Raw genomic sequence first — 72,089 nt, 5'->3', positions numbered from 1 at the left:
CATAAATGTCGGTTCACTTTTCAAACTGTTGCCACAAAATGTTAGAGTCCTGCATTATATTTGAAGAAATTAAATAATGAAAAATCTGCATAAATGTATGTATATTTCTCGTATTGTGATAAAACAACGGTACATAGAGTCATCGAATTTTGAATAACGTAATCCTCCAACGAATATGAGCATGTGGAAGACCAAATTTGAAATTTGAAATTTGTTTTATGATCGATTTCCTATTTTTTAAAACTTTGACGAATTTTTGATTAACAAACTCAAGGATTTCAAAGCGAGCAATGGCAACGTTGTGCAGAAAAAAACATTTTTATCTCCAGCGCGTGAGTCTCTGTATCGGAAATTCTAAAGATATGCTCGTTTTAAAAATATTTTGCGATATTGCTGTTGCACTGGATCTTATGGTTTAAGTGCGAGGAACATGATATTTAATAAAGAAAGGTAACACACAAAATGTTAAAAAACGCCCCTTTGGACGTAATTTAAAATCTGAAACATTTCAGATTTTTTTTTTTTTTTTTTTTTTGTTAAGAACTGAGAGATGCAATGTATTACTTGTGCGTTTGATGTAAATGCGAATAAAAGCAATACTTTGTGAAAAGTTAATGTGTATTTGCAAAATTTAAAAATATAGCTCATGTTATTCTTAAACCTACGTAAGTGTCCCAGTTTATTTCCTGCAAATAGAGTTGACTAATAACATTCATAAGTGGATGGAAAACGAACCGACAAAGATGAAGTGTCAAAGGATCGATATACGACACTCGTCGTCGTTCATTTTGAACACCTTAGCTGCATCCCTAAGGCTTTGAGAAAAGTACGCCTGGTACGGTATTCTATTGGTGGTTCCTTCTTTGATAGTAGAATTATTCTTGCATTAATGGCAGCCACGTTTAACTCTGAAAAGAAAATCATCGTAGGCCTTCGACGTGCTACTCTTGCTGTAGAATACGCAGCTGCCATCTCATCTACAACATCGACTGCTCCTTTTGTCATGTTATAGAATGTAATGATTTTAGGCTTTTTAGATTCCCCAGTAGATTCATCGATTTGATCGCCGGAATGCATTGTGGATAACAGGATCACATTCTTATTTTTTTCCGCCACATAAGATACAAGTGTTGCTTCTTTCTGAAAACCAAAAATTGAAAAATATACTTCTCCTTTCTTTGCCAGAAACTCAGGTGGGATTTCTCTCTTATTTTTACGCATTGTACCTACTATCGTAATTTTCTTCTTTAGGAGATCTTGAGATAATTCATATCCCATATACCAATTATCAACTGTTAAATTTCGACCAGAGTTGAATAAGGGCCTTATTAAACGTTTGACAACTTCGCTTGCACCATTTTCAACTTGAAATGGCACATCTGGTTGTTTACCAGCATAAATTTCCATACTCCAGGTATAAAATACCCTTGCGTCTACAAGAGCAAATATTTTTATGCCATACTTTGCTGGCTTGTTGGGCATATATTGTTTGAAGGAACAACGACCTCTGAATGATTCCAACCTCTCATCAATGGTCACATACTCTCCTACAGCATAAGCCTTTTGGCAATTCGTGACAAAATTTCCAAAAAATTCGCTGAGCGGTGCTAATTTATCAACGTCTCTTCTACTGAGACGATCTCTAATGTCATCAAAACGGAGGCATCGTAAAAGAAAGAGAAATCGGTTCACTGACATTGTTTCCTGAAATATGTCCATTCCTGTTCCGTCTGTTGTCCACAAATCTCTTACGTTCCCATGGGATGGTTTATAAACTCCACATAAACACAGCAATCCAATTAAAGAGTTGATTTCCAACTCATTTATTGCTTCCGCATCCCGTTCACGAGTGAAATTTCCACGTACTGAATCAATATAAGTATTTGTATTGTCGACTACATGTTTTAACATATCTTCATCGATAAGCAGTGACCAGGAATCTAAAGGTGTTGAAACGTCTTTACTTCGTATTTCAAGGGAGTTTAGTTATAATATTTTTGGCGCCAATTCTAACATTAGTCCGGAATTTATTTTTGTTCCATTTTACTCCATTTTTTCCAACATGAAACTCATTGCTACATTTCAAAGTTTCATTTTCTGTTTCTGTATCTGAATCACTACTCTCTATGGATGAATCATGATCACTATTATATTCTTCGTCATCAACATCTTCATCGACTTCACTAAATGAATCCTCATCCGAAGAAACTGTTTCAAGAAGATTTCTCAATCTTTTCATCTCTTCATCGTAAGGAATATACGGCTCTATGCTTACAACTCAAGAAAAACCTATACTAAAAGCTTGAAAACGAGAAGTGCGAAGTGACTCACTGAGAAACGTGAGTACACGCGCGGGTATGGCATGCCCGAACAATGGTGTTCCTAAAAACCCGTTGCACCCAACGACTTCGTATAACAGGTAGACGGCTCACCCACAGAGAATTCGTCTGCTAGGATGTCTCCAACATATACCACGTGACTTAAGCTCTTGGAGCTCTTGGGGAGTGATAGCTTAGACTGTTTATCGCCAGTTTGGCGCGCTTCTGATATGGCTAGTAGTGCTTTTTATTTCCGTTTGCTGGCAGTCGGCAGACAACGGCCTCGAATTAGGATATTCGATTTTTTACAATTATTTTTAGATATAACTTAACCCCTTTTTTCCTGAATATTTTATCTATATTTTTAATAATCGCTTTAAATTATTTGCGCCATTATTTAAGATGTTTAGGTTAAATAATTTTAGGAAGAAAATCTAAAATAAATAATAAAAAATTGAGAGGAAACTTTAATTTTGAATAATGTTTAAAAATTAATTGCACTACTGTTATAATATTTGAGAAGGTAAAAAAATCTCGTTTACTTTTAATGCATTGCATCCTAAAGAGAAAAGAAAATCACATTGTATGTATTTATGCTATTCATGAAATACATACTTACAGACTGTTAACTTTCAGCTGGAACTATAAACTATTACTATCCAAAGTTATAATATAGTTTATGATACAAAAAGATAAATTATACTGAAATCTTATTACAGAAAAATATTTTACTTTCTTATATTTAAGTAAACATAATTTTACTTAATTTAAAGTCAGAAATAGTTTTCGGAACAATTTCATTTAACTTTGACCTTTCAGTGTTACCAATAGTACTTGCATTTTGGAAATTTACGATAGTAGATAAAATGTTTAGTTTTAAAAAAATCTTTCACTGATTGTAAATGCCCTTTTTTTTTTTTTTTTTTTTTTTTTTTCAGTTACTTGCATATTGAAGTGCTTATAAACTTAGCAATGTCTAGAAAATAGTTTCATGCAAACTTGGAAGCTACTGCCTTAACTGTATGCTGCTATACATTAAATTTAGTAAGATTTCATATTTTGCACATCAGCTGTAAAATGTAGATTTCCAAAATAAAATTTTATTACAGAATTATAAATTCAAACATGACAATACATATTATATTTTATTCCTCTATCCGAATTAAATAAACAGATTACGAAAATGGGCATTTAAATATAGTATTTACTATAAATATATCGGGAACAAATACCAAAAATCACCTACTCAAACTGGTAGTCAAGTATATTCCAAATTTCCTATTTTTGATATGTGAATAAGTAATGAGCTTTTTAAAACAAAAACACACAATTTGGCTGAAATATAGAAACTACACATTATTATATACTACATGAAGAACTTTATGAAATACAATACCCTATATAAGGCTCTGATATGAGAAATTTGACTTTTTTTTTTTTTTTTTTTTTTTTTTTGAGATAATATAAATTTTTTAAAAAAAAGTTAGCTTGTAAAACCATGGAAATCTTTATAGATATATATAGAATGTGATATTTACTTTTAAAAAATCAATACATAAAACAGTGTAAATAAAATACAAACTACAAATTAAAAAAAAAAAAGCTTTTATGAATAGAAAGTAAAAACTTGTAAAGATATAATGATGAAAGCCTCATTCAAACCTGCAAAAGTTCACTCAGATATTTTTTTTTTTTTTTTTTTTTTTTTTTTTTTTTTTTTGACAAACTATATATATATATATACTGTTTGTATGCAACAAAAAGTTAAGGCCTGTTTTCAAGAATTTTTTTTTCTTTTAAATTTAACTCCTACTAAATATCTTAATACACACGTAATCCTCATTATAAATTAAAGAAAATTCTATAGTTATGATATATTTATGTTGCTAAAAATAGTTTTAAAGGAAAAGGTTTTTAAAAAATCTTAAATTAAACAAATATTACTATGAAAGCAAAAACTCTGCAATCAAATATTGAAGTGATTAATTTATAAATAGGTGGCACTTTTAAGTATACGCAATCTGTTGACATTAACGAGTTAATACCATTTTATTCCTTATAATGTTTGGTAAGTTCGAATTCACTGCCACTTTATTCCTGCTTTACCAGATCATTCTTATGCATTAGCTAAATTAAAAAAATTTAGGATTTATTCATGCATTATTAGCTAAGATATACTAGTATACAAATTTTCAGCTCATTTATAGACTTTGAATTAGCTTTTCTTTTTTTTAACAAAGTAAACATATCGCACAATCTTATATCAATAATTTAATAATAATAGCATTTTTCTTTCTTTCTTTTTTTTTCTTTTTTTTTTTTTTTTTTTTTAATTGCAGGCAGTACTTGTTTATGAAACCAAAACGCGTACGATTTGGCGAAAAAAGGTTAGCGCCAATTGGCGCAGTTTTTTATTTCAACGGAGTACACGGAAAAAGAACATAAAATGCAATTATTTGAAAAAGGTGATTCCAGTAAATAATGTCACAGTATTTATTACATTTTGATGCTATTAATACATGCTGAAAATGTCATATACAGCGGCAATTTTCTTATACAATATGGCTGAAACTTTCCAACCAATTCAACAGAGATAGTAAAATGACAAAAATACTGGAAATAAAATAATAAATCATGCAGTTTTAACTTAGCTATGAAAGGTTACAGGTCCCCCTTTTACAAAACTTTCTTTACATACATAGGCGCTGCAGCGGATAACCATTTTTTATTAAATTTTATGTGACCAAGCAGAGCAGGCGTCTTTCGTCCCATAGAAATGAATGTAAAGTATTTCCGGACTTTCGGAATTCGACCAGCAGTCACGTGACACTAATGTTGGAACCAGTCGGAGGTTGCTATAAGGTCTCTACCAGTATATATCTCGTTGGTTGCACCCATGGAGGTAGGAAAGGGAGGAGGGGCCATTCCGCGCTAGAAGTGAAGCACTGCTTTGAAGCTTGGGTCACCAGACGGGGTGTTCTTTGTTTACATTCAGAAGCTCGCTTGACAAGATTCTGATAGTATTTCGACACACGACAGTTCCATAGAAATCGAAAAAGGGACTCTCTCGCATGAAAGAAACATTCATAGTGTGATGGGTAATAGCAATTTGTATAGTTTAGTGACATTTGCGCAAAAATCACATCTTGGTTATTTTTCGATATTCGACAACAGCGGTTTTGATTATGAATTTGTTTTATAAAATTCTAAGCTGTTGCACTACAAAAATATAGATTTTAAGAAAATTGCTAAAAGAGATCTGCCAAAATTTATTTTCTAGAAGATTTGAAAAGTTTGAAACTTGATGGCTAAATGTAAATATAAAATTATGTATGTTAAAATATTTATAATTAGGCACATAGGTCAGATTAAGTTTTTATTAAATAGAGTAACGCATGCAAGGGCTATCTGCCTAAAGAGAGAGAGGCCCTCATGGAGGAATTTTGAAGAAAAACTGACCTTTGAGTGGGTATTAAAAATAATACTTATAATTTTCATTCAAATTATATTCATATATATTTTTTATGTAAAACTTTCGGGTGTATGCTAAATTAGTGTAAATTACTTTACACGAAAAATATAGTGAATGCACAGAAATTAGAGATTTGCACATGCCGGAAATGATAAATAGGAAATATGTACGGATATTTATGCATGTGCTTGCAAAAAGCATGTATCTGCCTTTGACAAAATACTTAAATATTCATTAAATTATTTATAAATGTATTTGAAATGAAAAATTTATTCACTTATAAACAACTGTGAAAGTACTGTGAAGAAATCTAATGATTAAATGTATCTAATTTATAATGATTATAAATGTTATCTAAATATATAATACACTTAATATTGAATTGTAAACATAAATTGAAATCCTGTTGACCAATACGTTATAAAACTATTTAAGCAAGAATTGTTCGTATTGGAAAGCAATCTGTTAAAAGGTATTGTAAAGCAAATGCTATGAGATGCGCACTTAAGAACGTAATAAAGAGTTTTGGAATATGTATTGTTGAAAGGAAGGGTAAAAAAAAAATCTGATAAGTATAATTAAAAGAATTATTCCCTATACATTTTATAATAACTCAGTTACAAGTTTTAAATAATACTTAAAAAAAAAAAAAAAAAAAAACTTATTTTATTCCCTTTTAGAAATGTTCAGAGAAAGTCAAATACTATTTAATGCCTAATTAATTATTAGGAATTAGCGAAATACTTATTTAAAGTATTTCGCTAATTCCTAATAATTCTCTAATTTAAAATGAACCGAATAGAGCATTAATTATAAATTGACTTACATTTTTTGATTTAAAAGAAGCCAAAAAATCATGTCATATTTAAGAAAGTATTTTAGGATGAAGCTCTATAAATAGAAAAGAAATAATGCATAATTTTATTATTAATAATACAATAAACTTTGATCTTAATTTTTGTACCTTAACCGAATAAATTCGAATTACCTTAATTTTTTTTCTAATTAAATTATTTGTAATTAACGAAAACTTAATTAACGAAAAATATTTCATTCAAATTAAACCATTCTGAGAAAACTGTCTTGTGAAATGTATAGCATTTAATTCCGTTCAGAATGAAATGTTGTTTAAAAATATGTTGTTTTCACATACTTAGGACTCTGAAGTGTTGTAGAAAAAGAAAATATATACATTTATATGTATATTTGCGACGTAATTACAAAATATTTACACCCGAACGCGTCAAATCCTATAGAACTCAATGGTAAATGACCCAATGTTTTGGTCACCACGTAGGGATCGCCGGTGCTTCAGAGCAGGGTACGGAGAAACTTGTTTAGGCGACACCATCGAGATAGATAAGGCCTGCGCGCTGAGTTATTACGTCACTTCTAAGGACCGGTCTTCGCGCATTTTAGCTTCCTTGCTAAACACCCGTTTTTCGAAACCTATTCTATGAAATTGGTATCTCATACTATAAAATCAGTCTAAAACAAAATTACAAGTGGCAATATAATGTTTTACAAAGCTTATACGAATATGAAATATTTTCATTTTCTTTTGTTGCTATTTATTTTCAAAACAAAATTATTTGAGAATGGTGTGGTGCTTTTAAAAGCAAATCATTTCTTTGAAGAAAAATTGATTTTAAAATTCAAGTAGCTAAAATTTTTACTTTGATTTTTCTGCACTGTTTTTGTGTCTCTCGTTGATTCTCATCACCGCATCAAATTTTTTTGTTTCACCCACTACTTTAACAAAATGTTTGCCAGTGGGAACACATGTTATCTCTCATTCTATAATTATTGCATATTTTTATATCTATCATATTAATGTAGCAGGATTATAAAACATCAAACAAATGCAAGAGACTATTTAATATTTAGACTAACATTTAAATGCCTTATATCAGTCAGAAAATTTTTTTGAATGTAATAAATTACTAAATAGTCTAGTCTTAAAATTATTTCTTACTTATATATTGTATGTTAATCTGTATTACAGTTAATGTTTTCCTCTTAATGCTACATAATTATTCGACAGAATCTGTAGTTAAATTGAGATAATGTTTATTACATAGCTCTGAAGACTATCAATATTAAAATTCCAAATAAGACAGGAAAAAAGTTTTTTAAATAAAGTTATACACAATTTTTTTGAAAATATTTTTAAAGTATACGAAATACTTAAAAAACTTTTAGAAACTGAAATTTCTTGCAAATATTTACATCATACCTATTTAACCATAAGCGTTACCTCTTTTCTGAAAATATTTTTTCTATTAATATCCACATGAAAAGAAAATATAAATCCTAACTTTATGTTCAAAACTTTTCTGTATAATGTAAGCAATTTTTTTAACTTAACTTACATAGCTTTTGGTGGTGCCACGTACTCAAATTAAAGATTGTAATTTAAAAGACAATTAAAAAAATTGTTTTTAAAATTGCATTGAATTGAAATACAATTAAAACAAGTATGTCTATATATGAATTCAATTACTACTGCTTCTTCAATAACTGTACATTTTTAAAATTTCATTTTGCAGTTTCGCAATTTAATTACCTTAATATGAATCTTACATACATTACTTTAGAAACTTTTCTGTCGTTCTCAGAAAGATTTATATTGTATAAAAAATTTTAAACAAACTGATTGCATGATAATAACATATATAAAAGTGAACAGAAGTTATATTAGCGCTAAACATATGCATTTAAGTTTCATCATGATAAAATGATATTTAATGATTTGCAAAAAACATTGATATTTAAATTTAAGAACACAGTACTCTGTCAAGAATCAAATTTACTCTGCATTTGATATTCTACATATTATGTAATGAAATAAGTGTTATGCTTTTAACCCCTTAGGACAGTTATTTCATATACAATTAGTTTCCAATTAAAATAAATAATCATAAATTTTGCTGACAATTTTTATATTACTAGTGTTAGTAATTATTACAAGGGATGATGCTTCAGATGTCAAAAGTAAACATAAATTCAATTCGTAAAACATAATGAATAAAAAATTACAACTTATAAAAGCCAACAAAAAGTTTGCTGAGGGTCCCTTAACTGTGACGTCACAAGCCAGTTTCGTTTCAGAGCGCAGGCCTTATCTATCTGGATGGTGACGGTTTAGGGCGACTCCATCTGACTTCCTACCTCCATGGTTGCACATGTCACCTCAGGAATTTCCCCCATTTAAGTATGTGACCTTGAACTCAGCTACACCAAGTTTCGTCCTTTTATGAAAGAATGGGTGAGAAATATACAAAAAGAAAAATGCACATGGGTATGACATACACGTTGCGTGTGCTCGCGGCTTAAACAACTTTTAAATTGTTGATAATTCTAAAAATATTGCTTTCAGATTTCCTAAAGGCATAAAAACCTTAACCGGAAGATAAGAACAACATAATTCAAACATTTTTAAAGCAAAAAATGCACAATTTGCAAAAATATAAAAGTAAAGAAACTGAGATCACTGTGCCGGGTAACAGAGTGGATATATATAAATATATTTATATACGTTTGGTGCGGCCGATTGCTACCAAACTACGAGGTGCACATCTACATGTTATAGCAGTCCTACATACAAAATTTCAACGTTTTGAGACTACTCGTTTTCGAGTTATGCGGGATACGTACCTACGCACAGACGCCACGAAAAATTCTCTTCAGAATTCATTTTAAATTAATTTTACAATTTTTTTTTGGGGGGGAAGAGTCCTTCATCCGTTCTTTACGTATAGATGTCACGCAAAAACATCGTTAAATTGCATTCGATATCGGTGAAAATGGATATTTGCGTTGAAGTATGATGCCTGAAACTTTTCGCGATTACAACACTTCCTTTTTACTTCGTAGAAAGAAGTAAAAACAACGTTGGACATGCTCTTCAGGAACAATGGGTGTTCGTGGGTTTATGCCGGGAAAGCAAATAATGTTTTCTGGTCGCCGTTCTCGATCGTTGTGCTACAAGACTGATGACTACCATTCAGGAAAACATCGCGAATGGCAGCATTATGTTTTCAGACTGCTAGAAAGGATATAAAAAAGAGGAATTAAGAAATGCTGCGTATGAACATTTACACTGTGAATCACAGCTATAATTTTGTAAAACACGAAACTGGATGGCATACCCAAACTGTGGTGCGATTGTGGGGTAGTGCTAAATGAAGAAATAATCATCAGCGGGGCACATCTAGCCACCATTTAGACTCATATTTGATAGAATTTATGTCGCGTCGGTTATATTAAAAAACTGGAATTTTTTCTGTAATACTGAACGATATTTGTAATTTTACGCCACCAGTTTAGATTGAATTTCGTTTTGTTTTGTCATTTTTTATTTATGTGTAAAATAGTCTAGGTTAAAAAATGAAAAAGAAAAATTTACTTTCTTTAAGGAAGTAAATATACTTATATATATATATATATATATATATATACGTTTGGTAAGGCCGATTACAACGAAAAATGGAGGTGCACAACTACATGTTATAGCAGTCCTATATAAAAGATTTCAATGTTCTAAGACTACTCGTTTTTGATTTATGCGAGATACACACATACATATAGACATCACGAAAAAAGCATCTTCTGAATTCATTTTAACTCTTTCGCATCGAGAGACGACCAAATCTCTTTTCAACAAACATCGAAAACGCCCGTGTTTACGAATTTGTCTTGGAAAGGCCCATTTACACTAGCGGAACTTTGAGCCTAAGAAACGCAGGCGAATTTGAAAACTCGTTTGAGAGCTTTTAAACAGCAATTTTTTCGTATTATGAGGGAATATTTAACTCTTAAATAATGTTATAAGTTAGGCTGTTTATTTAATGTGTACATATTCAGTTTCAGTTATAAAAAAAGAGTAACATTTTCGCAATTTAGTGAAGCTAGCAACTTCCGCGTGCATTTCTTAGATTCAAAGTTCCGCTAGTGTAAATGGGCCTGAATAGTCTTCCTTTCCCCCTTGCTGCTCTTGGAGGTTTTTCTGCGGTTTCTTCCATTGTGTGCAGTTTCACCTTATCACCTTAGGGCCGGATTGCACCTGCGAACGTCAATAGCTTTCCGTATTTCTCCTTTATTTGCTTCAAAAGAATGATTGGCATGTCTTTTAACAACTCGCGAAACCAATGAGCCATACACTGACGTGAAGGGGAAAGAACTAGGTAGAAAATAAACGAGGCGTTGGGCGAAACTAAAACTAAGATTTAACTAAAGAAGTATAGCAGAAGCTATTAAGGTTCAAATCGAGTTGACCCCTTAACTTATTTGACTACGAAGCTTAGCAAGGGCCTGAGTCGTCACCATCGAGATAGATAAGGCCTGCGCTCTGAAACGAAACTGGCTTGTGACGTCACAGTTAAGGGACCCTCAGCAAACTTTTTGTTGGCTTTTATAAGTTGTAATTTTTTATTCATTATGTTTTACGAATTGAATTTATGTTTACTTTTGACATCTGAAGCATCATCCCTTGTAATAATTACTAACACTAGTAATATAAAAATTGTCAGCAAAATTTATGATTATTTATTTTAATTGGAAACTAATTGTATATGAAATAACTGTCCTAAGGGGTTAAAAGCATAACACTTATTTCATTACATAATATGTAGAATATCAAATGCAGAGTAAATTTGATTCTTGACAGAGTACTGTGTTCTTAAATTTAAATATCAATGTTTTTTGCAAATCATTAAATATCATTTTATCATGATGAAACTTAAATGCATATGTTTAGCGCTAATATAACTTCTGTTCACTTTTATATATGTTATTATCATGCAATCAGTTTGTTTAAAATTTTTTATACAATATAAATCTTTCTGAGAACGACAGAAAAGTTTCTAAAGTAATGTATGTAAGATTCATATTAAGGTAATTAAATTGCGAAACTGCAAAATGAAATTTTAAAAATGTACAGTTATTGAAGAAGCAGTAGTAATTGAATTCATATGTAGACATACTTGTTTTAATTGTATTTCAATTCAATGCAATTTTAAAAACAATTTTTTTAATTATCTTTTAAATTACAATCTTTAATTTGAGTACGTGGCACCACCAAAAGCTATGTAAGTTAAGTTAAAAAAATTGCTTACATTATACAGAAAAGTTTTGAACATAAAGTTAGGATTTATATTTTCTTTTCATGTGGATATTAATAGAAAAAATATTTTCAGAACAGAGGTAACGCTTATGGTTAAATAGGTATGATGTAAATATTTGCAAGAAATTTCAGTTTCTAAAAGTTTTTTAAGTATTTCGTATACTTTAAAAATATTTTCAAAAAAATTGTGTATAACTTTATTTAAAAAACTTTTTTCCTGTCTTATTTGGAATTTTAATATTGATAGTCTTCAGAGCTATGTAATAAACATTATCTCAATTTAACTACAGATTCTGTCGAATAATTATGTAGCATTAAGAGGAAAACATTAACTGTAATACAGATTAACATACAATATATAAGTAAGAAATAATTTTAAGACTAGACTATTTAGTAATTTATTACATTCAAAAAAATTTTCTGACTGATATAAGGCATTTAAATGTTAGTCTAAATATTAAGTAGTCTCTTGCATTTGTTTGATATTTTATAATCCTGCTACATTAATATGATAGATATAAAAATATGCAATAATTATAGAATGAGAGATAACATGTGTTCCCACTGGCAAACATTTTGTTAAAGTAGTGGGTGAAACAAAAAAATTTGATGCGGTGATGAGAATCAACGAGAGACACAAAAACAGTGCAGAAAAATCAAAGTAAAAATTTTAGCTACTTGAATTTTAAAACCAATTTTTCTTCAAAGAAATGATTTGCTTTTAAAAGCACCACACCATTATCAAATAATTTTGTTTTGAAAATAAATAGCAACAAAAGAAAATGAAAATATTTCATATTCGTATAAGCTTTGTAAAACATTATATTGCCACTTGTAATTTTGTTTTAGACTGATTTTATAGTATGAGATACCAATTTCATAGAACAGGTTTAGAAAAACGGGTGTTTAGCAAGGAAGCTAAACTGCGCGAAGACCGGTCCCTTAGAAGTGACGTAATAACTCAGCGCGCAGGCCTTATCTATCTCGATGGTGACGCCTGATACGGCCGAGCGTAATGACGGCTTTGAGAGATAGAGAGAGGCCAAAAAGGCAGACGCGCGTAAATCCGAAACTCTGATTCTCTCTGACTCAGTAACTTCGGGGTTTAAATACCGCTCATCCTCATTAAATATTCAGTGAGATTCCAAAACTACGTTCTGGCCGGAAGTAGTAAGTTGAAGGTAAGGAAAGGAACTTTAACTTAAAATTTAACTGTTAATAAAATTAACATAATCCTTACAGGATATGAACGCCATCTATGGGCTAGATTTCGCAACAGTAGATGATGTCTGCCAACGGAACTCTGCCATAAGACAAAACGTTTTAACCAACTTTTGACGCGAGATTGAACCACAAAGACATTTTTCATATTCCCTTGTAAATACTGTTCATGCCACTTAGCTCTTCTATAGAGTTTTCGTGTATTCTTTGGGATAATACACTCTTAACTCTTTGACGCGCGCGATATTATTTTTATATATTTTTTAAACTAAAAACTCTAGAAATTGAATATTATGATCCTAGAGACAAATAATATATGAATTTTAAAAAAATCTACTTTTGCCCATTGTTCTGTGGGTGGTGGTCGCACTGTGAAAACACCGCACGTCTAGAACTTTGAAACTAACTGAGGTAGTAGGGAAAAAAATTTACCTTTCTTCGTGCGCGTTTCCAATAGATGACGAAATTTACGAATTTTAAAAAAATGTATGTAAGAATTGCATTATATATAATTTTTTTACATTATTTTACAAAGTAAATCGTCAGAAAAAATTTAAAAATAAACATTTATGTAATTTTTCTGTAGCAGGGAAAATATAAGTACTTGCATAATAAGGATGTTTGTCTAAATGAATAAAAAAAATCAGTAAAATAAGGATAAGAAAAAAAGACTCAGGCCTTTTTTTTTTCTTTTTTTTGGTAATTTCAAAGAGCAAGTTTTTTGACACTGTTCAAAGCATGTTTTGTCTTTTTGGTACATGCATAAACCCATATTGCACGTTTTGCACATATATCTTCTATGAGGTTTCTTCCTTACGCTACAAAATGTATACTGCTGGATTTAAATTTCACTGGTATATGTCCAGCGTTATTTACTTTCTTTTCATCTGGCACATGAAATTTGTGTTTTTTTATGTTAAAGGGGGGCTTGGTCTTTTTGCCTTTGGTACGGATCATTCGTTTCCAATTCATACTTATTTTATTCGTATTTGGTCCCCAAATATTCAGAAAATATTTTAAATTTAAATAAAACTTTAAGCGATTTCTATTTTTAATTATAGCAAAGTATATTTGCATTAAATTAAACCACAGGAAATAATTTATAAAATCACAATACTAGCTTGGGGAGCAAGCGTGCTGAGGTCAAAGAAAAGTCTCTGGAAAAGAAAGACCTTTTTACTGGGCAGGTGCATGTATTGTTTAGTAATAAAATAACTCTGTGGTTTCAAAACTCCTTATCTATATCTGGGTAAAAATAAACATTCCTATTTGAGAAGCAAGCAAACGCCATTGTGAAGAGTAGTGGTTTCAAGGCACGAACGAGCCTCTAGAGCATTGTGAGCATGCTCTAGTGGGACAGTGGTTGCGTCCTGAAACCACAAAGAAAATGCCATACATATAAAGGTTTTTTTAATATATGCAGTTAATTATTCCTATTTTTTATTGTTTGTGATAGAAATCAGGATGTGCGATGAATAACTTATAAAATTTAAAGTTATTTATATTAATAAAAGGAAGTTATTTTGTCTCACTGAAAACGAATTATAAAAGGCATCCGATTTCAAGTACTAAGACCTAAAATATGTATGATTCTGCGGTCATTTTGCGTTAATTGGAGGTAAAAGATCAGTAATCAATCGATTTTCACTCAAAAATTTCGCAAAGAAGAGGAGGAAATTGGTGGTTTCAGGGAGCGACCACCGCGCGTCAAAGGGTCATCCTATGTCGAAGACTAAGTAGCGAATTCTCGCTATGTCTGTTATAAATACTGTAGATGAAATGATTTAAATAACCTTTTTATTTAAATCTTAAATTAAAACAGATGAAACCGTGCTGGCAAATCACCACCACTTGCGGCTACGTAACAGAAAATAAGAATGTAGCAATTCAATAATAAATTAAGCAATTCTGATAACTGGCTCCTTACCTTAACTAACGCAAAATCGACTGCATACAGCAAAGCCGAGCCAAGAATTATCGGCATAAACTGAAAGGTGTCGAACACCGAACTAGACAGTTAATTTTAAACTCGGCAGCATAAACATCGGAACTAAGTCCGCTACTATTCTTTTCAATGATACAGGGAATGGAAACCTTTTTCTTGCATCGAGTCCTTTTAAAGCAATTTTTTTTTTCTGTCGACTTATTCGATAGACAAAAATCGATATTTTCGTCTATAATATAGTATAATATTCAGTTTTTTATAACGTTTCGGGAAAAAATACTTTATTAGACTTATATTTTATTATTAGACCAAAGGAACAGTTTGCGCAGTTAATTTCGTTTTGGCATTTCGCACTGGTTCACTACAAATGGCGTTTCACTTTTTAAGTTCTTGCCACCAAATAGTAGATTCCCGCATTATATTTAAAGAAATTAAGTAGTGAAAATTTTGCATGAATGTACGTAGAGACATCAAATTTTGAATAACGTAATCCTCTACTCGAATATAGGCATATGGAAGACCAAATTTGGAATTTTGGAGTTTGTTTTATTATCTATTTCAAATCTCGCAAAACTTAAAAGAATTTTTAATAACAGACTCGATGCAAAGGGAGCAATGGCAACACTGTACGGGGAATAAATATATCTCCAGCGCGTGATACTGTGTATCGGAAATTCTAAAGATATGCTCTTTTTAAATTATTTTGTGATATTACTGTTGAGCTGAATTTTATGGTTTATGTGAGAAGAATATGACGTTTAATAAATAAAGGTAACACACAAAATGTTAAAAAAAATGTCCGATTGGTCATATAAAATCTGAAAGCTTTCAGATTTTTTTTTTTTTTTTCCTTTACTAAAAACAATTTGAAAAACTTCTTTCGAAACAAGCAAATTTAAAAGTAGACAATCAGCAATGTATATAAACAAAAATAAATAAAATCATATTGCTAATACTTAGTATTTGATATTTGCAGGTAAAACTGGAAAACACAAGCTTATTAAGTTTCTATTCCAATCATCTGCCAATAAATCGTAACTCTTTTGTTTTGGGGAATGGCAACAGTAACGTAAAATGTGGTTTTTCTCTCTGGGACTTACGATCATAACAACGATCTGTCTAGTTGCATCTTACTGTTAGGAGAATGCCGTCCGCTGCTGCTAAAGTCGAGAAAGTAGCCTCTTCTGAGGCTAATGATCCTTTAAAGTTAGTTGTCAATATGCTTGAGAAGAAAATGAGGAATTTGGAGAAACGAAAGGTATGGTAAAATATTGTATAGTATCAATTCTGTTTGTTATTTACACTACGCATATCTGAGTTGATAGAAAAATGTGTTAGGCTTACGTAAAGCATTGTTTTGTAAGACTGATAGAGATTGATTATTGCACTATTTAATTAAACATAAAAGTTAATGAATATTTGAGTATAATACAGAATCTCATTATATAAAATCAAAGTTAGGCATTGTTGCATTTCTTTATCTTTACCAAATATGGCGGAGGTGCTATTGATTGCTAATAGCGTGTCTTTTGAAGTTGTTATAGTTAGGTAATTCTCCTTACTTTATTCGAGTTATTTTTTACTTTTTTCAGTCCTTTTTATGAAAAAGGATGCATAATTCGAAATTGATTCAACTTTTCCCTATTGCTGTGTAACGAAAGATCATCATCAGGCATTTATTCAAGTTTCAACTTGAAATCAGAAAGCTTTTGTGTTGGGTGTTGTTTATGGTATGCTTGAAAATACACGTGGTGATTTCACTGTTTTAGAGGAATAAGTGTAACTATTTAAAATTCTTAAATTTTAAACCTTGTTTGCAGTTTATTTTATTAATGTTGATGTATAGTTATGGATTTACTTTTAATGTTATGTACAGAAACATCATCAGCTGATGTTCAATTCAAAATCAAAGCTTAGGTTTTTGATTAGGATGTTATGTACCGTTTACTCAAAAATGCTCGAGGTAGTTTCTGAGTTTTTGAGGAATAATTGTAACTAATTGAAATTCATAATTTTTTATATTGAAACTTAGCTTTTTGTTTATATATTGTTATTTTGTTCTGCAACTCTGCCCCATAGCAGAATTATACCCCAAACGCACATGGTAATTTTCGCTTTCTCTGAGAAATAAAAAATTCTTAAATATTTAGTAGTGTTTATGAAGATTTAGTAAAATTTAATTATGCACCTTTTTTATTTATAGTTTATTTTCTTATTTTTATTTAAGATAAGACCATAATCATAAGACCTGAAAGTTTACATAACGAATGTGCAGCATGATATATACTGTTAGTGGTGTGTAATTAACTTGACAACTTGTCTAATGTGTAGTGTGAGATTAAAAAATTAGTGGATGGACTTGTTGTAATATGTTTTAACTATTTTAAATTCTCCTGGGTACTGTTATTGACCAAAGTGTTGAATCAATTTGATCTGCTGGTTTGGTAGTAGTGCTAAAAGACTGATATTCTTGTGTATTTTTTTAATGAAATTTATGCTGTGTTGTTTATAAATATATTCAATAAAATTACAGTCGTTTTTTACAGATTAGAGCAAAATTATGTATATTATCATTACAGCAAAATTATGTATATTATCTTTAATATCAATCAGTAATTTAAATGCGTTAAGTAAAGCGCTAGGATTTTCTCAACTTAAGAGACATTAAATTCAAACATAAATGTATCAAAGTATACCTTGTTATTAAGACACAATAACATGCCGAATAAATACTAATTCAGAAGTCAAGCAACAAAAATCAGCGTTATATTTTCAAAATTTTTACAGCTGATTTTTGTTGTTTGACTTAGTATACCTTGTTAGTTATTGAAATTGTTGTTCATTACGGAGTTAAAGATGCTATAATTTAGAAACAGTGAATATTTATGTGAATTTTTGGTGATAGTTCTTATGTAGTACAGATGAATGAGTGTATTTTTTGGGTACTGTTCCATTTTGAGAATCATAAAAAATTGCAGCGAAAATGTATGCGCAAAAGCGCCAAATCTAGCAAATGCGTCCATTCAACAGCGCGAAAAATCTAGCGTACGAGCTTATTTCAGATTGCGTAAGTTTATATGGTTCTATATTTCTCAAGACACCATTGAAATACTAGTTTAATTTTTCAATCCTTTTTTGATTTTAAATTCTTTTTTGATATCCTGTGGATTTAACAATTTGGGAATTGCCCGTGATGAAAAGTGTGCAATAGAATTTTGGGTAAAGTGCAGAATCGCCCACTGCTTGACACGTTTTTAAGAATTGCACAGACTCGGTATCCATGTACACATCGACCGGTTGATCTTTGGATTATGGTAACTTGATGATTTTTTGGCGAAAATTTGGCGACCAACTCTGCTACAGCAACCCTCTATTTTTTTTCGCCGCCATTTTTTCTTCACGAAGTAAAGACATGTTTCTTTTCTTTTTATATACTGAACACTTTTTCCAACAATTTACTAGCCGAATTACACTTATGCTAGAAATAGGGGGGGGGGCGTAACAGCGCGCAATGAACTAGAAGTTGATCTGTCAGCACTATCCTTATCTTCAGGCCAGATGTTTTTATTTTATTTGGCTTATAATTCCTTACTAAATGTAGTATTTCATCTCGATGTACTCGATCTTTGATATGATTTAAATCAAACTCCTCGTCATTATCAATATCACGAATATAAATAAAATAATTTTCTCGTTGCAATTATCTAATTTCTGCTATGCGTAATGTATGCTTTACGCATGCGTGCATTGAAAGAAATGTTTAATAAAGTAAACAAATAAATATGAAGGGTTTTTTTTTTTGTAAATTTTTATACCCTTTAGATCATAACTGCTCTTTATTTCATAAATTACACCTTCAGAATTTATGATATGCTGTTTCATGGCATTAAAAACTAGGGTACTTAACTTGGACAATCCTTTTAGTAGAAATTGCCAAAGTTTCAAAAGATGCACAACTCTGGTAACCATGTACATAAAAATAATGCATGACAAATATCCAGTTTCCAAAGTCGCAGTTATCATACTGTGTGTTCTTTTTGGGTACTTGCATTTTATTGCAATCACCTTGGTGCTGTTTGTCGAATTTTAGAGAAAAAAGAGCAGTTGCTTTTCATTGTAAAGAATTATGCACATAAATATTTTAACATTTCAACTGTATATTTTTTAAAAAAACAGTCGGGACACTTGATTTCAAATCTGATTTGGTTATGGAAGAAATTTCATAGCGATCGCTTTGATTGGAAGCATTGTTCATTTAGCAACTTTGCCTTAAAATACTGTATTCGTGCAATTTCAAGCATACATTTTAAAAGTGAGTTTAACCCTTTCAGGACGGGCGTCTCATATACGCATTCCCTAAGAACGTCTCTTACAGCCATGCATCCCATCCACGCATCGCTAGAGACTGCATTCAAAGGGTGGGTGATGCGTATACGCATTTTAAGCTGGAATGTTTTTCTGAACGCCACTAGAGGGCATTCTATGTCCATTACTTTTGAAATGAACACAATTTTAGGTTCCTGACCTTGAGTTTGATATATTTTGTCTGACTTTAGTATTTTACTCATCAACTATTGCGAGGGCGGGGGGGAGCGAAAGCGTAAACAGATGTGAGCTCTTTAAATCGCCGTGCGCTAATGTAGATATTCGCGTGTCTGATTTGTATCCAATTTCTTTTTTAATTCTATTTTTTCCTCTACTATATACAGTCTTTCAGGGTTACTAGACAGCCTAGTCAGTTTTGCATTGACTTCAGATATATTTCCATTTTTTCTCTTTTTATTTCTGAAAGTCTTGCCTCTTGTCTATTATGGCGCGAAGGCTTGTTTATCAGAGGAAGAATAACCTCATATGGTTAATGAACCATTTACTAACGCAGATAAGAGTGATGATTCTTTGTCTAAAGTGATACTTTTTCTAAGAGTTAGAAAGTGATGCTTCTCCGTGCTTCGAGATTTACCACACTCAGTCTTCGGTTAATCTATGGATTATGGTAACTTGGCGAAAATTTGGCGACCAACCCTGCTACAGTAGCCTGCTAGTTTTTGTTTGGACGCCATTTTGTTTTTCACAAAGTAGTCCTTTTTTTTTTTTTTTTACTCAACATTTTTTTCCAACAATCTGCTAGCCGAATTACGCTTATGATAGAACCTTTATGGAACAAAAGTGCTTAATCATGACGAAGATTAGGTGCGAAATTGGGAGAAAGTGCAGAATCGCAAATTGCTTGCCGCGTTTTTAAGAATTCCACATACACGGTACCCATGTACATGTCAACCTATTTTCACTTAAAAAAAACATCCCAGAATTGCACAAAAATGGCATTGCCCACATTCTTGACTCTATCCATGTATACTGCTAAAGTCCTAGCTAGTAACCTTTATCGCCTTGTCAAAATGTCGCCAAACTACCTGTTACCATATTCCAAAGATTAGCCCAGTCTTCATTTTAAATTTTGTTACTTCTTACTGTAAATAGGCTTTATTGTGTTCTTTTATTAATTTTAGACTGTATTGATGGATTTTATCAATGAAAACTTTGGAATAATTTGAATAGTGCTTCTGAAAATTATTTTACAAGATAAGGACATTTTTAAGTATATTTTCATGTAAAATAAAGAAAAAAAACGTTATTAAGTGCTAATTTTAACATATATAAGAGCTCAAGTAATAATCTAAAATGATACCAAAAATTACGAGGTTAGAATTGAAACTTTTTTTTTTTTCTTGATTTTTTTTATAAAATTAGGCTTAGCAATGCAAAACCTCCGTCCTGTACGGTGACTGCATTCGATTCCCTTCCGTACCGCACGAGCATCTTAAACAAAAGTGCGCCGTTGCAAAAAGATTAAGAAAAAGAATAGCTCTTTATTCATAAAACTGATGAAGAACAGAATACAACAAAAAGACGTATATGCGTGTTAACACAACCTCCTAAGTTGCCAAATTTTCAGATATATGTGAAACTGTCACTGCCACATGCTGCAGGTTTTTAATTTTAACAAAAAGTGTCACCATTTGTGCATTCTTTTTGTTGTATTTTAAGTTCCAATGGTTTTTATAGGCGAATAATGATAGTCTTAATTTAATTTTAAAATGTGCACTGGTAGGACTTGCTTGCAGTAAAAGAAAGTGGGTTAAAATTTCTCCAGGAATGCAGTATATTGCTGCAAAATTGCAAAAAAAAATTCTTTTAATCTCTTCTTAAACAATAGCCGGGAATTTTCCTTGAAAATAAAAGAAACAAAATCCTGAATGTGAGTAAGTTTATTGATTGGTTTCAGTATAAATATATAATTAAAACATAAAATATGTGTGTAAAAAAAATTAGGATGCACAGCGAGAAAAGACACAAATACACACATGTCCATAAATTAAGGTTAATGCAAAATCATGCAAAGGAAGAGTTAGAAGCAAAACAAATTTCACTTATTTGTAAAGCTTATTTATTAAACAAAAGGTAAAGAGCAAAAAAAAAGATGCTATATGTTTGATATTATTTAAAAAATTAGCAATTTTTTTCTCTCTGGAGCAAATAAAAAAAAAAAAAAACCTGTTTACAAAAAAACAATATTACATGGTTGGTATGATTTTTAATACATTGTATGTCTCCCAGACGATGCAATACAGTCCGTACAATGCCTAGGCATGCTGAGTATCAAATTATCGATCTGATCTTGGGGGATATTACACCACTCAAAACGTAATGCTCTCCGAAGTTCCGGTAGACATATCAGATTATCGATCAGATCTTGGGGGATATGACACCACTTAAAACGCAATGCTCTCCGAAGTTCCGGTAGACATGTAGGAGGAGGTTGACGGGCTGCAACTCGTCGGCCAAGCATGTCCCACACATGCTCTACTGGATTCAAGTCCAGTGAGAATGCTGGCCAGTCCATACGGGTGATATCCTCCGATTGAAGGCATTCGTTTATGATGTTTGCACGGTAAGGACGTGCGTTGTCATCCATAAACACAAATTGTGCACCCATGCCGCCCCGAAACAAACGTACATGTTGTTCCAGAATGACGTTCCGATAGATTTGGCTTGTCATGGTTCCGATTTGAACATGCAGGTCAGTTCTGGAACCCAGCATAATTCCACACAAAACGAGCACTCCTGCTCCACCGTAACGGTGTCGTTCAATGATGTTTTCTTGGTGGTAACGGGTACCTGGAGCTCTCCATATGAAAGTCTGGCGAGAATCAGACTGCAAGCTAAACCTGGACTCATTGGAAAACATCACACAAGCCCACTGTTGCGGTGTTCACAATGCACGCTCTCTCTACTCCGGGCTAATCGCAGGTGACAGTGAGTTGCAGTAAGTGGAACGCATCTGACAGATCTACGAGCATATAGACCAATCTGTTCTAAGCGTCTGTACACGGTCTGCCTTGAAATTGTCGTACCAGTGGCTGAAGAGAGCTGACGAGACAGGTCTAAGGCTGTGCTCCGCCTGTTTCTTTTGGCAGTAACTGCCAAATACCGGTCCTCATTCAGCGTTCTAACTCTGGGGCGATATGTGCTGTAACGTCTACTCACATTACCATCATCTTGGAATCGTTGCCAAAGCCTGGAGATGACACTCTGGGCAATTCCAAGTTCATCTGATACTTCCAGTTCGGTACGCACACATTCAAGATGGCCGATAATTCTACCACGTAAAAAATCATCCAAATGCATCCTTTGTGTGATAACTATTCGGTTATTGCACTGAAATGCTTATAAAGCGCCTGCAAATAATTTTACTTCTTTGCCTGTATTCCTTATATATCACTCTCTTACACTCTCATCATTGTGACGTACCATCGGTGTCATCTGGTTACTTTCTGAAATTTTCATATGATTCTTGAAGATGTGTGTAGTGATTTTACAGGTGATATATTTATTTTTAGAGTTCGATTTCCGCATGGCTCTGAATTATCCTTAATTTATGGACATGAGTGTACTTTTTTAATCATGCTCAGTGGTTACAGATGGTGCAGGATTTATAGTGTAGATAGACGGGCAGAACCTGCATACAAATGTAGCTGTAAATGCAACATTTGTTCCTGGATAAAGTAAGTCTTGAGACACATAATCATATATCATTATTATGTGTGCAACATGTACTCCACATTTTTAGAAGCATAGCAAATCTTAAAAACAATGCATTATGGATAGAAATGAGTGATGCATTCAGAAGCAGAATGTAAAAGTACGTGGACAGTGAAAATAAAATCAGGGGCAGCCTGACTCTCGCAATACCAGGGCTAAATATGTGAAATTCATTGTAAGTACTCAGTGAATATTAAATAAAAATTTTATTAATCATTGAACTTTTTTTTTTAATTTTTGGGACGGTAATCCTAGGGGTGGCGATTCTAGGAAAGTACGCGGGCAAGCTGGGAACGAACCTGAGAGAGTCACTGCATATGATACAGATTATTTCGAATTGGCACAACTTCGGTAGATATATTATAAGTATATACTATTTTGGGGACAGAAAGGGATTTAGGGCTACCAAATTAAAATGAAGATTAAAAGGGATCATAGTAAATTCAAATTTGAAGTATGCTCTTCACATATTTTTTGTATGTATATAAACTAATTTTTACCTATTTTAATTCATCATACTTTTTCTCCTGTAAAAAGTCACCAAGGTAATAGCTGCAATATATAAATACAGAAAATTCTTCCATGAAGTGACCAGCTTATCATTATCATTATAAAAGATGAAAAAATTTCTTGTAGATTAATGATTGTAATATAGCATGTAAAGTCTCTGATGTATGATATATTTTTGTGAAAAGTTTCTAAGGGAAACAGGCTTGTACTTGCATTACATGTGTTACTGTACGTACACACATAAGAATTGTGTGCACATAAACATATTCAATCCCTTTGGCCACTGGACAATTTTACAAATGAGTTTTCTGTCAAAATATCCAGTGTCCGATGTTGAAATAAATAATCGCTGCAATTAATAAATAACCGCAAGTTGAAGCATATTACTTTATGTTGTACTTTTAATGGCAGTCATCTTTTTTTTTTTTTTAATCATTCTGTTGTAGTTAAAATTTACTCTACAGTACGCCTTGGCGAATTGTCTCTTTTTTTGATGCCAAGATCACAGCCAGGAAGGATTGGCTCCAATTTCAAGATGGTGCCGATCCTTCCGCTCGCTACACAAAACCAAAACATACATATTCAAAGACTTACACAAACTCTGTCTATGTGCACATCGACCTATTTTAACTTGGAAAAAATCGGAGAATTTCACAAACTAGGCATTCCGTACTGTCTTAAATTTGTCCATGTACACATCAATCTATTTTCACTTAAACAAAATCAGGAAGTTAAAACTATCATGTTAACCAGAAAAAATTTGCCGCTGTTTTAACACACAGAGATGAACAAGTAACCAAAAATACACAAACAGAGAGTAAAAAATAACCCAAAATAAGTATTTCCTAACATAAAAACATTAAACAACAAATCTTTTAACAAAAATTAACGCACAGAGACGAATAAATAAATGAAACTTCAATTTTTTACCATAACTTTTTTCACTGGTGTACGTTCATGCTCTCCTCCTTCATCCTGCACGTAAGGAATTCAATTAAATTTGTGGTTGCTTCGTCTCATCCGCTATGGCGGACAAGCCAAAGCAATACATATATTAGCTTCCAAGAAAGCCACAAATAGATTTCCCTCCCCTTGGGCTTTTTTGTGCCACACATATTCGGCCAAATAATAGTCCAAGCTGTCCTCGTTTTCCTATTGCCTAAATCATATTAAACTGCATGCCACGTTCCTTCTATTTTATTAATGTCAGCACTTGTATCCAGATTTTTAAATTGAAGGCCATGGTTTATTGTTAGGTGTCCAAAGCCTTCGTCTGAAAGGTAATTGTACGCCTTCGAGCAATCAGAAATTATAGTCGTAATGTCAGATATACTCAAATTATGGTATCCATGTCAAAATACAACCACCAACATATGTTCAACCAAACACAGCTTGAAAAGAATTGCTAAAAATTTAAATTTGATTGAAAAGAATGCTAAGAGTTAAAAAAAAAAGGGCCATACAAATAGGGTTACTATTACAAAAAATAGCCCAAATCTCAATTTATCACAACACATTTGGCAATATTCGCACAATTTTCCCCAAGGCTAGTTTCATGAACATTATCAACATTAGGGCTATTGAGAAACCTATTTCACGCAGCAGGCTTCCAGAGTTCACGAACAACTAAAACCACTTGCCAATTTTTTTTCCCCACAAACCAAGGGGTACTCTACAGTAAAGATCAACCTTCTGTTGCTACTTATAATTGGTTGCATTGAGTTGCTTACTTTCTTTTTATGTGGTATAATATGTGGTATAGTATTATATATAGAGCTAACAGCTGGTATCACTCCTGCTAGTAAACCCTGCAGTTTCTGTATAGATAATTCACTGTAGTTTCCTAATGTATCTTATACTAATTGGTTTGGAGGGGAGTAGTTTATTACTAGTCTTTTGTTTCTGCATAAGAATGCAAAGTTTCGTATCGCATATGTGACTTGATAAAATTTCTGATTTGTAAGAGGGAATATTTTTTACTTCCCTTATTTTTAATCTTTCAGTTTATTGCCAGTTTTTAAATGTAGAAAGTCATACAGAATCAGCAATTCAGAAATACTAGATGTGTGTACTGTATAGTTCAAAATGCTAATTGTAGCCATTACTATTTTTTTATCTGTATATATAATGTGTCTATCTTTTATAGGTGAAATTGGATAATTATAAAAATGAAGCAGCAAATGGAAAAGAGTTGAATGAAGACCAGAAGGTGAGCTTTTCTTTAAGAGTATTTAAAAAAAAAAGATTGTATACTTTCTGATTATCTATACGTCAACTGAAACGTCACAGTGTTATCAATGACTTTGTAGAGAAATGTGTGCTTAGGTGTCATGATGTCAAATTAAACAGTTCATCCAGTGTAACCTTTTTTTTCTCCCCTTCCGTTAATAAATGGCATGCGTACTTCTCGGAGGTGGCTATACCAATTGATAGTTGTGTTTGGGTATTTATCAAAGCTGGATCACTTTCCTTGATGTCTTAAAAAGGTATTTAGGGATTCAAAAAAAGGAGCAACACAAAAATTTCACAAAACCAGTTTTATAAGAATGTATGATGCAGTTAAACTAAGACCGAAAGAGAAGGAATGGGGAAGGGGCATCAAAATTTTTGAAGGAATTTAAAAAATCTTAAACAGGTCATTCATTATACTTAATGTATTACCACAATCACTTTAGTAGAAATTGCCAAAGTTTCAAAATGTGCTAGACTCTGGCAACCACATTCATCTCTGTCTTCAGCTTTAACCCTCTAGGTGTTATGGACATAAAATTCCATATACAGTCAAAAGTCGTTAATCCGGACTCGTCGGGACTTCGGCGATTTCGGATTATAGATCATCAGTTTAAATCGCATAAGATGGCATGCAGAAATTCTAAAATTAAAAATATGAAACCGTAATTTATGAAATAAAGAACAATTATGATCTAAAGGGTATCAAAATTTACAAAAAAAAAAAAAAAAAGCTTAATATTTATTTGTTTACTTTATTAAACTTTTCTTTCAATGTAAGTTGTTTCGTTTTATGTGATGATACTTTCTCTTTAATTCTATAAACAGACATAATTTTTTGTTCACTTACAAAGTTCCACTGTTCAAGTCCCGTTAATTGCTGTGCCGAGAATACCGACTAACTTGTCAATCGAAATTTTTTCGTTTTCACTAACCTCTGTGTCACATTCTTCATGTCTTTATCCATTTTTTGCAGCAAACATACTTTCGTTTTGTACGATCCTTTTGGAGCTGCAGAATCAAAAATTCTATTTGACATAATCGAAGTTTACTTTTTTAGTATCGCTCCTACAGTCTGCAAAAAATAATAAGCCGGATCCAATTCGAAAATTAAGGAACAACGCAATCATCAACATTATAGAATAGATAATTAGATAATTTTAGCCTACACCGTCCGTTATACATAAAACGCGCACATGAAAACGTATTCTGCGCTTGCGCACGCGCAAATGCGCAGTCGTAAGAGGTGTTACGCGCACGCGTAAACGCCTATGCGCATGTGTCAATGCGGAGCATACGCAGAAAGTTTTTAGCTTTGAGGTCCGGATTATAGATTCCGAATTATGGGTGTCCGAATTAACGACTTTTGACTGTAATAGGGTGGCTTGCCAAGTTGTTTCACGTAAAAATTTCTGCTAACTTCTGAAACATCTAATTTGAGAATGGATATATATTAGAAGAAAACAAACCGAGGTACAATACGAGAGGTTCATTTTGGAGTTATAAAAATACCACTTATTCATGACATTTTTTGGGAATTTCAAGGCCAAACTCTTAACGTGTGGAGAATTAATAAAACGTCTCTGTTTCATACGAGTTGTTTTTGTTATATTGTAAGTTTCAAAGGTTTTTATTGACAAGTTGTAATCTTTTTATCTTAAATTTGATATTAATATGTTAGGGGAATTTGCCTAGTGTGTAAGAAACTGTGGTAACATTTTTGAAGGAATACAGTATAATATAAAATCACTATAGAAGAGAATTTCTTTAAATCTCCTCTCAAAGCAGTCTGCAGGAAATTTCCATAAGAATTAAAAAAACGCCTGCTTTTAAGTAGAAGTATTTATTTTTTTTAAAGTTAAATGCTTATTTTAAATGGAAAATATATATGTAATAATTTTTTTATAAATCATCATTCTATTTCTTCCATAAAATTCACCAAACAACTGTAAGGTGATTGGACTAATACATGAGTATCTCCAGTTTTTCTTTGCAAAATTTCGCTGCCATATATTCCTTTGTCCAACAATATTAATAAAGCAAAGAGCTTCTATAAGAATACAGCTGTTTTTGAATCAATTTGCAATTCGTAACATTTTGCTTGCAATTTTTGTATTGCTTTTCTACAATATTTGGTCATTTAACTCTTTCACTGCTAAAGTGCCGGACATAGCCTATTATTCAAACAGTCAGGAGCTATCTGAATGGCTAAAATTACAATGCTGTGTTTTCTGTTCCCCCTAAAGTTCACAATAGCGTAAGGTGCAGTTTCTCCATATGCATTGTGTCAGTTCGTCTTTATTGTATGCAGCTTGCAGCTTTTTTTTTTTTAATCATAAAAAAAAAATTTTAAAAACCTTTTGCAGCTCTTTAATCGCCTTTATCTTTTTACGATTATAAATTGAGTTTAGGTTTATCTTTTTAAATGTGACTTTATAACCAGTGTTGATTATAGGAGAAGCTGGAAGATAGTCACAGATTTGGAAGCGGATGCTTCAGAAGTGTAAGGAAAATCTAGTAAAAGAGTGGTCTGCTACTGTTAACAGTGATGCCATAACTTTGCCTCCATTTAACAACTTTTTCGAACTAATTCATAATTTACCTGTTGCTGCCTCACCTTTACAATGGGTAAAGTTGTTTCTTACAGATGAAATTTATAATATAATTCACATAAACACAAGTAAATATGCACAAATCTGTGCAAGTTTGTATGGTTGTATTGACTGTTATTGGAAAGAAAATTCATCAAGGAAGTATGGACATTTGTTACAGTTCTCATAATGAGTATTGTTAAAGTGTGAAGCATGAGTGATTAGGATTCAATAACACAATGCTTGGAAATTAAATAGTGGGGCAAATAATGAGCAAAAAAAAAAGGTTTTATACAAAGCGAGTATTATTTTCATTTATCAGACAGGGAAACTGAAGCTAAAAGTCCTGAAGATAACGTTACCTATGCATAAAAATTAGAGCCTGTCATTTCATACTTATGAAACAAATATCAGCTATATTTTGTTCCTCAGAATTAAAATTTAAAAGTAGATTAGGGATTTTGTAATATGTGCCTATGAAACCGTCTAAGCATGTGTTAAAAATATGGATGCTTTGCACTTCTCATTTAGAATATACATCAAGGATCAAGATACCAAGACCAGGAAAAAGTTTAGGTTATCACACAGCTTAATAAAATCCCTTAAAAACAAAGGCCACAGAGTCTATTTTGACATATTTTTCACTGGCATAAATTTCATGCAAGATTAATATCAATTCGGTATAATTGTCATGTAGAACTAACTCGTGAAAATCAGAAAAGCATGCCTGGATGTGCCAGGAAGGGAAGCTTGGAAATAATTATGACAGCATAAATTTGGATACCTTGGTTTGATTTAAAAAAAAAAAAACTGTTATGTATTATTTTCACAAACTGTGAATCTAAACCATGTTTTGCTACATGAAGAAAAGATTTTGAAAATATATAGTGTCCATCCGTATTTTCAAAGTACAGTAAGCATATGGGACATGTAGATTTAGCAGATCGGTGACAAAAATATGCTAGAGAAGACATGAATTCATAAAGTTAGGAAAAAACATGAAAGCAGAACTTTTAGTGCAGGTAATAATTACCACCCAAATCTATGATTTTCTGGAAATGCGGTAGTTGTTTTCAAAGCCCCAAAACTTGGTGGCCACGAGTCTAAAAACCGATCAACCTCATTTTGTACATCTTGTGCAGAATGGAAGATAACACCAGCAAGATGTTGCCACAAGTGTAAAAACGGTAGAAGTCCAAAGGAGCAATGTCAGGATTATGGTATGTATGGCAAAATTTCCCTTTCGAGTCTGTACAGAGTCCAGCCAGTGAATGCAGACACATGTGATCTTGCATTTTCTTATTTCGCCAGAACTCAGTTCTACATTCTCCTTGATAGCAGCGTCGACACGGACTAGCATCTCGCTCTACAGCTTATTGTCAAGGGCTTACCTTTTCCTAGATACTCTTTGTGGATAATACCAGAGCAGTCACACCAGATACAAAGCATGATCCTTTTAATAGTCAAATTGTGCTTTGCAGCAATGCCAAGGAGCTCACTGGGAGCAGACCAACCCCTTTTCAGCCTGTATTGAAGTAAATCCACTTTTCATCACAAGTGACAATCCAGTCCAGAATTTGGTCTTTGCGTTAATATTTGAGCAGATTAGTGCAGATTCAAACACATCTGTCCTTATTTGCTTGAGTCAGCTCATGTAGCACCCAGCCATTGAACTTGTGCATTAAGTTTATGCGATGCATAGCACGATTAATGGCAGTAACATCTAACTCCTTAGCAAGCTCTCGGGTGGCTGCGTACTTATTTTTCATAAGTTTTCGCAGGCAAGCCTCATCAACAGAAGTAGGTCGGCAAGAGCGCCGTCCTTCTTGAATGTCATAGCCCTTGTTTTTTAACTTTCAGTACCAAACCTTCATAGCATCATAGGATACAACATTAGTACCTAAGGCTGTACACATGATTTGGTGACATTCTATAACTGGCGTTTTGCAACAGAACTGGAAGTAAATGATGGTTCTAATTTGGTAGCATGATAGCTCCATTTCAGACACCTTGTACTCAGTGATGACAGTTTTTTTTTTTTAGTTAAAAAGTTTCTTATTTTGAATATTTAACGTTTTCTTTAATAATAGTTTGAAAGAGGAACCAACGTAGAATTTTTGTTCCATGTGGTTTTAATAGTTAGTAGCCATGATGAATGAATGGATTGAAAACAAAAAGAAAGATTCTGAAGTACACTTTTAAATACTTTTTTGTAGAGCAAGGTAATGGAATTTCATGCTTGATATGTAATTTAATGATAGTGTTTGCAAATAGTGTAATATTAAACAATACTATGACACGAAACACTCAACATTTTCAAATCTTTAGGGAGAGGATCCAAATAATAAAATCGAATCTCTTAGCTGTTGTCTCATTGCACAAAGGAACGTATTTACTAAGGCATCTTCGTAATTAGATAACTGTGTTGAAGTTAGTTAAGGAATCACAGTCTTAATTGCTGAAAGTGGCCAGCCATTTACTGATGGCGATTTTGCAGATGAGTCTATGTTGCTGGCGTCTGGGAAAGTGTGCCCTGAAACTACAAAGAAATTTTAAAATGAGAGTCTCAGCAGAATGACAATTCAAAGAAGAATTGAAAATTTATCTGATGAAGTTAATGAACAATTACAAGTTGCTGCCACCAAATTTAAGTGTTTTTCTGTAGCAGCTGATGAGTCAAATGGCATTACTTCAACAGCTCAGCTGCTTTTGTTTGCAAAAATTTCTGTAAATTTTGAAGTAACTGAAAATCTTGTTGGAATGAGTTCAGTGAAGGAGCGAAAAACTGGAGCTGATATTTTATCCTCCATTTTGTGTCCTGCACATCATTTTAGTATTAAAAAACGTACTTAAATATTGCTAACTATATCACTACTGATGAAGCTCCAGCCATGATAGAATAAAGAATCAGTGTCAGAGTAGAGAGAAGGGTACATCTTGTATTATCGTGAAGTTGTTCTGTTTATCGCCATGTTGTTTCATTTATGGTAACCTGAGTATTTTGTTATGGAAATCCTATTTTGACATTATCAGCTGCATAATTTCAGTAAATTCGTAAAGGCTTGTGATGTTTGTGTGTTGGTTAGGAGTTGCTTGTTTTGTGGTTTAGATAGTAAAATGGCCGAATGTGATAAGATTAATTTGAAGTTTCAGTACAATTTGGAAAAAAGGGGAAATGAACATTACTTGACTGGTGTGTAAATGAAAATTTACTTAGTAGCCAGTATTAGGAAGGTGTCCTGTTTGTAGGAAGGAAATACGTACAGTCAAACGTCACTATGGAGGATATATTTAACTCTTATTTTGTTAATTTATGTGGCCACGCCAGTATACTAATTCTAGTTCATATAATTTTAGAAGTATTTGGATGCTGAAGGAATTTAGTTTGACTGAAGACATGTTAATTCGTAAATAAGATAAGTGGATATTTCCTTTTAGTGCAAAGATGAATTTCCTTTTTTATGCTGTTTTATTGTTTTATTTAAAATGTTGTTTATTGAGATTATATATTTTTTGTTGGCTGCTCCTTTGACGTTTTAAGTGAATATAGTTTGATGTGTACATGGACAAAGTCAAGGGAATGTGCAATACTTAGTTTGTGCAATTCTCTGATGTTTTTCCAAGTGAAAATAGGTAGATGTGTACATGGATAAAGTCAAGGGAGTGCACAGTGTCAAGTTTGTGCAATTCTCTGATGTTTTTTAAAGTAAAAAATAGTTCGATGTGTACATGGACACCGAGTTTATGCAATTCTTTGGCCTGTTATTTTGGCTTTGTGTGAGTGACGAATTTTGCATCAAAGATTGCCACCTACACAAGCCAAAATAACGAGTCAAAGAATTGTACAAACGCAGTATCCATGCACTGCCAAAAATCGCCAAATTTTGCCAAGAGGTACCTGTAAATATATTTTTATCAGAATGGCTTTGTGAAGCTATTCTAAATGAAGAATTAAGAATGGCTTGGTGAGTCGGCAGGATGATCGAGGCTAAGATTTACTTCGGTATCACTGTATCATACACCAAGAACAGTTGTGTGTGAAAGAACTAGGATTTGACTGCCTAATGAACGCAGTGAGCGATACTATCAGTTGTATTTGCTCACTTCATTTAAACCAGAAGTAATTTAAGGAAATCCTAGAGCACGCAGATGCACCACATAGTGATCGCATATGTTATTCTGAAGTACACTGGTTGAGCCGTGTGGAGGCTTTGAAAAGGTTTGCTGATTTGATTGATGAAATAATACCATTCCTTGAAGAAGGCAAGCAAACGAAGATGTTAAAGGAATCATCCTTCAAGTGTGACTTAGCATTTTTAGTTGATGTGACTGCCCATCTGAGTGACCTAAACAAAAAATACCAATCCTTCAGTCAACTGGCCCATGCAAACTGCTTTCAAACTAAAACTCCCACTGTTCTCAAAGCAGCTTGTGTGTCAGAATTTTGTCAAACAACTGTATTATTCAAATCAAGTAGAGATAGCGATTTAGAGATTTTGAGTTGCATAAGGTTAAATTTAAACTGTTTGAGGATCCATTTTCTGTTGCAGTCGAAGAAGCTCTAAAAGATGTTCAAATGGAACTTGTTGATTTACAAAATTCTGACTTACGCAAATCTAGATTCCGTGATTTAGACGTTCTTGACTTTTATAAAACTCCACCATTGAATTTTTTTCACTTAAAAAAATAATGCAAGCAGATGTACTACTATGTTTGGTAATACTTATATAAGTGGTCAAAATTAAGAAATAAACTGACAGATCAACACTTGCAATCTGTTTTAAGTATATCAGCAACTAGCTTTCAACCAAACATATCCAAAACTGTTAATAAAATTGAGTGTCAACTATCACACTAATGTACTTAACTATGGCTGACTTGTACACATTTTTGTTAAAATATTACAAACATAAAACTGTATTTTTTTTTAAGCTGAAGACGATGTGTTAGTTCCAGTAGCATATGCAAGGGTAAAAGGAAACACGCTCCCTCCTTTACATAAATATGTGATGGTCAGTTTAAATCAGTTTAAATTTGGTGTGCATGTCTGAGCAAATTAAGCAACTTATTGCATTGCCCCCCCCCTTTTTTGTCCTTTTGCATAAGCTATTAGCCCTAGGCAACGAAGTCATTTTCTGTGAGTGACACTTCTGCTAAAAATTTTGTGCATCCCTACTTTTAGGCAAAATCATGAGTTGCCACATAGATACTTTCTGGCGACTGTGTACATTTAGCTCATCAGTATTTCTGGACTTTGAAAAATAAAAATTCAACTTATCAGCAACAAATGTCACTTCTTTCAAATATGTCTAACTATTATATTATAAGTGTAAAATATTTAATGCAACTTGACACATTTTATAAAATTGCTTTCATTCTCATACTTATTAATAATTTTGTTAATTCATGTTTAATAATAATTCTTCTCACTTACGGATCTATTTTGTTTTTTAGAATGGTATTATAAGTGAAGTTCAAGTATAGATAATATTTTTAATTGAATTTATTAAGTTTCCATTTGCTGATTGGTCCTTAATTTGTTTCATTAATGGTCCTTAAAAGTCTTTAAAGTACTTAATTTCCATGTGCAGAAATGTATACAAACCCTGTGTATATGACATAACGAAACAGAGAAAGGAACTTTTGAGTTTTTTATGGATTCCATCACCCCACTTGCAGTGAATAATAGAAAAATTATTCATTATGTTAAGTGATGATCATGACAAAATGATGATTGAATGGGTCAGACAGTGTTGCAGCGATGGTATGTCATTGACGGGTTGAATGCTAATGGCTTAAGCCATAATATTTCATGATAGGGCTGTGTGGATAATCAGAAAGTAGTGAAATATTATGCATATGATAAACTTTTAAGGTACATGTTTTTAGTTTTAGATATAAATCTCTTGTCATTAAAAATAGAGTCAAGCGTAATATTGAAATGCTTTTATTCTGAAAAGTATTGTTTACACTTTCTTATAAATGTTCCTGTGTATAACTCAAGACATGATTTTATAATTTACAAAAATGTTTTATTGCTATCAGTCGGGGTGCCAGTAATGTTTTAAACCCAGGAGAATCTTTGTTACTTAGTCCTTTATTGAACATGATCATAAGCTGCAATTTTTGCCAACAACAAATGTAAAGTAATATTCTTTAGATTTGAGCGAAAGAATAAGTAAATATGGCATCTTTCAATGTGAATTGTTTCTGAAAATTATGAATACTGCTTTCAAAATTTACACGTCAGTGTATATATTCGGGATAATTTCTTGATTCATCGAGTGGATAAGGCTTGTTACTTTAGACGACAGAAACATAATACAAATTTTTTTCACATTTAAAGTGTTGATTATTAATCTGTAGCTATGCTGAATAAAAACAATGTTTTTTTTTTTTTTTTTTTTTTTTTTTTAGTAACATTTTTATATTAATTTCCACTTCACTTCATTAAAGAATTTGGAATTCATCTTTTTTAAAAAGTTAAATTTAAAAATTTTTTTATTAAATGTAAAAGGATTTTGTCGTAACTTACTATTACCAAGATAATGATGTGGTGAGAAATGTTTCTTGTTTTTTAAAATTCTAAACATGTCAAATACAGAACAAAGTCCAAAATTCTGTTTATACAATAGTTTGTGAATAAAATTGTGTATTGAGGAATGTTACTTTCTGTTACTTGTCATAAATGTTGGTACTTTCAAGTACTTAACAAATGTTCATTGTCGTCCATTTTGTTATTCATTTCACCATTGGAATGTGCATCTAAATAACTATGAATACTTTTTATGACGTTCCTCATTTTGGATGATGTGGGACCAGGAACTGCACTTCATTTTCATCGTCGGAATATGCTTTAATGATACATTTTTAGTTTTGAACAAACTCCAAAATGTCTTTGTGTGCCATAATTGGGGCTGTACACACATTATTTTCAACTATTGTTGCGAATTCTTTCGCTAGACGTCGGCTCAATTTCAGTATCTTCTTTCTTCATTTCTTTTGGCGTCAAAGAATCTGATACTTTTGAGAATCGTGCATGACAAAAATAATTTTCATTCCTCCTTGTAGTCACTGAATTCCATGCAGAGTGCAACATATGAACCAAACTCGCTAATTTTTATTCACACTGCAGTATTCTCATCCCCGAATTCCAAAGCCAACTGATGAGAGATGAGATGTTTTGTGACATTTGTAGGGGTAGAAGGTGAAAGTAGCATAGATAAACAAAACTTGCTTATGTGACAGGCCCTATTCCAAGGGTATTTGAAAGCCAAGTTAGCCTCCTTTGTACAGAAACAAGTGAAGCCACCTCTCTTTCATTTCACACCCCGCGTAAATCTTGTCTGCGAGGCCAGCGTTTTCCATACTTTGTTCGTTCTCAGAAAGGCTATCTTTTCGTGTTAAGAGAAAAATAATGCATGAAAATGCATATTTTTTTCTTAATGACAATGCATAGTAGTTTTGCATGAAAATACATAGTAGTTTGTCGGGATCGTCGTATTATTTCGTGCTAACCAATATTTCGTCTCGAGCGTTTTCGTGGTAAACATATTTCACTGTATATTGAACATGAATTTGTCTTAAGGACAAATATCACTTATCTGTCTCATTTAAAACTTATATTTAATGAAATAGAAGAATCTGTGGAAATATTGTTTCAATAGTATGAATATTAAATTTGATTAAAATTATTTTAGATTGCTGTTAGCAAAGGTGATGAAGTTAAGTCTCTACTGGAGTTTGCTAAGGATTTGATCAAGCAAGTGAATACAATTGTTCAGGAGGTAAGTCAACATATTTCTCTTTCTTAATTTTATTTGAACTATTTAAATATGTATATAACTTTTAGATGTGCTCGATGGCCCTTGTGAAATAAAATTAGCACTCCTGTAACTACTATCTGAAAACTAATCATACTTCGTATTTCAAGAAAAACATTGCACATATCAGAGAAATTCTTTTGAATGCTAGATATATTTAGAGAGTAGTGAGGAAATATTTTCTGAATTTACTTAAAAGTGAAGAAAAAACTATAGTAATGTTTCAAGAAAAAGGCATTTTACTTTAGAATAATGTACTCAAAAATGGCTGCAAAATGGAACCCCCCTCCATACTAATGAAGAAAACATTTGGAGATAAGGAGGTGTTGCTTGGCATTTAGAGTTATGTCTAGCAGAATTTGTATGACATTAGTATGAGGAAAAGTAAAACCATTCCAAAGCTGTATTAAGAACAGTTACAAATACGCAGGCATGAAAAACATAAATAAGACTATGTAAATAAAGTTTTGTTACATTTAATTTCTCTCTCTCCTTTTTTTAAAATTTATTTACGTACATTTTCTGCATGGCAGTTTTTCAACATTGCGAAATCTGTAGTATTCTTTATTTCAAAAGAAGGAAAATAATGTGCTTATCACAAGTATTATATATAATCTTCCAGTTTGCTACAGATTGGTTTATTGTGTGTGCTTGTTGTCATTACTTTAAATATTTGATTTGAAAAAAATTGGTATATACACTACATTAAAAGTAGACTATTTCCCCCCTTGTATAAATTAGTTAAACGTAAAATGATTTAGTGGTGTTTAGAAGCCATGAAAGTGACAAATTGTCAACAAAATCAACTTAAAATTGTTGAACTGAACTTGATAAGAAACTAAGGTGTTATAGTAAATCAGCAGCTGATTTCTAGATGTACAGAGATGCATTTATGATTGATTATAAAGTACTCATATAGCTCTTTCTAACTTTATTAAGTAGATTTCCAAACTTGTAACTGTTGTATATCCTTCACGTAAAACATGCTATTTTCTTGAAAGAGCACCACAATCTGCTGCAGCATAATTTGCTCAATAGAAATGCAGACAAGGCCTAACTTTTCTGTGCTATGAAAGAAAAAATTATAAGAGTGCATCTTTAGAGACTTAGAGTTTTCTTAAAGAGTGGTCTTTAGAGATTATACATGAACGCTTATTTTAAAGAACATACATAACATACAGAATTACTTTTTCTGTTAACTGGACACCACTTAACAGCAAACATAAATGCTTGCATAAAATCTAACTAGATGTGTTAAGCTTCATGAAGAAAAAAATTGAACCTCTAATAACAGTAATGTATTGCATAAAATAATATATACAATGTTTAATGTGTAATGCTGAATTTTTATTAATTCAGCACCACACTTAGCCTTGGCTGTGCACACATTGAACATTTTATAGCTTTCATGATGCAATATAAATGGGCTACCACATTTGATGACTAGCATCCTGTTAACAGAAAAGTACTCATGTAGATAACAAAGATTAGTTGTTCTGTTTTTAGTTTTAAAAATGTGTAAACAAATATTACAAATGCACAACAAGTATATATAGTTTTACAGCAAGACCCTCCTATAATGAACATGTAAGAAAAAAATTGATCTCTAAATCCTGTGGTTCAATCTGTTAAAACAAAAATGTATCATCTCATAAAATGTGTTTTTTTTTTTTTATGATTATCTGCATTCTTATCCAAAAAGTCACAAACTCATTGTTGACTAATTTTCACCAAGCTAATGCATGAAAGGCAACAACCAGTTTCAAAATGATGGTTTGCTAAGAATTCTATCCAAAAGCAAGCACTCAATAAAAGTTGAAATAGCAAGAAATATAGGTAATAAAAATTTATCTTTTTCAAAAAATCCTTCATTTTTGCACATGTATTCATCCCTCGTCCACAGCAGTCTGTTTTCACTTAAAAAAAATTTTTAAATTGCAACAACCTTGGCATTGCACAGTGGCCAAAAGAATCATGCTATACATGTACCTAAGTTGCCACATAAAATATTTTGGGAATATACTGCTTTGCCTCATCAGCATTTTTTCAGTAGGGATGCAGATAATCAGAAAGCACCCAAATTCCTGTAAAACCTGGCTGATGAATTGTAAAAAACTTATTAATGTGGTTACATCCCACTTATGATCATTTAAAAGAGATATATTATTATTACATACAGTTACTAAATTTGTTTTTTGTTCTTTTTTTTTTTTTTTTTTTTTTTTTTTTTTGTTTGTTTGTTTGTTTGTTTCGTCATGTATTTGTAAGTGCACATTATGAATTTATTAGTCTAAATGTTGTGAATTTAGAACCTTCCCACGAAATAGATATTTCCATTTAAAACAACACAATATGATCTAGAATATGCTTATTATGTGTCCTCTAAGAATTGAGTGTTACACGTGCCTTGATCAGCTCTTGTTTAAAGCACCGAAAAGTAATAGAAGAAAATAAGAGATGGTCAATGTGTGGACCATTCCTTTGGCTATTTTCCTTCCATATTTACATACTGATAAATTGCTGGAAACTAGTAATTTGATTATTAAATATAAATATTACCTAATCCCCTCCCTCACCCCCCGGCTGCTTTTATTGAGTTGTCAGTTCCACACACACGCCCCATTGGTATATATTACTGTTACGAATTTTGTATATATGTAAATAATTTTGGTTAAAGCATATGCAAATTGTAGAATCTCTTTTATATATGAAAAGGCCTAGTGCAAAGCATCTGGAGAAAAACAGAGAGGTAATTGAGGCAAATGGCTCTCTCACTCCAGCATGCTGCCGATGGTTTTGGCGTCTTAATTTTTATCACGAAGTTGGGGTAGAAATTGCCAAACTTGGCAACATTTTGGTCCGATCCCTCTGTTACTGTAACTTTGTATGCCTTTCAGCACTTTTGAGAAATCAGTGGTACTGGAAAGGACTCTGTGGATGGGGAGCTTATTAAGACCAGGGAAAAATCAGTTTTCAGTTTAGTTACGAGTTTAGCTGAGAGTATTGAGAAATCAAATGCACAAGCTTACACATTTTTTGGCTTTTTATATTGCTTTTGTCTTCAGTGCTCTTAATAGTTTGAACTAAGAATTACTGACTGCTCTTTGTTATACTGAGAAGAGCTATGAGAGTACTTTTCAGAATTGTAAAGTGCTTCTTTTGGAAAGATAAATTTTATCAAACTGTCATCAATTATGTGTACATTCAATCCATTATGAATTCATATGCATGTAACAGTTAGAATTTCTCAAAAGAGACAGTTTGCTATTTAACCCCTTAATCTACAATGATAGGCATAGCCCGCATACGATGGTCGGGTCAAACCTAACTTTGACGGGCATAGTCTGCGTACGATGGTCGGGCCAAACCTAACTTCCACGGGCATAGCCCACGTATGGTGATCGGGCCAGAAGTGAATATTACGTGGAATATTTGATACACAATTACAGTCTGGTGCAATAATTGTGGTAGATGCAAGTATTACAAAATTTTTATTTATACAAAACTTCAAAATACAAAATTAGTAATCTGTAATGGTAGGATGTATTTCAAAGCATTCTGGTACATGTAACGGAACTTTACACTTTTGACACTCGTGTTCTGTGTGGATTTTCTCGTATTTGATCTGCATACTGATTCGTTTCGGTTACAATATTGTTCCAAAATATGTCATCAATATTAGATTAAATATATCAAATTCTCCTCTACTTCCTCCTAATTGACATAAGTCTTCCTCTCTTATGCCAGGAGTCATCGTATAGTCCCAGATTTTTGGACTATTTCTTATTTCTTTCCAAAGCCAGGGCTCTGGTAGTTGATCGTCATCGAATGTATCATCAATAATTACTTGCCTATACTTTCTTCGACATTACATAATTCGTAATGTTTATGATTGCCCGGATTAGCGTGTTACACAAGTCAAGCAAATGTCCCGAACACTTCGCGAGCTTGTATACAATTTCGCCCTAACATCTTCAAATTTAAATTATAAGTTAAGGAACTTGTGACAGCCTTTGCTGCATTTAAAGAAGAAATAATAAAACCAAAAGAAGGAAAGATGGAAGGAGCCAGCAAGCCCGTTAAACAAGAGGTAAAAGTAACCCAGGAATAGGTCAAAGAGGCCATCTTGTCTGTTACAGAATTACTACCATAATAGAAAACATATCCAAGGCTATGGAAGGCAGAATAGATATGGCGAGATGGAAGGAAGAGTTTCTGCTGTCTCAAAAGACGTTGACAGCTTGGAGAAATCCATAGTGACAGCTATAAGCAATTCTGATGGCTTTAACTCTTTCACATTGAAGTCACCCAAAACGCCCGACCACTCAGACATCGGCAGCTCGCACAAACAACTGAATCATTTTCTACGTGGTGCCTTTTCCCATCATGTTAGCATGGCTCATTGCTTTTGGGAGTTGTTAAATGACATGCCAACCTTCTTTTTTTGGGGGGGGGAAGCAACTAAAAGTAGGTATGTATTGATGCCGAAAGTTGCAGTCCTGTCCCAAGGGGGGAACTGCACACAATACTGAAAGCTTATGAAGATTTACATAATTAGGTTATTGCTAGCACTCTAGCATCCTAATTTACATGGGGGAAGGAAATCTATTCCAGCAAAAATACAGATAAATGGGTGTTTCATTTGTTTGAGTGAAACAGATTTTGGTCTCTACCTGATGCGAAAGAGTTAAATTCGTACTTTTATCTTGACACTCTCTAAAGCTATACACGTAGGATGGAAAAACCTCTTGGCAAGTGGACAAGACTGTGTTGTCTATACTGCCAGATGCAAATGAATGGGATTCAGGAGCTGAGGCCTGTCACCTCACAGCTTCTGTGAGAGCAGACACATTGGATATCTTTCAAAATATGTTTGAAAATCGGTGGCTAGACCTTCAGAGCTGTATTTGGCACATTAGAGCTGTACTTTGACAAGATGTGAAGTGGACAAGACTGTGTTGTCTATACTGCCAGATGCAAATGAATGGGATTCAGGAGCTGAGGCCTGTCACCTCACAGCTTCTGTGAGAGCAGACACATTGGATATCTTTCAAAATATGTTTGAAAATCGGTGGCTAGACCTTCAGAGCTGTATTTGGCACATTAGAGGTGTACTTTGACAAGATGTGTTTAAAAGACTAGCAGCCTTCATTTAAAATCTGGCCAACAGAGGCCCATATAAACAATTCAGGAGCTCACCACAGATGTTGAAAGGCTGTCTTATCTCGCTAAGGTCTGCTGCAATTATTGCTGCTTTTTAAAAATATTATTAATCAATTTTTCAAAGTCCAAAATCAAAAAATTAAATTTTGAAAAGACTGATTGATATTCATAACTATATGTTTTTGCATATTTTCATTGTATAAGACAATTTTTATTATACATTTATTTTTATATTAATGTTTGAATTCTGTATTAATAATAAAATTTAAGCGATGAAATAACCTATGCAAGTTGGACCCCAGTTGTAACTGTGTGGAGCCTGCTAGATAGACACTTATTCTAGCAGTGTTTTCTATGTATGCAAAAATGAGGCAGTGTTGTTCGTATATCAGTGCTTTATTCAGTCAGTAAGTACTTTGGTATTTAAAATATTAGTAGCTAAGTATTTCCATAGTATTAAACTGTAGTAAATATCAGTTAAAATATTCATAGCATTATGATCCTAATACTGTAGTGTCTCTACTTATTTTAACAGTACTGCAATATTAGCTTTAAAAGTATTAAAAAGCTGTGGTTAAGAAAAGTATAAGAAAGCATACTTATAAATGTATAATAAAGCTAATGTTTATAGTTTGTTGTTCTTTTGTAGCTTGCGTAGATGAACTTATAATTAGAATAGTGCTTGTCCTTGTACTTTGTTTCATAAATGCATTTTGCTTTAAAAAATATTAATCTTATTTTGAAGGTTACTTGCATAAAATATTGGTATAAAGAAGTAAAACAAGTCAAGAATATTAGTTATTAAATGGGAAAATGTTTCTGTTATGTTCTGTCCTTAGACATTAAAACATGGAAAACTTTATGTAAAGAAATTCATGTTTTAAATCATATTTAAAGACACTGAGCAATGTCTTAGTTGTATTGTAAATATGGTTCTAATGAACAAAAGTCTGAATTTTGCATACTTATTCCTATCTAAATTTAACATGTCATCGGCATACTAATAGTTATAACAAGGGAATTTTATCTGGTCTATATTGTTTTCATTATAAGAAATTTACTATATTTTAGACTGAACACATTCGCTGCCGCGTATGAGATGACTCTCTATTGATTGCCTTACATAAATCACAGAATACAAGTGTTGACATATCAAATGCATTAATTCGTTATTTATTGCCTTACTTAAATCACTTAGTACGAGTACTATTGTAGCAAATGCATGCAATGTTTAGATGCTTAGAGTACAGAAAGGGACCAAATTATACACTTGGTGTACTGAAATGCATCATATATTTCTCAAAGCATAGATGCAACAACTGAATGTTTTTTATTTATTTATTCACTTTGGTCATGTTATAAATGGACTGTTTGAATTCTTGTTCAATGGTTTGTAAAAGACTGATGGAAAGTAATGTATCACATATGCGCAGAATGGGTGAGTGTTCCGTACATAGTTCTAAGTTATTTCATAGTTTTCACAGGGAGTGAAAATTAGTGAAGAAAGTGACCCACAGGTTATTGAAAACGAAAACATTTCTATTGACAAATTAGTGGGTATTCTCAACACAGCAATTATAGGACTTGAACAGCAGAACTTTGTAACTAAACAAGAAATTATGTCTGTTTAATAGAATTAAAGAGAAATTATTATCACATGAAACCAATCAACTTACATTGAAAGAAATGTTTAATAAAGTAAACAAATAAATATTAAGCTTTTTCTTTTTGTAAATTTTGATACCCTTTAGATCATAATTGTTCTTTATTTCATAAATTACGGTTTCATATTTTTAATTTTCGAATTTCTGCATGCCATCTTACCAGATTTAAACTGATGATCTATAATCTGGAAAAATCGATAATCCGGAATCGCCGAAGTCCCGACGAGTCCGGATTAATGACTTTTGACTGTATATGGTAATGTCAATATTTTGAAATCATGACAAATATTTCTTCACATACGCTTTGTGTACCTTGGTTTATATAGTTCATTGTTAATAAGAAAGCTTAATTGTAAGTAGTGATTATTCAATTTATGAATTTCTTATCTTTAGCATGCAAGACAGCAGAAGAAGTTAGCTAAAAAGGAACAGCTTGAACGACAACAGCTTGAGATTCAGCGTCTAACGGAGGCATATACGTATGTTCACATTCTATCTCATTTCCAGAATGAAGATGTTCGAAGTGATTTTTTGAATGGAACGAATGGTGCAGTGGTAAGACTTTTAAAGCGTATTCCTTAAATAAATAAAATAATTATATTATATAGGGGGGGAAAAGCTTTTATTATTTTATTACTGATTATCGGTCCCCTACCGAGTTTACTATACCTGTCTCACTGGAATTCTAAGCATTCTTTATACTCGTCTTCTGTTGTCATTTTCCAAGTTTTGCTGCTTTAATAGCATTATTTATTGATGAAATAGTTTCTCTCATTAATGCCATTCAGCTTTCTTAGAAACCTAAGCTCTTGTTGCTGTAAAAATTTGGTATGGCGCCATTCAAAAATTGTGTGCCAATGCCATGGATCTTATAAGAGATAGACCAACCCAGTGGGCGGGGCGTGCGTCACCGACATGTTGGCAAGAAAGAGTAGGGACGATCTGGTTTACTTTAACACTGAAACCTATGGCGTTTTTATCACCTAAGTCTTTTTAATTATTAAATGTGATACATTGTATAATGATGAGATAATGAAAGCTACAGTTTTTTCCAAATAGGATTTAATATATCTCATTAAAGCACTTTTTATTGCATTTCGCACATTTTTTTCACGTGTAATTCTTGTACAAACATCTTTACTTTGGTAAATTGGTAAAAACTCTAAGAGCAAAATTTATGAACTTAATTTTGCATAAAAATAAAGTAAAATTAAATAAAATTGATAGTACGTGGGGCTTTGAAATAAATAAGGTAAAATTAAACAAGATCTGATAATTTTTTTTTAATTTAATGAACATTTTCAGGCAGTGATTTTCCAAACTATAATAACATTACAAAACGATCATATTTATTTGATTATATGATCTTTAAATTATTAACATTAAAGTGGATTAGTTATTTTAATAATTTGTAAAATTCGGAGGATAAAATTTTCTGAGCGTAATGACCGGGGGGGGGGAAGATAAAATAAAATCTAGAAGCACTCATATTTTATATTATGCCCAAAAGGAACCTTTTTTTAACATTTTGTGTGTTATCTATATTTATTGAATATCATGTTCTTCACCCGTAAACCACATACATTTGAAAACAGCATATCTTTAGAATTTCCACACTGGAGATAAAACTGTTATTTTCCGTTCAGTGCTCGCTCTAAACTCGTTGAGTTTGTTAATCAAAAATTCGTTAAAGTTATACAAAATAGAAAATAGATTAAAACAAATTCGAAATTCGGCCGTCCAGATGCCCATGTGCGGGTGGAGGATTGTATTATTCAAAATTTGATGGCTCTAGATACTGTCGTTTTTGTCACCGTGCAAGAAACATACATGTATTCATGCAGATTCTTCATTATTTAATTTCTTTACATGTAATACAGGGCGATAATATTTGGTAACAACAATTTGCAAGGAGACACAGACACTTATAGTAAAACAGCGCAAAATGCCGCTTCGAAACTAACAGCCTTTCTAGGCTACTGCTGCTTTGGGTTAATAAATTAACAGTAAATAAAAAAATCTTATGCAGAACTAAAAATAAATTAAAAAAATCACTATAAAATACACGCAAAATGAATTATTACGGTTAAATGCAATTTTAATATTAGAATTAAATGTATAAAAATTTTTAAGGAGTCAAAAGTGTTTATCACTGTAATGTATTATGAAATATAATTAAAATAAAATTCGTTTATAGAAATTGAGCTATAATACTCATCTATAATTTAAAAAAAGCAGCACAATGTAGAATTTTAAACAAAACTTTCAAAAATTCGTTTTTAAATATTTTCGTACTTTTTACTTATTTGCACCAATAAAAAGCATAAAAACTGCAAGAGAAAATTGCTTGTTTGAAATTTTCTATTAGTTCAGATTTAAAATATTATTTTCTAAAAGATGTAGTTACAAATTTCCTTACAGCATAGGAAAAGCTAAAAAAATATCCAGCCTTGAAAGCATGCAATAGCTTTATAATTATTTGGAACATTAATTATGCTTGATAAGCATGCTAAATTTTTAAAAATCAATCTCAATTTCAAAAAAAAAAAAAAAATAGAGAGAGAGAGAGAGAAATTCTAATTTGTGAAATGAGGCTCTACAACCAGCTTTTTCTCGACATTTATACACGCTGCAATAGGCAAGCAATGTTAAATTTCTGCAAGTCGTCCCTACTCCTCCGGATGTGATCAAAGTGACAGCCGGCAACGCCTCAGACGAGGGAGAAAACTCGTTTGGGTTAGTCTATTTCTTATAAGGTCCATGGCCAATGCCAAATGAAGTAACATCTGTATTTTAGCTCATGAGTAGCCATGCAATAATGCCATTATTAGTAAGTGAAAAGAACTGAACATCAGTGTAATAACTAACCTTTGAGATTTTTAGCTGCTCTTTCTATCTTCTTTTTAATATTTTAAAGTTTTAAAATCCGACATGCAACATTTGGACGGCAACATATAGTACCTTTCTTTAGTACCTAATGTTTGTTATGTCAGTAATTATTAGAGTTACTTTTTTTATGTGTATATTTTGTTGGATTTGTTGGTTGTGCCTTTTAATTTCACTAAAATTCTATTAATGCTTGTGATATTGTATTTTGATTTCCCCCCTTGATAAGTTTTCTTTTCTTAAAGCAATTAACAAGTGAGCAACTGTCACAGCTTGATCAGTTATACAAATTGATTGGATCTGGATTTCCCAATGAGCATACAGATCTCTCCAGTCACTTTCACACCTTGGCTGAAAACCATATCTTCTTGGTTGAAGGAAAAAACAAAGAAATTGTTGGAACAACATGTATCCTTTCACTAAAATTTGGAAGATTTTGCTTGTTTGTCTACTGCTTATGGTAGCTTTAATTATTATGACTAATTAAATTTTTTCTTTTGTTTTCATATAAAGACATTTGAGAAACATAATTATATTACTGACATATGGATACATACTGATAAATATTAACAATTTTGTTGCGAATCAGGAATATAAATTTATTTTTCTTGCAGTGAAAAGTTAATCTACAAGTAACTATGAAATTGCAAAACTTCTATTCTATGCTATTATATTATCAAATATTAAATCATGTGTTACTTAAAGTACTGTAGAACTGAAAAATAGTAAAATATTAATACAGTTTGAAAAAAAAAAAAACAATTTTAAAAAAGTAGTTTAGGTTAGCAGTAATTCCTCAATTTTCGTGGCCATGATTTTTATTATATTTTTTCTTTTGCTGCACTTTTTTTATGATAGTTTTAAGTTTATTAAATTTATATAAAATTCAAAAAGTAAGGAATTTAATAGCAGAGAGCAAATATTAAAAGATTGTTATTTCTAGAGTTGGATTGGTTTATATGAAAGCAGATTCTTTGTTCTTAATTTAAATAAAAATTTTGTTTACCTGTTCAAGAGCCAAGATGAAAATGTCATGGTTTTATTGTTAAAAATGTAATTTATTATTTTAATAAATACATTTAAAGTGTTGATGTTTAATACGTTTGTTTTTATAATAAACATGCTAAAAATATTTTTTTCCCTGTTGTAAAATTTTCTGAATAAGTAATTTTTTCCTTCCCCCCTTTTTTTGTAGAATTACTAATTTATTGCTGTTAACTGCATAAATAAATTTAATTTTTGAAATAAGTTACTTTATGAAAAGAATATGCATTGCAAAGCTCCCAACTCTCCTGTTCTTTCAACGTGCCTCCCAGTCTCCAGGTAGATTAATGAATCTCCCATTAACTTATTTTTTAATTTACACTAAAAACACTAGGAAAAAATTAAAGATTAATAAATATAGGGCCTCTAAAAAGACAGAACATTTATTTCTTTATGTTCACTGCTCACATTCCAAAATGAAAAACTAAAAATTAGAAACATTGCATAGGAATGAAGGTCAACATGCTTCACTTTATTATTTGTGTTTAGGAATTAGTAACTGAACTTTTAGATACTAATTAGTTCTATTTAAAGTTAATTCATAATGAAAAAGTATATTTTCTTTCTATATATTTTTGTTACTTTAAAAATTTTTTGTCGTTGAGAAAATTCTCATTTTTTAGTGTCATGGGTTGGCAACTATGTAATCACTTTACTTGTTAAATTTTACTGTCTTCATGTTGCATGAATATATTGCCAGAGGCCAACTCTCTCGGTTTAGGTTGATTATTGATAATACATTCTTAGTCTGAGTTAGTTCATATTTCTTTTTGGGGGGAGGGTAAAATTTTCATAACTTTTATGTAACTTGGCCTAATACAAGGGCTGTCTGAAAAATTTTCGACCTAACAAAAAAAAATTTTTTTTTTTTTTTTTTTTTTTTCTCTAAAATAACTTTTACTTTTCTACACAATCTTCTTGTAAGTCTATACATTTCTCCCAGCAATGCTCCCATCCTTTTAATCCATCCAAATATGTCTGCAAAACTTGGGGCCAGGTCTGGCGAGTAGGGCGGGTGGTCACGCAGTTCAAACTATAATTTGGGGTTTTTGCCATCGCAACCTCTGAGGTGTGAGACGGAGCATTGTCTTGAGTGAAACAAAATTTTTTCTTTTGCAAATATGGCCATTTTTCCACAATTTCTGCCTTTAGCTTGTCAAGTAGTGTTGCATAATATGCTCCGGTAATGTCTTTTTCCTTTTCAAGATGATCCATTAAAATAATTCTATGGCTATCCCAGAAAACTGTTGCCATTACTTCCCCCAGCAGAAGAAACAGTTTTCGCCTTTTTTGGAGCCAATTTTTCCCTTTGCCGTTCACTGTTTTTGTTGACTTTAGTTTTCCTTATGCAAGTTTTGATCGGAGGTCAATTGGATCTAGTGTGGTTGCCGCTGATGACGTCAAGATTGGCGGGTTTATGTATGCCAGTATCAGCGAACGTGTGTGTTCTGATTTAGCATTATGCTAGTTTTCTTTCCTTCAAATGGTTTTAAATGTAAAGGCTACAGTGTTAGCTTATTTTATTTTAATTTATGGAATATAGCATGAATTTTATTTAGATTAATCTTAGCTTTATTTAAGGGAAGCGAAAATATGCTTAGCCGATGTCCACACTCCCAAGAGTTTTGATTGTGTTTTTGTTTCTGGGCTTTAGTGATGAATCCAGGTTTCATCTATAGTGATTAATCATCGAAGAAACTCCAATTTATTACTCCTGAATAGCGCCAACAGAGTGGTGCAAATGTTCATTCGAACACGTTTTAGTCCAAAGTTAGCAAACGCAGCACCCAGCTCGTGCATACCTAAATCTTGGTTCAATATGTGGCAGACGCATTCATTTGTCATGTTCATAGCCTCTGCTATCTTTCTAACCTGGACTCAACGGCCGTCCAGCACCATTTGGTGAATTTTAGGGGTGTTTTTGTCGGTGGTTGCAGTGTTTGGCCATCCTGAACGTTCATCGTCACCCAAGCTAGTACGGCCACTTTTTAATTCAGCTGTCCAAAATTTCACAGTAATAAATGATGGGGTAGAGTCCCCGTACACAGCGTCCAACTCCTCTTTAATCTGTGTAGGCGTATTACCTTTAAAAAACAAGTACCTAATGACAGCTCGATACTCGATTTTTGTTCCCCCATTTTTACAAAAACAGTTACATTAACTCGCAGAAAAAACTGTCAAATAAACCTTGCCTTCAAAATGGCTGAAATTGTGGTTGGGGGTTTTCCAAGAAGCCCAAACAAGATCCCGCACTTTCATTGATTAGTGTAGTCATCTATCTATCGGGGTCAGAAACTTTTCAGACAGCCCTCGTACTTTGTTTTTTTACACCCAAAAGGCTACTTTCTGGTGTCTGAAATCACTTGATTTTTCTTTAAGAGTAACTTTAGGAAAAGTCATTTCACTTGTGAGAAAATTTGTAGCTGAAAATATCATCGACTGCTGCTGTAATTCCTCTGGCATATGTTACTGTTGAGTACAGAGCAAGGTCACATTTGTTCTGTATATGTCTTTGATTGCTAATCAGTGGAAATTTTAAAAGGTATTCCTGTACTTTTAAAAAATCATGTGCAGTTGACTTTCCTTGTGTTATTTCATCAAGGAAATGTAATATTTTATTATATTCTTTGTCACTCCAAGTTTTGTTTCATTTTGAAGGGCTGGCATTCTTAAATTTACTCATTATTATAAAAAAAAGCTTTTCAATGTATTTTATTTGGTTAGTTATTTTAAGCTGGGGCAAGGGTTTCTGAAAAAATCATATTCCAAAGGGGGATCATATAATTCGCATTTGGTAAGTTAATGTCTGCAATGCCAATATATGTGGGCTACCAACTGTGTAGAATTTTGCTTCTTAGAATGGCCTTTTTTTATCTGATTGGTACTACGGTTGGGGAAAAGATAATAAAACGTTACTGAATTTATAGAGTTGTAAAATTATGCACAAATCATGTTTGAATTGATACTTGTTATATACACTTATATAAACTGTTAATTTTGCAAATGCACATATATAAACTGTTAATTTTGCAAAAGATGGGGACTGGGTTGTTTTTCTTTAAGAAATTGTTGAAGAGATCTGTGTACTAAACAGACCTTTCCATGGGATTTAAGTTTGGGGAAAGAGACCTGTTTATTTCTAAAACATTTATGAATACTTCTCATTAATAGACATTTTTAGTATCTTTTTCCCCCTTAAATCAAAGATTAGATAAAGCTTTGAAGGAAGTATTGCAGACTATTAATGAATGTGGGTATTTAACAAGATCTTCAGAACCCGCAGATGCCACCTCAAGTGATGAAACACCCGAAGAAGAAGGACCTGTTGAAAATGTTGCGAATCAAGAAGTAATGGCTCCTGCTGAAGATATTGAAACTGTTCCAAGTCCATGTAACGTAAGTTAGACATTTTGTAATTCAGTGTAATTTATTTAATGTTGTTAATTAAATATATAAAAACTGAATCTACATCATTATAAGCACATTATGTGCTTAATTGCTTATAATGATGTTGATTAATTGCTTATAATGATGTAGATTATGTGCAACATTATGTAACTTCATAAGAATTCTGCTGTGCCTTTCACTAAATTTTTAAAATTTTATGTAATTTTTGTATTTTCTTGCAAAAATATATTTTTTCCAAATAACTGAATAATGTGGTATTAATGAACTTATTTCCTTTAGTTCTGCTTGGATGCATTATTTTTTCATCATTTCTTTCATTTTTCGGGGGGAGGGTCAAGAAGGTGTTTTTTCCCCCTCCCTGTTTGTTGTTTGTTTGTTTGTTTCTTCCAGTAGAAACTCAACTATTTGTGCTATAATATTTTAATACTTAAAATTTGCAGTTATTAACTAATTTTATTATTTAGCATTAGTTATTGATTTTATTTTCATCCCATTTAAAAGCACTTTTTTCCCTTCTCAAAATTTTGTCAACATGGAAGTTTAAAAAAAAATTACAAAATGAAATAAAATTAATCAGAAAACATCAAGTTTACAATATCTAATTAAATACTAATATATTTATATCAGAATCGCATTATAAAACAGATTTAAACCAATTTGGTATTCTCTTAAAATTGCATTAATTTTGTTTTATTTGGCATATAAAATTGTTCAAAATTTAAGCAGTTTAAGGCGTATTTTAAGTGTATAATCATTTTAATATGTTGACTACATCATATTAAAAGATTACAAATTGGTAATTCTTATTGTGATAAAAGACCATGTCTCTAAATGTTGTGTTGTTATATAATAATTTGTAATATAGTCGAGTAATTTATTATAAATAAATTTAAGAGGAATTCATTGTATTTGTTAAAACAAGTAAAACCAATATCTAATTAATTTTAGGAGCAAGTCAAGACTGAAGAAGAAGCTAAGCCTGTCTTATGTTCAGAAACTGTTCTTGAAGACACCCCATCTGATGTCCCTAACATGCAGAATGGGCCTTTGCAAGAAGTCCTTTCTTCTCAGAGCAGTTTCAATTTCCTGCAAGAGTCTCAGATTGATCTTGATGGTATGTTTCTTCATTAAGCTTTTTCATTTTAAAATTTATCTGAAATAAAATTTTTTAAAATATTGCAAAAAAAGTATGCTGTGCTGCCCATTAATTCATTTTAGTTTTAGTCTTAAGTTGTACAAATTTGCAGTTAAAAAATTTAATAAATGTATCTTTGCTTTTTCCTTTTTTAATTTGTATTTTTTCCCTTTTTAATATAAGTACTTCTCTAAATTACCACTAGAAATTTTATGTTCTAACTGTCCTTACATAATACATATTTAATTTATGATCCAAGATAATTTTTTTCCGTTTTTTAGCTCCTCATATGGATCCTGCTGTTGTAGCTGTCCATCAGATGGCACCACCCCCTACAGTCAACTTTGCTGTAAATCCCTATCCTCCTACACCTCCTGTTGAGGATACTTCCAAGCCTCAAGTAAATGGCAGTGAGCCATGTGATGTATCAGCTCCACCACCACCACCAACTATGAGTCAAGTCCCCATCATATCTGCTGGCCTACCTCGTACTGTCACTCCCGTCTTAACATCAGTTCAACACAACAGCCAGCATGATTTTGATCCATCACACCCAATTCCAACTCAAACATTTACAAATCAGAGTTTTGCTGTCATGCAAAACATGATCATGCCACAGGCTTATGTTCCAGTCACCATGCACCATGGGCATATTCCTCCACATATAGGACCCATTGCTGTTGTTCCAGGATTGTCTCCACCAGTCACATCAACTGGACCTTCTATTGTTCCAATTCATTTGCCAGTACCTCCTGTACCAATTGCTTCTGTTCCAGAAAATGATGTTCCAAATGATTTGGAAGCACAGGTGTCAGAAAGGGAAGATAGTCAGGTAATAGTTTTCTTTCAAAAGTTCAGCTTGAACTGAACTTGAAAATGACTGCTTTTTATAATAATTTGATAAACTGTTGCACTTTTTTTATCTTTCTGTAAAATATTAGGCTTTTGATATACTCCAAATACAGGAGAGAAAAAAAGTCTTAGCTTTCATATATTTTAAAGGTCTTTTAAATCAGTTTGTTTTCTGCGAGCAAAGTAATCTGCATGATGCTTGTCTGTCATTACAAAATAATCCATAAGCTGCAGTGTTCTCAAGTCATCAGCCCACCAGTGGTCGAGCAATAAAGTCGTTGAACATTGGTAGCTCGATCTGAGGTTCGAATCCCGCTAATGAGCTGGTCCCCGTGGCGTTTTCATGGTTTTCCCTGTGTCAGGGTTGCCACGCTACCTGTAAAACTAGAAAAAGTCGGGGAATTTAAATATTTTAGTCAAAATCTGGAAACGTTGGGGAATTTTATACGGCAATCCCCCCTCCCAAAAAAGCGAGTCTTGCGGCAACTTTGGAAGTGATTTTTTTCTGGGCGAATTATGTATCATGTGAGTGTTATTCGGCCAGCTAGCATAGAGCCAATTTTCACAGCTTCGGTTAGACTGTCAGAAAGGCAAAGCAAGTTTCCAGCAATTTTGGTTTCCAGTAACCTCAAGAATCGAAAGATTCGTATGTGCATTTGCCATGCATCTTGAACTAAAGAAAATACGATTTCTCGTATAAAACAAAATCGGTTTAATCCTAGTATACAGTACTATGGAGATTAGAATAATCACCATGTACTGTACTCACTGGATTTGGCGCCGACATGATGATGAGCAGTAAACAGATCATTTTTGTGTTGGCAGCAGTTTTCAAAATATTGCCAAGGCCGTAGTATATACTAGGATTTTATCACAAGATCTTTTAAACCTCTTTTTTTTAGTAGATGCTTTATTTGTCATTTTGCAGTAAAATAAAAAATAGTAATCACACATAGGCTAACCATTTAATATAACTATATTCGCCAAAATATCGTTGATTATTCTAATTCAATTTTTTAATAGTTATTTTTGTTTTGATGTTATTCGTATCATTTTGTGTTGCTTGTTCTCTCTAAATTGATTTATTATTAGTAAATGATACTTAAAATTTTCAGGAAATTTTCTCTGGCATAAACCTGAAATTAATTCTAGCAGTTTGATGACATACCATTACAGAATTTAATGCTCATATTTTTTGCTTATGTATGCTGCTAAATAAATATAAAATAACTGAATTTATTTAAAAACATCATTAAATAGATTTCTTTCTTTCGTTTGTCTAAAAAGACATTTTTTAATCCAGATTGGGCAGATTCTAATCTCAATCGTCAGTGTAGAAAACAACTCCTGTTATAGTTACAATAGCAATGCTTTTGTGGTATATTATGTAATTGGCAAATTTTCGTGTTTTCAAGAGGTACCTTAATTATTTTACCTCTTAGCACAGCCAACGTTCATTGCGCAAATAGACTGGAATTTTCTTAAAACACGCCTGGAAAAGTCGGGGAATTTCATTCCCCTGTTCGAGTGGTAACCCTGCCATGTGTAACTTGTATACGAGCCAGTTGCTTTTCAAAAGTCCTCAAAGGCATCCTCCCATCAGGCAGATAGCCTTCAAGACTTTGCCCTAATTACATAAACCAAATCAGCCACAAGTCACCAATCATAGAATGCATTGCAAAGTGCAAGATCCGTATTGTTAGGCAATTCCTTATTTCAGAAACTTCTGGATCGTCAGTTTAATAAGATGACAGATAGAAAAGGCAATATTGGAATTTATGATCCAATTAAAGTTTCGTGTGCTTTTGTACTGCTTCATTTGTATTTATCATTAAAAAGACAAAACGCATCAAAAAGGCAAAATTGAAATTTATACAGATGGCTCAAAGACAACTAAGGACAGCAAGTATAGCTGCTGCCATCTACATGAAGAACAAATCGCTTGCAACGTGAAAGAGAAGGCTGAACTCAGAAAACTCCATTTTTTAAGTGGAACTAATAGCAATTAGAGAACTCGTTTACACTCAAGCACTGAAAGTGTGATTCTAGCCAACAATACAAAGCCAATCAAGGTATTTATTATTGCTATGGTCTTTCCAAACCAGCAGATGTTTGAAAGTCACATGTAGGAATGTCGGAGTTCTTTTCATTAAATATGAAACATTCAGCAATCATCTTGCAAGCAATATAGGAGCAGTGAATAAAAAAGTTCAAAGATTTTTGTATATTGCAATAACCATACTGTTCAAAACTTTCTACAGTTTGTATTTTCATGTTTTTAAATCAGATTCTTTAAATCTTTTTTAGTCAAATCTGAATAAACGAAAAATTAAAGATATATTGTGTCATATAATGTGGGCTGATTATCAATTGAAGATTTTGATTTTTGAAACTAGCTGTAATATTAAATCGGTTAACAATTTCATCAGTGCATGAAAACAATCGGTGAACTTTCATTTACGCAGACTAATGCAGTAATAAAAGTAATTTTTAGTTAATATTGCAGTTGATATTTATGATGATACTTTTTGTCACATATACACCCCCACACACAAAAAAAAAAGCTACAATTGGTGGTCACTATAACATTAATGTTTGAATGTCTTGTCACAGTTAAGGCCTTATACCAGACAGCTCAGTTTTCATAATGAAATGACTAATGTAATACACCATTTTAGCTAATTTTAATTAAGTTATTCTGATGCTTGTGTAAGCATTTCTTATATTAAAGGCAGATTATGGACAGTTTATTTATATTCAGATGTCGGAAGGAGGGAAAAAAGTATTAGTGCAGCCAAAAGTCGTTAATCCGGACTCGTCGGGACTTTGGCGATTCCGGATTATAGATCATCAGTTTAAATCTGGTAAGATGGCATGCAGAAATTATAAAATTAAAAATATGAAACTGTAATTTATGAAATAAAGAACAATTATGATCTAAAGGGTATCAAAATTTACAAAAAAAAAAAAAAAAAAGCTTAATATTTATTTGTTTACTTTATTAAACATTTCTTTCAATGTAAGTTGTTTAAGTTGCTTCGTTTTATGTGATAATACTTTCTCTTTAATTCTCTTAAACAGACATAATTTCTTGTTCGGTTACAAAGTTCCGCTGTTCAAGTCCTATAATTGCTGTGTCTACCGACTAATTTGTCAATCGAAATATTTTCGTTTTCAATAACCTCTGTCACTTTCTTTGCTATCGGAAGCGAATTATAATGACGAGGAATTTGATTTAAATCATATCAAAGACGGAGTACATCGAGATGAAATACTACATTCAGTAAGGAATTATAAGCCAAATAAAATAAAAACATCTGCCCTGAAGATAAGGATAGTGCTGACAGATCAATTTCCCATTCCGCCGCAGAGCAGTGTGAAATTGATAAACAGATTTCAGAATTGTTAGAAAAATGAAGGATATGCCTTTATCCATTTTTTGCAGCAATTCCACTTTATGTTTAATGAACTTCGAAATATACTTTCGCTTTGTAAATCATTTACATATTAGTAAATGTATATCATAAATTCTATTTGACATAATCGAAAGTTCAAGCTTACTTTTATAAAATTGCTCTAACAGTTTGCAAAAAATAATAAGCCGGATCCAATTAAGGAACAACGCAATCTGCAACATTAACTGAAATAGATAATTAGATAATTTTAGCTTACCTTATACCGTCCATTATACATTAAACGCGCACTCGTAAACGTATTCTGCACACGCACACAAGCTTATTCGCAGCCGTAAAGGTCGTCGACGCGATGCATGCGCAGAAAGTTTGTAGCTTTGAGGTCCGGATTATAGATCATTCTGTATTACGGATGTCCGAATTAATGACTTTTGACTGTATTGCAATAGATCATGTAAAAAATTACTTCAAGGTAATGCCCTCTCATTATCTCTTTACATAATTCACCTCTTTTGTACTTGAAGCCAGTTTCATTCATTGTGCTGTTTTAAAGCAATCAAGTCCAATATTTGATAAGCTTTTAATGAGATTTCTTTTAAACTTACAATTTATGCCAGTATTAATGATATCCAGAAACATTTCAGTGTTACTTATGAAGTTTATTTTTATTTCAGTCTCCTGTGGATGAAAATGCAGCAGATAGTGAGTCTAATGTTAATGGTACATCCATTGACAAGAATGCTGATGGTAATATTTTTTATACAAATTCGGCTATTTATTTGAAGTATTATTACACATGCTGCATATCTGTTACTATCAATAATTAACATAACTGTTTGTATGATTTTGATATGTGTTCTCTTCTAAGGATACACCCCTTCATATCGAGGCTATCGTGGTAGAGGACGTGGTCGAGGCAATGGGGGGTACTTCAGAGGAAGAAATAATTACAACAGTGGACGAGGTTAGTAAATATTTTCAATAATATTCTAAGATGAAAAATTACATTTCCATTAACAATCCTATGGTTTTTATATTAAATGAAATTAATATTAGCTTAAAATTATCAGGTTGACAATGCAAACTGTTTTTTGGCCCACCTTAGTATAATCTCTAGCAGTTGTGTTTTTCTTTCCTTCTTTATTCCTTAGCATATTTGCAAAATACATTAGAATTCTAAAAATCCACACATCTTCGGACCAAACCTTATGCAGATTAGTGAGTTCTGTAGTTTGCATTCTAAATTTTGTTTACATGTTTCTGTTTCGAATTTTTTTATTAACCCTTTGACTGCTCAGTTTCATGAAAATCATTTAAAAAATTGCATATTTTTTAATAAATATTTTAAATCAGCATGTATTTGAGAATTAAAATATGTAGCACATTTTTGTAATTAAGATTTTTTTTTATCTAGAGAAGGTGTTTGTACACTTTCAGAACTATTTCAAAGAAGAATTAAAAAAAAAAAAAAAAAAAAAGGCAGCAATTGTTTTGGATTAAAAATAGCTTTTTATTTGAAATGAAAAATATGTACTTTTAAATATGTTCTTTTTTTTTAATGTCACATGTCAAACAGGATATTAAAGAATATCTTCTTCTGCTTTCCAAAGACAAATATTATATATTTCAAAAAGGTTCTAAAATACAGGGTTATCCAAATTAAACTTCCCCAACTCAGAGGCCTGTGCAGAGTGTTGTATGGGTCATAATGTGATGAAATTTTAAAAACAGACACTTCAGATCATGCGCTCGAGATTTATTACACAAAAAAAATTAGTACAAGAAGTTGCCGATAGGCGGCGCTGTAACACTAGTAATGTGCATATTGCAGCAGCGTGATTTGCAGAAATAAAGCTTCTGCACAACGTATCCAAAAGACAAGCCCTACAAAAGTGGAAGACAGGCCTTTTACAGGCAGTTGTTTCCAGCTCGCTGATGCACAATGGCGACTTTGAAAGACAAAGCTCTGTTAGTGAAACTTTTCTACCAGAATGAAGAGAACTCCTGTGCTGCGATAAGAGCATTCCGTCGGCTGAAGATTTTATGCCGGAGACCAATGACACCATGCGCTCTGCGAGAAGTTCGAAAGAACGGGACAGCTGGGAATTTTACCATGTAGAGGACGACAGGTTGTGGAATCTGCACGCATAGAAGATGTTGCTTTGGCGGTCGTGGACCCCACTAGCCAATCGCCACATGGTGTTGTCAGTGTGCCAACTGTTTCTCGTGCTGTTGATATGCCCTATACGACCGTCTGGCGTGTGATGCGTCGAATCCTCAGTTATTTTCCTTACAAAATCCATAGTCTTCATCAGCTGTCCGACGGGGATCCTGTAGTTCGGGAAACATTTGCGTTGCACTTCCTTGCCAAAATGGAAGTCGATGTTGCTTGGCCTTAGAACATCCTTTGGACGGATGAGGCCCATTTTCACCTGAATGGTCAAGTGAATACACACAACTGCCGCATTTGGGCAAGTGAAAACCCGCACGCAATCCATCAAGTGCCCTTGAACCCTCCAAAGGTAACTGTATGGTGCGGTTTCACTGCAACATTCGTCATTGGGCCTTATTTTCTTGAAGAGGTGACTCCAACAGAGTTCAAAACCTGCTTTGTCACAGGAAAACTGTATCAGAACATGTTGACAACGTTTGTGATCCCTGTACTGCAACAAATGGCCGCCTCCAGGACATGATATTTATGCAGGATGGTGCACCTCCCCATATTCTTCGTGGCGTTCAACAGGTGTTACGGGCAACTTTTACCGATGCATGTGTGATCAGCCGCTGTTTCCCTACAGCTTGGCCTCCCCGCTTGCCTGATTTCACGCCATGTGACTTTTGGTTATGAGGATTCTTAAAGGGTCGGGTCTACTGAGAACACCCAGCGACCTTGGCACATCTGAAAGACGCAGTTATTCGACATGTTCGTGGAATTCATGTGGACTTACTGCATTCCGCTGTGGAACACACTGCTTTGCGAATGGAAAGAGTTGTGGAGAACCACGGCACACATATAGAACATTTGTAGAATGTCTTGTTGATCTGCAGCGCCACCTATCGGCAACTTCTTGTACTAATTTTTTTGTTTAATAAATTTCGAGCACATGATCTGAAGTGTCTGTTTTTAAAATTTCATCACATTATGACCCATACAACACTCTGCACAGGCCTCTGAGTTGGGGAAGTTTAATTTGGATAACCCTGTACATGGTACTAAAGTTTCTAAGTTCAAAATAAACGTTATTTATCAGAAAAAAAAAAATTATTTCTTGTACGTGGGAAAAAGACTCTAAACAAACATGAAAAGGAGGTACATACTGTTTCTAATGTTTGTAAAGTTAAATTAGTAACAAGAGAAGATCTGCTGATGCAGACAGAAATCAGAAAACGTCTTTGAATGCATCAGTAGCAACAATAAATAAAATAGTAAACTAAGATTTACAACTTAAAATTGCTAAAAGACCAGCTTTTATTCACCAGATTCTGCTGAGGTATATGTCTCAACACAAAACAACCCTGTATAAAAACTATTTAGCAGGCGATAAATGAGAATATATTGTGACTTTTGATGAAGTATCGGTTTATCTAAGTGACGTTAAAAAATGGTGTATTTATTATCAAAAACAAAGAGAAAAAACTGTATACCTGTTTCCATCAGGGCTAAGAAAGTTTCAATAAGGGGCTTATGATTATCGCAGGATTCTTGTACCAAAAATTAAAAATAAGGAGAGGGAATAAATATGATAATCAACTCAATGCATTATGAAGAGAAAGTTTTATGTTTGATAATTAAAGATTAGAATAATGGTTTCTTTATCCCAGTTACTTTCCGAAAAAGAAACTTCATAAAGACAACGCAGCAAATTATACTTTGAAAGTGCTACTGCATTCTTTGGAAAATGAAGACTGAGACAGGTACTGCATACATACATTTTCAGCATATTTCTACAAAGTTTGATGGCATTTACCTGTGAGCTATTGCACTTTGGTCACTTGAAAAGAGCTGTTTCTAAATGCAAACCCACCATGACTGATGGACTGTGGAAGATAGTGAATAAAAAGGAACAAAAATCAGTATGCCTGGAAATTGTATGAAAAGCCATCTGTCATGGAAATTGCAATGCAAACATATCCCCCCCCCCAAAGTTTATTATGGTAAATTTCTAAACAAGCTTTAAGCAAAGTCTTCGCATATGGTTGCCATGCTTTCTGGAGAACCAAGAATCAGAGAATTCGGGAATTAACTAAAAAAAGTCTGAATTTCATATGGGAATCCCAGAAAAAGCTATTTTTGCACCAATGTTGGAAGTGATCATTTTCTTGGCGGATTAAGTATCACATAAGCATTATTTGGTCAGCTGCCATGGAGCCAATTTTTGCAGCTCCAATCAGATTGTCTCTTTCTAGCAACTTTGGTTTCCAGTAACCTCGAGAAATTCACGTGCGCATGTTCACTACATATTGAACGAAAGAAAATACCTTCCCATTCTCTTATAAAACAAAAGGAGTTTAATCCTACTATCACACGAGATTCGACGACATGATGATGAACAGTAAACCGGACACAGTTTAGTAATAAACGTGTCATTTCGGTGTTGGCAACAATTTTCGAAATTATGGCAAAGCCGTACCGTATGCTAGGATTTTACCACAAAATGTTTTAAATCTTTTTTTTATTTTTAATTAATGCCTTATTTGCCATTTTGTAGTAAAATTAAAATAGCCGTCAGTCATCTAGGCTAACCATTTAATATAAATATATTCACCAAAATAATTGTTGATTGTTTAATTTGGTTTTTGATATTTAAGTAGTTAACTTTATTTTAATGTTATTTGTATCATTTAATGTGGCTTTTTCCTCCTAATTTTATGTATTATTAGTTAATAATACTGTCAAATTTCAGCCAATGTTTGCTGGCATACTGCTGAAACAAATTCTAGCAGTCTGATGTTGTACCATCACAAAATTTACACATAATTTTTCCTTCTGTATGTTGCTAAATAAATATAAAATACCTGAATTTATTTAAAAATATCATTAAACAGATTCCTTTCTTTTGTTTAGCAGCAAAATGTCTGCAAAAAAAAGACATTTTTTAATCCCTATCAGGCAGATTCTAATCTCAATCTTTAGTGGAGAAAACAGTTCCTATTTAATTATGATAATAATGTTTTGAGGATTAATATATATAGGTCATATGTGATTTGCAAATTTTTCTGTTTTCAAGTAATACCATAATTAATTTACCTCTCAGCATAGTCAACACACACTATGCAAATAGACTGAAATCTTCTTAAAACGCATCTGGAAAAGTCAGAGAATTCCATTCTCCTGTTTCAGTGGCAACCATGTTCACATTGTTTGCACTAAATTCATGTTTCTTTGAGAAATGTTTTTCCCATTAAAGTTTGTTGGAGCGAAAAACAGCACACTGTCTAATAAAGCTCTTTTTTATGGGCTGTTAAATCTTAAAACGGTTGAAAGTAGCACTATTTAACTATACTTATATTTAAAACTATCCTATGTTCCCAAGAAAAGAAAGTTCAGCAGGAGTTGAGGGAATAATTTTTGTATCTATTTTACACTACTGCCTAGCATTTTGGTTGGTTTTTGAATCATTTCGAAATTCATCACCCTCTTAGATGAGTCAAAAAAAAAAAAAAAATCGTTCTTTCTTTCTTCTTTTTTTTTTTTTTCCCCCATTTAAAAATTGCTTTGAGTATTAGAAACATTGTCAAGAACATACATTCTGTCACTTGCTGAATTTTCCATTTTCAAAAAGATAGTGAAAGTGTAGAAAGACTTAATTTACTATTAAGTTTAAAAATAATCAAATATGGCTGCTATCATTAAAAAAAAATTGGCTTAGCCGCACTTAAACAACTTTTAAATTGTTGCTAATACTACAACTATTGCATTCAGATTAACTAAAAGCATAAAAACATTAACTGGAAGATGAGAGTAACTTAATTCAATGATTTTTCAAGCAAAAAATGCACAATTAACCAACATATGAGGATAAAAAATACTGAGCTCACTGAGCCGAGTAACAAGGTGGGTATGTATATGCAAAATATAAAAAACTCAATGGATTTGCTCTATGCGAACAAGCAACCTCTAATTAACTTTCTACAATTTCAGTACCTTTCCCCTAGACCAGTACTTTCCAGAAAATTCAAGCCTATTACGTAACCTCTCCTATAAATAGAGAATTCACGATATTTTGCATCATGAGACCACTATCTCCTTCTGTTGTTAGGATCTATGCTGCCGCTCTCATCTGCTTCCCTTTGTTAGAATACTATGACACAGTGAATTTAATCTGACTTTGTAAAGAATGATGAGCTGTCTTTTGAATTGAATAAAGATATGGAGCTATAAATTTAAAGCCTTCTGTGTTGTCATTGGATTAAAAAGCTTCACTCATGTGCCCGACTGCCAAAATATTACATATATATATTATATATACTTTTGATTGCATCCAAAATGGGAGGTGTCCAATTGCATGTTATAGCAGTCCTATATACAAAATTTAAACGTTCTGAGGCCCCCACTCCCTTTTTTTTTAATGCGGGATAATCTCTTTTGAATCCATTTTTAAATCAGTTTTATAATTTGATTGTGAGAAAAAAAAAAAAAAAGAGTCCTTTATTTTATTCTTTAGATGTCATGCAAAAACATCATTAAATTGTATTTGATAGTGGTAAAAATGGATTTTTTCCTTGAAATATTATACTCAGAATTTTCTGTGGTTACACGGAACTACTTCAGGTAATAACAGTGGAAGAACTTGGCAAAATCAGTCAGTGAACTTTATGAAAATTTAGGTGATAGTAATGTCATCTGTTGACCAAAAGACAAGTTAAAAGTGCAAATATTGTAGAAAATGTGTTATCCACAATTAAACAAGGAAAATTCCATTTAAAAAATGAGGAAAATTGCAGGATAAGTAAATTTTGTTTCTTCCATGTTCCCTGTGGAATAAGCAGTCAGAGGGTTAAAGTTAAATTGTTGCATATATATAGCTAATTAAAGTACTCTCATATGCTGAGATTTATTTAATCTTGATGCAAAATTTATGTTTTTTAAATATGATTATGAAGGAAATATTAGTGGAGAGAGAAAATATTTTGAGGGTGTAAAGAATTCTTTTTGTAAAAATATTTTGCATTACAAATTTTAACAAGCGAAAACGTGTAGGCTGTTTACGAAACTCCCAACAAGGATTTTTATAAATAGAATTCCTACACTGATTCTATCTTTACAAGCATATGCATTAATAACACTGCAGAAGTGCTAACATTAAAATTCCAAATTTTGAAGGAATAAAAAGTCTAGTTTTTATGCTTTTATTGTGTGTTTCTTTTTTAATGCCAGAATCTAGAATGTTTGGAAAATGGCAGATATATGAAAATTCTGGATAGCTGGCTGTATAAAAAATTCAGTTTATGGTAGAAAAGGCAAATGAATGTAGTTGTGTGTAGTTTGTCTCTTTAAAAATAAATATTGTGTAATTAAGAATAGTTGGTAGTATGAGATTGTATGTTTTTAAAAAATAATAATTTTGTCAGCTTAATGCTTTTCCATCCAATGCTAACTCCTCAGTTTGTTTTCCAAATGCCTGAAGAGTTAATAAAATTTATTATGAATGATAGATATGTGAATGATGTTTGGTTGATGTCACTTTTTTCAGGATCTTGCTGAAATGTGTTATTAATGCCAAATTTTATTTGGTAATTGGTAATTGTTTTGTTGGAATTATTAATGACTGTATTCATTGATAGGTGCTACATATGAAGATCAGTATTGTGCACTGAATCAAACCTTTGATATGTGACACGATGTGGTTAGTGCCGAAACAGATCTTTAAGCACGAACAATTTGGAACCTTGTATATTTTTTGTGGGACAAGCATAGCAGCTACAGTCCATTTTATTTATTTATTTTTTCCCTAGACTGAATACTTTTTTCCCAGAATTGGGTATTTCATTTAAAAAACATGTTTTTTTACGGTTTAGATGCATTTTCCTGTATATTTATGTTATTTACCTCACAGTATTTACTGTAGGAACTTTGTTTAAGGTAATAGAATTATTAAAATATGCTGATATAAACACACCGTACATTTATGGTAAAATATTAAAAGCTGTTATTTTTATTTTATTTTATTTTATTTATTTATTTATTTATTTTTTAACATTTTGAAGTAAAAGTATATTTCTGTAGTAACTTGTAGGTGTGTATAAAATAGATTAGGAGTGATACTGTGTAGTTAAAAAATGCTTATTTGATACTATATTCCTTCACCACCCCCTGTTTTTCCCTCCATGACATTTAAGGCTTTATTGCTATCACTAATGTAATACTTATGTAGTGTAATTTTACTAGGTTAATAATAGGTGTTTTTTGAAATATTCCATAACACTTTGTGTCATTTAAAGTGTCATTTTTGTATCATTATTTTCATGCCATATTTTCAAGTACAAATAAGTGAATATTAACAGCAAAACATTTATCTGCATTAATTTATTTTTAGGTGGATATCAAAATCATTATTATCAAGACAGGAATGGATATAATGGAAATTATAGACGAAACAACAATCGTAAGTTTTATTCAGTAGCCTCTAATTGCTTAAAATATTACCGTTCTTTCACCAAAATATTTCTCTTTTATATCTTTCCGCATGAGTTAAGTAGCCTCTAATGGCATAAAACACGACAGGGAAATATATAAATGCTAAGTATATTGTGAAAGAATGTTCTAACTATTTTAGTATACAAGTCTATGAAGTTTTAAAAAAGAGGTTGAAAGCAGTAATTATGCTAATTTTTTACTATTACATTTTTAAATAAATTGTTTTCATTTTTATTAGTTTAAATTTATGTTGCATTTGGACTGTTATGCCAGTTGCTTCAAATTTTCTATTATATGTAGGTTACTTCTAATATACTATTTTATAAAAGGAGAAGTAAAGGTATTCAGTCTATAAACTGTGAGATCTGCATAGTAAAATATAATTTTGTTTTGCTGTTTATTGTATTTAAAAAGACAAAGACTTAAGTACTTTTAAAATCGAAATTAAAAAGTTTATGTCAACTTTAACAGATAAGTATTATAGCCAAATGAATCTGAATCTGAATATATGGAATCATTCTTTCTGCCAAAATTAGTATGAGGTTCTATAATACCAGAAAATTAATTAATTATTTTTCCCCAGGTTCCAGAGGAAATGGAAACAATCGGGGACGAGGAGGAAACTTCAGGACATCAACATCACAACAGCAGCAAACGCAACAGTAACAATATTCGATCCAAATGCAAATGTTTTTATCAAAAATGTGATTTCACCTCGGACTTGGCAGTGGCAGTGGAATCCTCCTTTCTCAGACATTTGCTTTGAATTTTGCTAAAAAAAATATATATATATATATAAAAATGCTGTGGCCTTCTGACAAGTCTTCACCTGTTCACCATCTAAGCTTCCACCATGAATTCATCAGGCACTACAGTATTAATATATGCAATCCAAAGGCAGATCTATTGCGCCTGCCTTAGTCTTGCATCTGAGCTGCAGAGATGGGACCAGCATTACTGTGTGCGACTAATTTAAAACGGGAAAAAAAGTGTTTAAAAGAAAAGTCACTATGTTAATAAATTCATATTTAATATATGTGGTGCAGACTTCCACAAGGCTGCACGAGTCTTAAGTGTGGTGGTTTACCTATCTGTGCATATAATTATCAATTCATTTGATGTGATAATCAGACTAAAGTTTCACCCCCTGTTCATTTGCTAACCTGTTTTCTTCTTAATTTCTTTAGTGTTTTACCTTAAAGGCATGATAAAGAGAAAAAAAGTTTTTTTTTTTTTTTTTTTTTTTTGTTCCTATAATTGCGTTCTATATTTTGAATGTACAGAGACTGTGCATCTGTGGTGCAAGAAAAAGATATGTATTTCTACTGTTTAAAAATTGTTAATGTAAACTATTAGATGATGCCAAAAAAATTACCTGAGCATCTGCATTTTCTGCTACTCATTATATCATTAATGTAGTTAGGTAATGCATATTCTTTCAGGTTGTTTCTAAAATACTTTTTTTTAAAAAAACTCAAAGTTTGGAGAGCAGTGTTTAGTCCCTCACTGAATATCCAAAGCTTATTGGCTTATGTTAAATAAAAGTGTTTTATGGAATTTGTATTTTTGTATTTTGTTAAATTTAAACACATCTTTATAATTAGATACTTTTCTGAAGCTATGTGTAACTGTATATAACTAAACAATATGTGTTCATACATAGGACCTTGATATCTTAAATCATATAGTGAGACAAAAAGTTGAGCTTCTGATTAATTTTAGAGCAAAATTGATCATATGGATTATACATTAATAAAAATATGAAAACATAACTGTGTTGTTTGGATTAAAGCTTTTGACTAAAAATACAGGTTTTATAAAAGTTTAAAGTTATTTAATGAGATACATGATAGAAGGCATACTTGGTGAAAATAAGCCATTTATAAAGTATGGTGTCAGTTTTATGTCTTTTCAAGAGAGAGTAGAGCATTAATAAAGGTAAATAATTCAGGACTAATATTTCAGAGTCATAAACAGTACTCATTATGTTAACCCTTTAATCCTCACAATATTATATTTTTATAATGTTTAACTAAAAAAACTCTAGATATTGAATATTATGGTCCTAGAGGCAAACAATATGTGAATTTAAAAAAAAAAAAAAAAAATCAACTCTTGCCCATTGATCTGTGGGTGGTGGGTGCACTGTGAAACCAGCGCATTCTAGGACTTAAAAACGTACTGAGGTTGTAGGGGGGGACTTACCTTTTTCTGTGTGCATTTCCAATAAATGACTAAATTTGCAAATTTGAACAAAAATTGTATTTACAAATTAATTTCTTACAAAGTACATCATTGGAAAAAACAAACACTTATGTAATTTTTCTGTACCAGTGAACATATAAGAACATTCGGATAGATGGATTAAAAAACTCTGTAAAGTAAGGATGAAAAGTAGTCTTCTTTTTTTTTTTTTTTTTTTTTTTTTTTTTTTTTTGTTTGTTGTTGTTGTTGTTAAAGAACAACTTTTTTTGTGTGAAACTGTTCAAAACATGTTTTGTCTTTCTCGTATATGAATAGACCAACATTGCACGTTTCACATATGTACGAGGGCAATCTCCCAAAAAAACGTCTCCTATTTTTTGGGGGACGTAGAGAAAGTTTTAATACGGTTGTTGGCAACACTGTTGTGAGTGGTGCCTTCTCCGCTATCGCATAAGCACGTAGGCGCTTCGCTCGGATGCTCAATCTTGGCTTGGCAGCCATTCGAAATTGAGCTCCCGATAAACGTTACCGCGAAGTGCACGCAGTTATTCGATTTTGAACGCAAAAGGCGTTAAACCAGTTGAAATTCACCGCCTATTGACGGAAGTGTATGGACAGTCGTGCATGGATGTCAAAAGCATTCGCAAGTAGTGTAGAGAGTTTACAGCCGGTCATACTGAAATTCATGATGAAGAAAGGAGCGGTCCTCAACTTTCGCGATTGTTGAGTTCGTAAAATGCGTAAAGATTGGAGGATCATCTGGATGCTCCTGAAGCTCCTCAACACTTCCTGAAGGGCATGGCGGCAAACTGGTATGACATGGGCATTGTAAAACTGCCACAGCATCTACAAAAATGCATCGACCGAAATGGCGATTATGTTGAAAAATAAAGCATTCTTCAATCTTTAAAGTGACGTAGCAATTATAGAAAATAAACGGCTCTTTGTATATCTAAAAATATAGCAGACCTTTTTTTTGGGATTGCCCTCGTATCTTGTTCTATGGGTCATCTCTGAGATTTGCATTTTACTGGCATATGTCCAGCCTTGTTTAGTCTCTTTTCGTCTGGCACATGAAGGTTGTCTTTTTTTATGTTAATGGAAGGGAGCTTGGTCTTTTTGGCTTTGGAATGAATTCTTCGTATTTCATCCCAAAATATTTTTTATTTAAATAAAACTTTAACACAGTTTCTAGTTTTATTTATAGCAAAATATATTTACATAATTAAAACACAAAATAATTTATAAAATCACAATACTAGCATAGGAAGGAAGGAGCTTGGAGAAAAATCTCTTGGGCAGGTGCATGTATTGTTCAGTAATAAAATAACTCTCTGGGTTCGGAGCCCTTTATCTATATCTGGGTAAAAATAAACACTCCTATTTGAAAGCAGCAAACACCATTGTGAAGAGCAGTGGTTTAGGGTTGTGCCCAGAAACCACAAAACAAATGCTGTAAACATTACACAGATTGTTTATATATGCACTTTAATTATTGATATATTGTTATTCTTTATGATAGAAATGATGCATGATGAATAACTTTTGAAATTTAAAGTCATTCATGTAAAAGGAAGTTATTTTCTCTCATTGAAAATGAATTTTAAAAGGCATCTGATTTAAAGTACCAAGACCTTAAAAATAATGTATGGTTCTGCAGTCATTTTGTGTTATTTAGAGGTAAAAGGTAAGTAATCAATTGGTTTTCACTCAAAAATTTCAGAAAGGAGAGGGAAAAAAATTTGAAAATTGGTTCCTGGGCGCAACAAGCGTACGTCAAGGGGTTAACAACGTTTTATAGTCTTAAGTCTTCCTATAATTATTGTTATCGTTTGATGGAGATTATCTGCCACAACTTTGGGATCTCTTAAAAATCTTTTAATGGTAACTGCAGTGCTGTTTCCAAGCAATGAAAGGTAAGAATTTGAAGTCTTGATTTCAGTGAGAAAGATACGGGAAATTATAGTTCTTTACCGATTGGCTGTAGTGTATTGGAGCATGGTTTCCTAACCATTTTCAATTTCCCGCCTCTTTTTCGAGGCCCTTTTAAGTCGTTCAGTGCTTCCACCTTGTGCAGTCATAATAAGAATATCTAGATGTGTTTTAAATGGGATTAGTGGGCTCTGAAATTTTTTAGTATTTATTGAGCTCTGATTGCTTAAATCCTTCATTAAAACTTGTCACAAAATCTGGAAACAGAGTAATTATTAAATCCTTCTGAAAAGTATTTTAGTGGTGAATCTGACAACTCGTGCACAAATGGCTGTGGTCCACTTAGTAATGTTAAGAACAATATCATTGAATTTACAAACTTAATTCAAGAACATTATCAATGAATTTACAAACTTTGGGTTATGATTTTGCAATTATAGACTAATAGCTTGTAGTTTGCATTTTGTACTTTCTCTTGGAATAAAAGAAGCCTTTATGTGCATACAACTTATGTGAAGGATAGATTGATGTGATTTTTGCCAAGGTGTATGGTTAAACTGATTAAAAACTTTACCTAGGTTGGAAAATTATGTAATAAAGCCCATATACACGAGGAGAGATATTTCTTATGGCAACTGGACTAGTCCATCTGCATGAATAAACATATCACTGGTGTCTTCAAATATGTCTTCAGCTCCTGTGCTAAAAGTTATGATCATTGAGCATTACAAGATACAGTATTTGCTGACTGTCAATGAAATAGCATACAGAAATCATTCAAAAACAGTGGCAGCTTCTGAATCTGTGTTTTGGCTTAGTAAATAACATATGCCACAATTTGTTTGGAATTTTTTATATTATTTCAACACACTTTGTGATGCAACATTTAATTCAGATAATTTCTGATAGATTTCTTTATAAATGATAGAATGTTTTTCTTTCACCTTGATGCAATTTTTTTTTTTTTTTTTTGTGAGCTTAGGGTAATGTTTTTTTTTTTTTTTTCATTTGTTTGTATTAACTAAATTTACCAGGTTATTTTTTCCTGTTTAACGGAATTACTATATTATATTCTGTGAAGTCTTCAAACAAGAATAGCCTATTTATCACCTCTTTGCATTTGATTTCTTTACAATTTCCTACTGTGATTTTTCAACTTCTAGATTACCTCGATCGTTTTGCGCATTCGTAGAAGTGTTCAATTTTTTGTGGATCATTAGGTTGTGAGTTTGAACCTTGCTTGAGCAATTTTTCTGATTTTTCCATTGACAACAAATGTTTTACCATTTCTGTAATTAGAGAAATTCTTTTAGAATAATTTTTATAATTTCATATTAATTTTATAAATACAACAACAGTTGTTACTTCAATGTACATCCACTTTAGAAAGAGTCTACTATCCTAAATGTCCTGCTTGGAATATGACGAGTTTGATTAGTCATGTTGCAGTCTGCCCACCATAAGGATTGCTCTCGTCAGTATGTTTAGATGGAGGCGATTGCTATGGCAACAGGGATAGTATATTTAAGTATGGGTGAATTAAGTGAGTATTTTATTGTCTTTTGTTTTTAGTGAATGTCTTTTTTTTAGTGTCCATGCGAAAGAGTTATCATTCAGTCAGCAGCCTGCGTAAACCACATAACCGTTCGATAGAGCAACTCATGCTATATAACTCTGAATTTTCATATAATTTTGCAATTTATCACATAAATGTTTTTTTTTTTTTAATTCTTTAACAATATTTTTTTTTAATTAATGAGAAAATGGTGGTGAACAAATATATAGTTGAAATGTATGAAAATGACGTGTGTATCTGGAACTCGTCTGTTACATACCATATAACAAGAATAATGATATCTACAGTTGTGAAAACCAAACATGCTATCAAATACATTGCATTATGTTAAAAACAAATTCAGACTTATCAGCTCTTGATTAGGACATGCATTCACCCACATGCAGTTTGAGTTTGAGACTGCTATTCTATCACATATTGCTTTAAAAATAAATTGTTTATTAATATAAGTTTTGAGATCATTCAGACTTTGTTACAGTAACAGATTTAACGGGGGTAATTACAGCCCCAGCTGGATAATATTCGATTCACATTTACACATGGGGTATGTCATGGATTGGCAAAATTCCAGAAGCTTTAAATGAGCAATTATAATAACTTATGGGAGAAGGGGCTTTCCCAAAGAACCTTAATAATGCTTTTAAAGGAGTGTGGGTATTTTCGTATAAAATTGGCTAATTTTTCGAGATCTTGCTGAGTACTTTAGATAATGTACATTCGCATTTTTTTTTATCTTCCCAAAAGACTTGCATCAGAATATATGCAGTCTAGTTTTCAATATTTTGTTGATGGAGCTTTTTGCATTTTCATTTCATTTTATTTCTTTGAACACTGACATTTAAATTTCTGTTAAATGCCCTGGATTATTTCTCCTAAAATATGGTACTAATGATGTACAGTGGTACCTTTGGATATGAAAGATTTTGTTTGATATATAATATTTAAAATATGAATCTCGACTGTGGAGACTACACTTGTTTACCTCTTTTGAGACAGTGCTACGACTGTCCATGAGCATCAGAACCCCTGTTGCTTATTATTGAGGACACAGATCGTTCTATAAATCTGAATTTTAAATGACTTGGAGATTTTTGTAAGATCAGTAATAGTGAATGTTAAGAAAATTAATGCAAGGAGTCAGCGAAGAAACTGGTTAGAATCACAACACTATGGAGGTGAAAGGGGAAAATGTTAAAACAGTGAAGATGACATGCATATTTGGGACTTGGCTATTGCATACCTTATGCCAACAACGTCAGTAGTTAGGGTTTTGAAAAAGAGATGCTACTCAGTAGGTTAATGTTGCAGTCAGTTACATCAAACAAAGATTAGAGACATAAGGGCATATTGAGAAATTGCTTTTGATCTGGATGACAGAAATACAGAGGTTGTTCACACATTTTTTAGACGATGTATATTGTATTCACAAAACTAAATTACATAAAATTCTTGTGTTTTAAATGTTCTATTTGACATCCCTTATTCTGAACTATCTTTCGACATCGCAATTTCCAGGATAATAATGCCTTTTGAAGTGGCAGAAGAGATATTCTATCCCATTCCTCCCGAACAGCTTTCCAGAGTCCCGTTAGGGTTTTGGGACAATGTTTGGATAATGCAAATTTTAAAAGTTCGAAAGCACAAAAATCCATAGGTGACACATCGGGAGATTTAGTAGGGATATCAGTAAAGGAATACCAGTTTTTTGTTCCATTTCTTTTAGGAAATTTACATTGGATTTTGATGTGTGACTGCTAGCTTTGTCCTGATGGAGTCTCACAGATGGATGGCACTGTGGGTAAAGCGATGCTATTTCATTCAGAAACATTGGCTATAAAAT

The 72,089-nt window shown here is 32.4% G+C and overlaps 1 protein-coding gene across 1 annotated transcript; it reads left to right on the top strand.

Moving 5' to 3' along the window:
• Positions 1-16,167: 16,167 nt before the first annotated feature.
• On the top strand, positions 16,168-66,093 carry LOC118183897 (caprin-1-like). The gene is made up of 12 exons (XM_035353506.2): positions 16,168-16,338; positions 25,837-25,899; positions 36,211-36,297; positions 43,554-43,715; positions 46,292-46,454; positions 50,302-50,486; positions 51,447-51,612; positions 51,915-52,465; positions 56,573-56,645; positions 56,767-56,862; positions 64,436-64,504; positions 65,120-66,093. Exons 1-12 carry the CDS (start codon positions 16,225-16,227, stop codon positions 65,200-65,202), a joined length of 1,812 nt encoding a protein of 603 aa, XP_035209397.1. The 5' UTR covers positions 16,168-16,224; the 3' UTR covers positions 65,203-66,093.
• The last annotated feature ends 5,996 nt before the right edge of the window (positions 66,094-72,089 follow it).

Source organism: Stegodyphus dumicola, chromosome 8 (genome assembly GCF_044657685.1).
Source record: "Stegodyphus dumicola isolate Sdum_Otavi_A_Nest chromosome 8, ASM4465768v1".
NCBI lineage: Eukaryota > Metazoa > Arthropoda > Arachnida > Araneae > Eresidae > Stegodyphus > Stegodyphus dumicola.
Note: the sequence above shows the minus strand (reverse complement) of the source record. Positions and strands in the feature narration are given on the sequence as shown.

Excerpts from the sequence above, each read along its gene's own strand:
- LOC118183897 (XM_035353506.2), top strand. The coding sequence starts at position 16,225 with ATGCCGTCCGCTGCTGCTAAAGTCGAGAAAGTAGCCTCTTCTGAGGCT. Across the intron at positions 46,455-50,301 it reads AGAAATTGTTGGAACAACAT|ATAAAGCTTTGAAGGAAGTA; the intron begins GTATCCTTTCAC and ends ATCAAAGATTAG. Across the intron at positions 52,466-56,572 it reads CAGAAAGGGAAGATAGTCAG|TCTCCTGTGGATGAAAATGC; the intron begins GTAATAGTTTTC and ends TTTTTATTTCAG.